This window comes from Pelecanus crispus, chromosome 3 (assembly GCF_030463565.1).
Source record: "Pelecanus crispus isolate bPelCri1 chromosome 3, bPelCri1.pri, whole genome shotgun sequence".
NCBI classification, from domain to species: Eukaryota; Metazoa; Chordata; class Aves; order Pelecaniformes; family Pelecanidae; genus Pelecanus; species Pelecanus crispus.
Genome location: NC_134645.1, coordinates 6,707,260 through 6,779,348, shown reverse-complemented (window position 1 = coordinate 6,779,348; position 72,089 = coordinate 6,707,260). Strand labels below are relative to the sequence as shown.

Below are 72,089 nucleotides of genomic sequence, written 5' to 3'. Positions count from 1 at the left end.
CTCTGAATGACCACTGAAATCACATGATTTTACCTTCACTGCACAGAGTATCTAGCTGCCTTTGCCATTTTATCGAGTGACTGTAGACAAATTATTCCTCATGTATTTTTACATCAGTTAGCACTCGTGTGAAGTTGCCTATGGTAAGAAATTTCTGATATGACTGGACTGTGGAGTCATATTCCCTAAATATTAATGTTTCCATGTGTAATATCTAAAGGGGATGTTGACCACATTTCAATCTAAATTAATCTCATTTATGTTTGCTTTGAAAACATTAGCTGTCCTGTCTTTCCTTCTTCCTGGTGGTTAATTTTCCCATATTTATTCTTGCTGGCTGATGAATGTCTCTGCGCTAGTTGTTTAATTGGCAGATGGGTTCATTTAAGTTGATAGACCTAACTCTGAAGGGAAGCATGTTATCAAAATGCATAGACTAATCTTATTAGGTGAAAGCATTTTTGTTTAAATGGAAAATTATTAGACTATCTTCAGTATCTCTTCAAGAGTGGCTATAGCTGATTGCTGTTCCTGGAGGCTCATATGGTGTTTCCTGACTCATGTAACTGTGAACAGAGAGGCAAAGGAAAATGGTTTCCCCTAACCGTAAGTGATGAACTCTGTCTTGCTTCCCATGCTGAAATTGCTGTATTGTGTTGTTTTCAAATATCATTGGAATAAACAATATGATACAGCGCATGTTGGGAGGTATATGAAATCCCCCCCCCCTTTTTTTTTTTTTTTTTAATCCTCCACCTAACTGAATCCATTCTGTTTTATTCCTGGCTGTGCCTGCAGCTGAAGTCATGTGGTAGTACATCTGCTTTACACCAACAGGACCGTTTTACATAATTCATTATGTGCAACCATAATGTCGGCTGCTAATCCGGGCTAATCCAGCGCTTCCCTGAAGAGCTGCATGGACAAATCTTGCTTCAGCATTTTCAGCTCAGCCCTTAATGGCTAGCAGTCCACTGGATGGCTTGTGGTGCCCGGAGGAGGTCAAGCCAGGCTGTGCAGAGCCACCGTTTTCTGTTCATCCCTGATGACTGCAGCTCCTCCAGCATCAATGACTCCTAAAACAAATCCTGAGCAGCACATCTCTGGGGGAGTGCAGACTGTGGTGCGCGGTGTGTCCTTGCATCCCTGCATGGCCAAATCCAGAGATCCTGTTTGTTTCCCTGAGGGCGAGCGGGGGTCAAAAGTAATTTCTGCAAATTGGAAGAGTACAGTTTGGGGGGGGGGGGGGGGGTGAAGTTTGAGGGGATTTTTGTTTGCTTTTTGTTTTATTTTTTTTTCTGTCTGTGCTGTCAGGAGATGCCTCCTGGCATTTGGGGAAAGGAAGCTCTCCTAAATGGCAGTGAACACCTGAACATATGCTCCTCAAGTGCAGTCAGCAAGAGCTAAGAGCTCCGGCTGTACTCCCACAGAAATTGTTGAATTTCAGGCTGCTGCCTCAGAGGCCCTTCTTTCACTATTATGCGTCTTAGCACATCTGAAAAGGACAGACTTAAAGCTGTTTTCTTTTTAAATTTACCTTTAAGTCCTTATTTCTGACTGAATTTTTCTTTTCTATCTATGCATTTATATGGCCCTACTTGCCTGGTATTGGCTCTGCACATCTTTGCCTTGCCTGAAAAGAAAAAATGGAGCTTATTATTTTTAATGTCTTTTTTTTTTTTTATATAGATGTTTAGGTCTGATTTTTGTCCTGAGACTGCTCTGATGGAGATGATGGCCCAATCTTATGTCCTCACAGTCAAGAGAGCACAGCCTGGCATAAAGCTGTGCCATAGAAATGGATGTGCAGAAGCAATCACTACCCTATACTATCTGCTGTCAGGAGCAACTGCAGGTCAGTTTGCTGCATTTTTGAATAGCATTTGGCCCAGAGCCATAGGGATCTCCCAAAGGTGTCCCCTGTCCAGGCACCTAAATCCCTTGGAGCAAAACTAGATGGAATATCCCTAAGTGTTTTCTTAGTGTTGCTGTTGGCTATCCTTACATCCACGTGGTTGTGATAGGCTGTAGCGCGTGGGGGTCAACATGAGAAATCCATTGACAGCCAGAGAGTATGCGCTCCGTTTAATGCTTAGTACCGCTCGTACAGCCGTGCCGATGTTAGTGGGGCTGCTTGAGGCTGGGCGGGAGAAACGTTCTGTCCTCCTCTGAAGTATTCGTTCAAAAACCAGCAACACCAACCAACCCCAACCACAAGCTGTGGAAGCATGACTTCATCTTCTCGGTTTTCTCCACGCTGTGCTGGGCAGAAGAGCAGCTAAGGCATTTGCAGATGCAAAAATACACTTCTGGGACTTCTCCCTGCGGGAAACCATTGCTTCACAGAGGAATGATTTAAACAGCCGTAGTTTGTCTTGACAGCATATTTTCTTTACTCTGAGCTACAAAGTAACCTTTTTGCCAAAGTTATTCACACCTGTGAAAATCAGATGCTGCCGTATATGCCTTTGCAGGTGTTGGGCGTTTCTTGAAAGAGACAGAGATGGTTGAAAAATGGAGGGACACTTTGGAAAAAAAAAAAAATAGTCTTTCCCTGCCAAAACTCAAAAAAAAAAAAAAAAAGAATTTAAAAAGAAAAAGTGTAGTTCACCTAGAAATCAAGATAAAATTTACAGAGGACACCACCCCCCCCCACCCCCAACAGCATTTGATCCAGAAATGTTGCTGGTTTGTTCCATGGAAGTTGCTGTCCAGGTCTTTTGTGCGCTTTCTGGTTTTGGGGGTTTGTTGGGGTTTTGGTTTGGGGGTGGGGGGGAGTGTTGTTTGGTTTGTTTTGGTGGTTATTTTTTATTCCTCACACCACCACCACTCTCCCATCCTCCACATCCTCCCCCAGGGATAATCTTCCTTGTCCCACAGTACTTCCTATTATTTATGATTGCACCAACACCGTGTTTTATCCCCTGTCAGCACTGAAATTCAGCTCAGACAAAAGAACAAGAACCAGTGGTGGTACCTTTAAATTTTGAAATCGCTAGACTTTGTTTTAGGCTTGCCTGAACAAAGTGTTTGGGTTTGGGGGTGTTTTGGGTTTTTTTTTTAATAGAGCAATGAAAATTCTTTGTGGGGAAACACTTCTTACAAGAAAAATAATTGCTCAAAAGACTTTAAATTCTGTAGTGTAAAAACAGATTTAATGTGGCCGGTCACTCAAGTAAATAGAAAGAGATGTTATAGAAAGTCGTACCCATGGAGAGGGGAAATATCTGCAAGGATATTCTGTAAGAGATGGGCCAAAACCGAAGACTATACCAGACCCAAGAGGTCTGGGGTTTTTGTGTTGCCTCTTAAGTGTCCAATTCAGACTGAAGTTCTGTCAGCCACTTCTCAGTGAAAGGATGGACAGGACTTGTTTAGAGAGCTCTCCCTTCCTCACCTTGCTTTCTGCTTGTTTTTCTCCTTGCCTAGCTTATTAACATTTTGTGTGACTCACTGGCAGCAAGTTGGCGTCAATGTGTATCACACAACCATTTTACTTGTACATTTCCATCATATTTAATTCTTGTAACTTCCATGATTTTTGGGTGCTTTGTGAATCACTAAATTCATAAAAAGCTGATTGTATCACTTTGTTGTACAATACATAAAGTGGATTCTTAATCCTAGAGAGTTTTTGCAGGGCACTGACAGTTGTTCAGAGTATTTTTGTTTGAGGAGATGCATATGTTATGGAGCTGGTGTCGACCTGCACCTTCTTTGTTATCAAGATTAATTTTACTTTTACCTGTGTCACTTCATTGACTGAATTCACATGTCCTAGTTAGTTTCCCTTTAAGTAAAATAGGATTGAGGAATCCAATTTCAGGGCTTAATGTTGAAACTAGCTAGTTTGCCATTGTCCTGGTTTCGGCTGGGATAGAGTTAATTTTCTTCCTAGCAGCAGGCATAGTGCTGTGTTTTGGATTTAGTAGGAGAAGAATGTTGATAACATGCTGATGTTTTTAGTTGTTGCTGAGTACTGCTTATGCTAGTCAAGGACTTTTTCAGCTTCCCATGCTCTGCCAGGCACACAAGAAACTGGGAGGGGGCACAGCCAGAATAGTTGATCCAAACTGACCAAAGGGCTATTCCATACCATATGACGTCATGCTCAGTATAGAAACTGGGGGGGGGTGGCCGGGGAGCAGCGATCGCTGCTCGGGAACTGTCTGGGTATCGGTCGGCGGGTGGTGAGCAATTGCATTGTGCATCACTTGCTTCGTGTATCATTATTATTATTATCATTATTATACTGTTACTATTAGCATTACTATTTTACTTTATTTCAATTATTAAACTGTTCTTCTCTCAACCCAGGAGTGTTTCTCACTCTTACTCCTCCGATTCTCTCCCCCATCCCATCGGGGTAGGGGGAGTGAGCGAGCGGCTGCGTGGTACTGAGTTGCTGGCTGGGGCTAAACCACGACAGCCATGCTGGCTCAGGATTGAATACTTGACTTGCAGTCACCGTCAGAAGACTTGGGAAACAAAGGAGAACAAATGTTCTGCTTAGTGCTCTGTCACGGTTTCATAAAAACCATAAAATCTCTAGTCCTGTCACCCTCATCTTACACGTTTTCTGCATTGAAAAAATTCTCTGTATTTCAAAGGATTTGCAGAAATAATTTTGAAATTATGTTAAAGTGTTTCCTACCCCTTGTGGTATTCAGAGCTTCAGAGGTTTGTCTTAGGCAAGACCTATTGAACCAAGTGTTTCCAGGCAGTAGTGTGCAGGGGCTGGCAAGAGGTAAAGTACGCCTTAAAGATTTCTGTGGTGGTCACAACCCCACTCATCATTTCTCAGGTTTTCCTTAGTATTTTGTTGGACTGGAACTCTAAATGACTAATAACATGCTTAGTTATTTTGGACAGTTAAATAAAGGGTGAAAATCTAAAGCTGGTACATAGCAATGGTATTTTTTTATGTATGTTACTCCTTTAATAATGAGCTCAATTCTCAACAGCCATTCTCACTTGTAAAACTCTGCAGAAACATGCTGTATGTGTTGGACCATGAATAGCAGGTGCATTTTGATTAGCGTAGGATGACTTCCATCATTGCAGAGTCTCTAGATAGCCATGAACAGAAGAACTGCGTTCACTCTGACTTCTGCACTGTCAACACGTTTGCCAGCCAGACTCAACTAAGATGAACCTTTATTGGTAGAGACGACTGAAAGAAGATAGCCCTGTGCCAGTTCAGAGGCAGGGAGAACATCTGGCTGGCACCTAATGTGTAACAAGTCAGACTCTTTCCCGCGATAAACTGCTACTGACTTATGTGGAACTAAGGTTTGGTTTTTTTTTTTTTAGTTCTCCTGATTGGCATTAAACAGAAATATTTTAAAGGGAATTATAAGCCAATACTTTGAATAAGCTACCAAGATACTTTGGTAGAGTTTTCTCCCTCCTCCAGATTGCTTTTCTTGGTTTAACTTTTACTATCAAGCATAATCAGAACTATTCTAGAGTAATTTTGTAATACAGTAATATGCAGCCTATAGGTTACCAACTTAGTATCAACCGAGCACCTGATCTTACTCAAGTCTTTGCTCACTTAAGTAACTGTCCATGTTTACAGTGGTCTCCACCACCAAGTCCTTACTGTCTGTCCGCTTTTTGTGTCTTTAAACGAGGTGCGGAGCAGAACGCTATTGCAGGGCTGTGGCTTGAGTTGTGTCCTCGCATCCACCACAGGAGCTCTGCTTCGCAGCCTGTGTTTTATTATGTCCATTTTCAGCTTTGATTTCTTGTCCTCTGCACCCTCCTCTGGCCTCAGCCCTTTCCTCTCCTCCAGCTGTCTGACTTACCAGTGCTTCTAGTGTGTGTTTAGGGGTTTAAAACCTAATTATACTTTAGTTTGAGGGCAAATAGGCTTTCTCTCTTTTTCACCTCAAGGGCCCAGCAAGAGTCACTGAACAAGGGTTGACTTCTGAGGGTAAGGCTGTAAGGATCGCCCAAAAGAAGCAACAGTTCATTAAATTTTATGTTTCTGGTTAGTTTCCCCTCATATTCTAATTTAATCCAAGAAACAAATGTCCAGTGGACACTGAAAATATGTTTTAACATAAGGGGTTAAGGCTGAATGTCAGAATTATAGCTGCTGTTTCCTCAAAACTAACTTTTCAGCGTGTGTTTTCATGGGGTTTATAAACTGACTCTAGAGCCACCTAGGCTTTTAGGGGTCCTGCAGAGCTTCAAAAGTAGTTAATAAAATACTGTCATCAGCTGAATCAGCTGGATTTATTATTGTTGATACAGTAAAGTCAAAATAGGTAAGGTTTCTTAAAGATATTTTTCTCATGTTTGCATACCCTTGGTTTTGATACCCAAGAATACCCTTAGTGCAGTGGGATTTATGCATATTCATGCTTTGGAGGTATAATCAACCCCCCACCAATGTGGAAAAGAACCATTTTGTTCCTTTTAATGAACTTTTGATCAGAATTTAGATGGTAAACCTACTGTGCTGTAAGTGGAACTTACAGCTGCCTGTATTTAAGTTAACACTTAGCAAATTAACTTAGGACTGCCTATAGTGAAGTTTACTAAACCATTTCCAATACAGTATTTCATTTTAACTTTCTTATGCCAACTTGAGCTGTTCTGGATTTTGGATTAGATAACCCAGCACTGGATAGTTATCGTAGGTGAGGGTGAGGGAAATCTACCTCCTCTACCTGCTATTTAAAAGCACAGGTTTTAAAAGCTTCAGTTAAAAAAAAAAAAAAAAAAAAATCCTGGTAGTTTTAATGAATTAAATTTGGGGAAGAAGGGAAGGAGAGCTGTTTTGCCTGTGTTAGAAAGATTCTCCGTCTTGTGCAGAAGCACTACTATCCAGTAGTGCTGTGGACCAGAGACATAAAATGTAGCAGGTTGGAGGGGCACTCAGTTATTGCCTTCCTGTGAAATACCTACCCAGTGCTTGCCTGTCCATCCTCGGCTGTCCAAACATAGAATCATAGAATCGTTTAGGTTGGAAAAGACCTTGAAGATCATCCAGTCCAACCATTAACCTAACACTACCAAGTCCACCACTAAACCAATTAAGGGTAGAGTAGTAATTTCGTGTTTCCTGGCTTGGTGGCTGGACTATTTTTTTAATGAAAGTAAAAACTAGGAATCATTAAGGTTGGAAAGGATCTCTAAGATCATCAGTCAAACCATCAACCCAACACCACCATGCCCACTAAACCATGTCCCAGAGTGCCACATCTACCCATTTTTTGAACACTTCCAGGGATGGTGACTCCCCCACCTCTCTGGGCAGCCTGTTCCAATGCTTGACCACCCTTTCCATGAAGAAATTTTTCCTAATATCCAATCTAAACCTTCCCTGATGGAGCTTGAGCCCATTTCTCTTGTCCTATCGCTAACTACATGGGAGAAGAGACCAACACCCACCTCACTACACCCTCCTTTCAGGTAGTTGTAGAGAGCGTTAAGGTCTCCCCTCAGCCTCCTCTTCTCCAGGCTAAACAACCCCAGTTCCCTCAGCCGCTCCTCATAAGGCCTGTGCTCCAGACCCTTCACCAGCCTTGTTGCCCTTCTGAACACGCTCCAGCACCTCAATGTCTTCCTTGTATTGAGGGGCCCAAAACTGGACACAGTATTCCAGGTGCGGCCTCACCAGTGCCAAGTACAGGGGCACAATCCCCTCCCTGCTCCTGCTGGCCACGCTATTCCTGACACAAGCCAGGATGCTGTTGGCCTTCTTGGCCACCTGGGCACACTGCTGGCTCATGCTCAGCCGGCTGTCAACCATCTTTGTTTGCATTGACCTACGGAGACTTTTTAGATCCTTCTGGATAGACTATCCAAAAAATTCCCCTGACAACGTGTATGCTGCCTTCTGGGACTGTCAGGGCTGAGCAAAGCTTCCTTGCAGGTCTCCTCCTGGTGACACTGGCGTGGCGCTCAGCTGTGGAGCGGAAAGCAGGAGGCTGTTTGCTTCTTTGGTGCTTCTCCTGTCAAAGTTGTGGAGGAGAGAGCCTGACTGAAAGCCCAGGGTTGAAAACCATGCAGGCGGAGGGATGTGAAGCAAGTGAAAGGAGGGAAAGGGCTGAATGCAGGCTGATTCAGCTCAAGAAAAACGTGAAGGGAAGAAGCAATTGGGTATGTGCTGGGGGATGCAGGAGGGAGTGAGGAGAGCCGAGAGAAGCCAGGGGAGAAGGGGACAGAGGTGCAGGGTGCACTGGAATAGGAGCAGTGTGGAGGGAGCCATGGTCTGGTAGGTGGGGAGAAAAGAGAGTTCAAGGCTGGGGCTCGCCCACAAAAGACCCCCCACAGCCCTGTTTTCAAGCAAGGCAATAACTGAGCCCTGGTACCCTAGCTGCTGCTTTTCACTTTCAACAAGGAGCTGGGAAGCCTACCAGGCAAATGAGCACCCCCTCCACCTGCTACCCACTGCTTGACCAAATTGCTTACCCCATTACATGCAGTTTTTGTATGGGCAGCAGTGATCTTGGAATAGATCATGAATGTGTGGGAATCAGCATGGTCCCACGTAATGCTTTATTTTGCTTTCCCTCACCGCCATCCTGTGTGGGGTTTTTGGTTTGAGGGTTTTTTGGGGTGGGTTGGTTGGTTGTTTTTTAATTACAAAATAACATTCGAAACTAAACACATTAAAACTGCTTGATATTTTACAACACGAACATAATCTCTCTACTGTTACAGAGAGGATCTGACACGATTTGGCAAGTGCTTTGCAAAATAAATCCACTAGAACCTGCCCCCTCACCCCCATCGAACCAGCCCAACGCCCTAACTTCTTAGCGGGGTTGATCTCCCGTGTCTGCATTTCTTGTAGCTATTTGCAGGTTTAAAAATATTCTATTTCTGTTCCTCTAACTTCCAAACAAACTGTCCCCATCTCTCTCCAGAAAGGCAACAAAATGGCTCAGAAGACAGCAGGCACATCCTGCGCACCTACACCCACAGGCGCACTCAGCAGCAGCGCATATACTTAAGCTGTCTCTGACACACATAATTTTACTCCTTACTAAGTACTCATCTCTTCCCTTTTCAATACCTTTAAAATAAAAGATTTATATGTGCGTATATACATGTAGGAGAAGAAAGAGGGAGGAAAAAAGTGCAGGAATTGTTTCCTCTACCTCCACATCCCTCAAATAAAAGTCTTGAGCACTCTCTCCAAATTCGGGTACCTATCCAAAGCCTGTGGAGGTTACCAGTTACTACTGTGGCACAGAGAATATTTTGGAGAATAATTGTTGTCTATATTTTTAGATTCAAAGTATATCTGTCATAAGTGTGTCATGTGGCACAGGCATCTCTCTAAGGGGGTGCTTTATAGTTTGTCATGCAAACTCTGGCATATTTAGCTTTCTTCAAAAATTAAGGATGCGTTGTATTTAAGCCACGTAAGCTAATAAATTTTACATTTATTAAAAAAAAAATACTCATTACTGGTTTTTAGAGCTATCATTTCCTGTTATATACAGTACTACCACAAAATCTTCAAGGACTATTAATCAATTATTTTCCACTGTGTACCTTTACATGAAGTCCATCTGCTTTTCATAAGATGTGGTCTATCAAACCACAAGGTGCTGTGTTATGATCTGTAGTTTCTTTTCTTGCATTTGTGTTAACCTGGAAAGCTGTAACAGTCTCTTTGAGTTTAGAAGCTGTGTGTTAATGCTAAGTTTGGGAATCATTAACATCCTAAAAGTTGTAAGGTTTCTTTGAGATAAGACACCTTGATTTTTACTTCCAGTTTTCTCTCTTACTTTCTTACTGTTAAGTCAGGTATTTAATGAAGGTGATTTTTTTTTTTTTTTTTGCATGAGATATTACACTACTTATGAATTTTCTTCTGTTGAAGAATAACATTCAAATATTCTTCCTTGGGATTATTATGATATTTCCATTTCCAGCCTAGACTAGGGAAGGAGGAGAATGTATGATATGAAAGGAGTCATTAACCGTGGATTTGTATTGCTGAACAGAAGTTTGTCTTCTGGTTGGACTTCAGTTTTTAAGCAAAATTTTAAATAACCCAGCTGGGTAGTTCATTCAGCTATGGCACTTGAGAATATGAAAAAACCTCCCTATGACCACCCCAAACCAACAGCAATGTGAGGATTTTGCTACGTTGCGCACAAGCTGTTGGTGGAATAGCGTTGAAAGTCCAGAAATAAGTGGTATTTCATGAAGCTTTGTGTCTTCAAGCACTCTTTTTTTTAATTTTTTTTTCTCCCCCTCTCAAACCTGGATTTCCAGATGGCACTGGTACAAAGACAAAAGAAATTACTGATTGGAAAATATAACGTGGTCAAAGGGAAATTTCTTACCAGGAAAAAGAAGCCTTTGCCTTCAGAAAAAATCTGGGTGTTTTTTGTTTCCAGGGTCAGTGTGACCATTTTATCTTATGGAAGTTATAATTCCAGCTCCTTGCTGTGCCCTTTTCCTTTCAGTGAGCCTTGCCCCTCAAGCGGGTAACTGGGCACTGTGCTTGTTCAGCCTCAGGGAAGGCCTGTAGTGTATCACAGGAAACGGGCCAAACAGAGGGGGAAAGGGGGGAAAAAAGGGAAATGCCACATTTGAGGCAATGCTCTGTTTAAAATGTCTTTTTTTTTTTCTTTCTTTCTTTCTATTGAGTCAGCTGCTACATCAGGGATTTGGTGTGTGAAAACTTAACAAACAGAAGTGGATTGTTCTAATAACGAAACGCATGAGATCAAGCCTTTCCTTGAATTATTTCAAGAATAATTAGGCCTACAAAAGTCAATTTCCAAAAACATCAGAGAAATGCAATATATTAAACTTATTTACTTAAGTCATTTTCAGCCAGCTCCTAAGAGACCCTGCATACAGTCAAGGAGGATACAAAGACAAATGCAATGAAACAGTTCAGTATTTCTATACTTTAAACTTTCCATTTGGCAAAAAGTTCCAATAGTTTGGTTTTTGATCTTTGTTCAAGACAAAAACAGATGTCAAAACATCGTGACTTCCTTCACAGCAACAGCTTATATTTTTGAGCAGCTTTAATGGCTTTTGGAAGTATCGTCTTCTTCAGATAGGTGCATTCTTGTCAAACAGATGAGAATAATACCTCCATTAATATCTTCATTACTTTCTTATATATTTCTTGCCATTCTGAGATATCCTTGTATTTGTATGTTGCCATACTGACGCATTTTCCAGTACGATTATTGCCCTCCTTCATTAGGCTCTGACATTACAGAATGATAGTGCTGTCACAAATACCAGAATCCCTGAACAAACAGGATTGGAAATGGTCAGCAGATTAAAAATGTTTGCATGAAGTTTACTCTTTGGTTTGAAGTAGTGGGGGGAAATATTTGCATAAATGACTTTTTAGTAGGTACTAAAAATAAAAAGCTGCTAAAGAAAATATAGCTTGTCTACATTATCATGCAACTTTAATTATGCAAGCATTTATGTCCTTTGTGTATTTTGACTTAGGGCCATGTGAGACACATGAGTGAACTGTCACTCATGCAGAGTTAATTATAATTTGTCCATACAGGGGAAAAAAAACCCTGGGAAAATATGATAACGCTTTTCATTGGCAGTAAACACTAGTTGTTGTTAGTCATTTGAGAAAATTATTCTTAGCAGACTATACAAACTCTGTAGTTCAAAGTGTTCCCTGAAAAGAGGTGTATTAGCACGTGGCTAAATCCACTACAGGAATAGATTTTATTGACTAAGGAACTGTATCCTTCTGTACCATAACATTTATTTAATTTTTTCTTTCCCTTAACAAGAGAATATATTTTGATTCGGTGTTTGGCAATCCAAGCCAGGTTATTTAAAATAATACTCACTTGGATTGTGCTGAGTGTAAAATGCTATTTTTAGAGTAGTTACTTTTATACAGTATTGCAAACAGAAATCTTTAGTTTCCCACGTGTAATACAGAACCAGTTTGTAAAGTCTTTAGGCTTTGCACTTCTCCTTTTCCCAGGTAAGTGGCAAATAACTAGTTGTCACTGACGCGTAGAGCAACAAATGGATAAAGCAAGCATGGATTCTGAGATCTATAATTTTTAATAATTTTTAAACTAGCTACAAAATGTCAATCACTTCACAAACTGACAGGAGACATAAGGAATTTCATATTACATGCTGTAAATGATATTTATCTCACAGTTTATCTAGAGTTCATTCATTTAGGTTTTTTTATTTTTTTTTTTAATTGAGTCAGCTACTAAACATCTCAGCGATTTGGTGTGCATAGCTCTAGGTAAGCAACAGAGAACTGTACCGATAACAAACCACATGGGGATAGCGACTAGTAAGAGAGAGCCTTATAAAAATTACATTTCTTTGCACCATTTCATATGGTAGTCGTTTCCTCCAAAAGATAGTCTTCAAAAGCAGCAGACAAACCCAATATATTACACTTATTTCTTTTTGTCTTTGACATATTTTTAGCCAAGCTTTTATTTTGCTGGCAATGGCTAAATGGTGAGTGCCAAATCCCTCTTTTTTCATAATTTAAAAAAAATTATTATGATTAATAACTATATATATATCTCAACAAGAAAAAAGTGGCACAACTGCAAACTTGCTGGTATAACATAGTCCCAAAAGAGTCCGAATACTGAGCATGCTTTTGTTGTCATTGTTGGTGTGCTACTGCCATGGGAAAATTCTTGTTTAAGTAGGAGTCTAAAAGTCTATTTATTCCTCATGCATAAATGCATAAATCACATCACTTTTTAGTGCAATGCTTGTTATAGTAATATAATTCCACATTGTCTAATCATGAAATCATAACAACAGATAATGGCAATGAAGAACCGAAGACAGCAGGTTTAAGTGCTTAAACATCATGATACCCAAAGACAGGAGCATGGCAGTAGCTCTGTGGAATGTCACAGTTTTACAAGAACAATACTGTATATTTAAAGGTTAACAGCACGTTTAGCATTCCAACAGTGTTGTCATTCAGCAAACATAATTTTTTTAAAAAAAAAAAAAAAGGAAGAGAGGGGGGAAAAAAGGAAAGGAATCCAAAACAGAAACAAGGAAAGGAAAAATCCCAAAAAACATCATAGTGAGCTATAGCCATCAAATCAGCACTATGTACAACCTTTGGAAAGAAAGATATCTAGAAAAAAATAATTACAAGTATCATTTTTGGAAAGCTGACAACCTACACAGGACAACATTTACAATGGGGCTGATATGTGCATGTGTGCAAACCTAGTAGGTAAATACCATGATAAAAGCATGAAGGTACTGCCCTGTTGGACAGCGTTAAAAGGAAATGCACTTTGCTGCATTTAACCACTGCCCAGCATCTTTGTTGCACGCTGGTTGGCTTCATCAATCCTGGTTTTGTTGGAATCGGCCTAGGGAAACACAAAGGAAAGAAACAGATGATTACAGGGCAGAAAGAGAACATCTACAATGTTTTGTGGATGCTTCTCTAGTTTTGGCTAGGTCAGGAAAAAAAAAAAAAAAAGCAGCTTGAAAATACCGGAGAGCTGTTTTTATAGTGGTATTCAGGGCCCAAAAGGAAATTGTGGATTTGCTAGGTTTGTGACACTTCAGCTAGCCTTTGAGTATGTATGCAGCTTCACTGAACTCTTGTAAATGCTGTGCCAGACCTGTAGCTGGTGCTATTGATAGGGCTACTGCTATTGATAGTAACGGATGACAGGATGAGAAGGGATGATGTGCACGTGGTTTTCACTGGTGAAAAGCCGCAGTGCTCTTCGGTGGACCAGGACTCTGTCCTAACTGAGATCACCAGGCTTGCAGTCAAAACTAAAATTTTGGTCAGTGTACTGGAGGATCGCTGGAGCAGGGAAGCTAGATCATCTGATGTAGGGGATGCTGGTAAAAGTAAATTTATTTGAAAACACATCGGTCTGGATCTCTTTGCTGTATATGTGAAAGGAAGGGAACAGGTAGGAGTGATGCCACGGTCGCAAGACACAGAAACCTCTCTCATTGGGCAGCAGCATAACCAGGAATTAAGAAAAGGCAGGGATTCTACTGTTATTTGAAGCAATCAAACTGGAATTTAGGCCAGCATAGGCTGAACCGTTAACTTCACCGTCTTCCATGGGGTAACATTTGCCATGCTTATAAAATGCCGTTAATAAAATGGCACCACTTGGGAGGTTTAGGAGTTCTCTTTGAATAGGAAGACACTTTGACCATGGCTTTCTGTAGCTCTGCAGAAGTTAGTTTTGGAGACAAAGACATTGTTTTAGCTGACAAAAATTGGCAAAGCTCCATTCAAGCCCATGTTGCTATGCCAACTTATGCTAGCAGGGGGACTACAGAGAAAATGTTTTCAATTTTTGAAATCAAACCTGTGGGAAAGGTGAGAATTGTGTTACTGCTTTAAAAGCATGAACTCAAATAGCAAACTCCTTCCTGTGGTTTGATGGCTGTGTTTTGTTAGCTTTGATGACGGTTCCCACATCTCTGGGGTGTATCCAAATTGTAAAGATTTATTTTAAATCTCCAATTTGCAAAGACAGAATGGTGAAGCAACTTTCCCACATACATTTAAAAATCTTTTAAAAATGGTTATACTGATGTGCAATAAATCATTCTTAAATATCTTGGGCTTTTCTCCATCATTGTTTTGGCAAATGCTATGTAAATGTGTATTTTTAGTACAGTAGCGTGTGCCAGATCCTCAGCAAGCGTAAATCAGCATAACTACTCATTATAAGCCACGCTCCTTTATTTTAGCCATGAATTTGACCTTGTCTACTACAGTACAGTTTTGCGTGCTTTTGCCAAAAGACTACCTAAAAAGTAAATTAATGGTTTTGGAAGCAGTTAAGTTTGTCATAAAATACATGAATATTGATTGAATATTGATGAAACATAATGTTTCTAAATAGGAATACTAAGGTCTAACTCTGGTGGATGATGTTGCATCAAAGTCAGTGGGAGTCTTTGCCCAGACCTTCCCACCTTGGTCAAGACAAAATGCTTTCAGCCCTTTCTACTTTCCTCCCAGCCTCCTATTTATGGATCATTTTAGGGCCAGGGTCTTCTGGTGATGAGGTCTGGGCCATTTGCGCTACTCATCACATCGTCATTTTAGTTTTTGTCCCTTTCTCTCTGACCTGAGGGAAGGATAAAGCCTCGCTATCCTGATTACTGTGGATAGATCAGATTACATCTCCACATTATGAGATTGCTCTGGTTTGGATGCACACATCCAGTTTAACGTAAATGATTTAGGAGCATTTGAGTTAACTTCGTGATGCTCCCCAGATTTTGCAAAATGGGCCAGCCAGGGGTCTTCCTAATGATCATAGCTGATCAGAAGCACAGTGCTCCAGCTGTGAAAAGGAAAACAACTCCAGCAATGCTGTATTGCCCGCCGCCAGCTAGGGACGATGGTTTATTGCCATATTTTATTGCAAAATGGATGTGTATGCATTTGTGGTTTCAGTATTACCCGGCTAACTGTCGTTTATGTCTTTTATAGAGGGTTTTCCTAATACGTTGTGTTTCTTTCTCCAGTATCTCATTACTGTGTGTCCTTACTCTGAGAAATTCGGCAGATTTTCACTAAGACTGAAGACTGTCTTGTTTTTGTGCTGCTTTCATGACGACTTCTCTGTGTACACTGCAAGTCCCTCTTTCAGAAATGTGTCACTGTTCTTTAGCCAGGGGCTCTGCCTGACGAGGCCTGCCTGTGAGGCTGGATTTAATGAATCACATTAGCTTGCAATATTGTTTTTCTATTGCTGTATGAAATGCTTAGCTCCATAAGAAGACCGCATGGATTGGAAGGCCAGTCCCTCAGCCAGCTGCCCTCAGCATGCGCTGCTTAGAGATTTGGCCCATGTGCTTCATGTGCACAAAGGGCCTGGTCAATATTTTCAAAATCCAGATGTTTGCAGGCCTGAACTGATAGAAGAACAGTGCCTTGCTGTAGTTTGTGATAGTATCCTGCAGGCACGGATAGGACGCAGGTGATTTCCACCACAGGGCATGTCTCCTGCCACTATGTTATGTGTATGAGTAGGGTAGTTGGTAACATGTAATAAAGCATGACTTCATACTTGCTCTGAGAAAATAATGTATGTTCTAGACTTCCTATCTAAAGGTAGCTATGTTGTAGGCTGTATAATCCTCCAGTCCCTTCTCGTGATATAGATAGATGTACTGCTTTTAAGTGCTTTTTCACATGAATAACAGCAGTAAATCCTTTCCCCCCCTTCTCCTATTTTTCCCAGAAATACGAAATGCTGCAGAATGGAATCACAGTAATACTGTGCATTTTCCAATATAGTCTGTATTGGGTTTGCGTGGCAAGATTTTGGTAGCGAGGGGGGCTACAGGGGTGGCGCCTGTAAGAAGCTGCTAGAAGCTTCCCCCATGTCCGATAAGGTCAATGCCAGCCAGGTCCACGACGGACCTGCCACTGGCCAAGGCCAAGCCCATCAGTGATGGTGGTAGTGCCTCTGGGATAACGTGTTTAAGAAAGGGAAAAAACCCTGTGCAACTGTAGCGGGACTGAGGAATGAGAATGTGTGAGAGGAACAGCCCTGCAGACACCCAGGTCAGTGCAGGAGGAGGGGCAGGAGGTGCTCCAGGCACGGAGCAGAGATTCCCCTGCAGCCCTGGTGCAGCCCATGGCGAGGCAGCTGTGCCCCTGCACCCATGGGGGCCCATGGGGAGCAGATACCCACCTGCACCCATGAGGGCCCACGGGGAGCAGATACCCACCTGCACCCGGGGAGGAGCCCATGCCGGAGCAGGGGGATGTGCCCCAAGGAGGCTGTGACCCCGTGGGAAGCCCGCGCTGGAGCAGGCTCCTGGCAGGAGCTGTGGCCCCGTGGAAAGAGAGGAGCCCAGGCTGGAGCAGGTTTGCTGGCAGGGCTGGGGACCCCGTGGGGGACCCACGCTGGAGCAGGCTGCTCCTGAAGGGCTGCACCCATGGAAGGGACCCACGCTGGAGCAGTTCCTGAAGAACTGCAGCCCGTGGGAAGGACCCACGTTGGAGAAGTTCACGGAGAACTATCTCCCGTGGGAGGGACCCCACGCTGGAGCAGGGGAAGAGTGTGAGGAGTCCCACCCTGAGGAGGAAGGAGCAGCAGAGACAAGGTGTGATGAACTGACCACAACCCCCATTCCCCGTCCCCCTGCACCACTTGAGGGGAGGAGGTAAAGAAATTGGGAGTGAAGTTGAGCCTGGGAAGAAGGGAGGGGTGGGGGGAAGGTGTTTTAAGATTTAGTTTTTTGTTTCTCATTACCCTACTCTGATTTGATTGGTAATAAATTAAACTAATTTCCCCAAGTTGAGTCTGTTTTGCCCATGACGCTAATTGGTGAGTGATCTCCCTGTCCTTATCTCGACCCATGAGGCTTTCATTATATTTTCTCTCCCCTGTCCAGCTGAGGAGGGGAGCGATAGAGTGGCTTTGGTGGGTGCCTGGCGTCCAGTCAGGGCCAACCCACCACACAGTCAAACTAACAGATGCAGCTTTATAAAACAAAACTTTGACCGATGCAAACCCATGTGCTCTGCTGTGTTATGTGACTGTCTCCCTGTCAGAGACGAACTTCCCACCTTTAAGACAACGTATACTTCACCCAGTTCTCTCTGGAATCAAACTCCGATAAGGAAAGCTATCTGAGTGAATTTCTCAGTTTGGTATTTTCTTTAATTTTTTCACTAGGCTCTGATGTACTTCATCGACATGAAAAATGGGCATGGACATCCTGCTCGTGTGAGAAGGTCTGCACGTGTAAGAAGGCTCAAGAGTACAAGCTCTACCACTTAAGGTCAGAATTAACTCTAAGCAGCACACATAAGTCCTTGGGTGAGATCCTCAGGTTGTGTAAATCTCAGCGGAAGTTGAGTGTTGTATTGAGTTTACACCAGATGAAGATCTAGCCTCTTATGTCACTTCAGCCTGGCTGTGCCTGCACCTGGAGCTCTGCCAGTACGAATGCAGATGGCTTGCAGATCTTGGGCTCTGAGGATGGCAGTGAGCTCCCAGCCGGGTTTGGAGGGTGCTGCTATCTGCTTCAGAAATCTGCAATGCAGGTCTGGCACTGGAACGGTGCTCCCTGCCTTTTCAGATGGTGATTTTGCAATAGTAATGCCGAGCTTTTGTATTTCACTGGGTCCGTGTGGGGTCCAGTTATATATATGTATACGTATATATATACACACATCAAGAGAGCTGGTAGATCTCTGTCCTAATGTAGTTATAAGTAGGCAGCACGACAAGACTGGCTACACTGTCACCACATGGCAAAGCCTTGCTTAATAAATCCCCATCCTCTTTTTGGGACTGGTCCTCCAAACAGGTGATGAATTCTGAATTGCTCATGGAGTTTCCACAGGAAGGTTTAAAACTTGCCAGGAAGTGCCAGGGCATTCAGACCCAAGCCCCACAGTTCTGCATAGCTCAGGGCACTTCTCCTTTCCCAAAGCTGTTCCAGAAGGAGCCTTGATTTGTGCTAAGGGGTCCCCTTGCCAGCTGTTGTGTGGCAAACCCAGCAGCGCGGGTTCAACCCCACCTGCACTGGAGGTTACGGAAGATCTACAAGCAGCCAGCTCTGCTTTGGCCCAAGGATTTGGAGGGAGAAAAGAGAAGAGCTCTAGCAGCTATTTCTGTCCCTTGTCCTTCTCCAAGCTGAAGAGAAACTGCAGCACACACAGCCTGTGCTTTCAGAAGGGAAAACACAGCCCCTTTTGGGGTCCTCTTAGAAATGTCAGCTCTTACCTTCTCCATGATCCTGTCAATCTGGCGATTCTGTGTGTCGATCTCGTTGCCCATGTCCAGGGCCATGTGACGTAAGTTGCCAATGATGCCGCTGACCTGCTCGAGGTTCTCATCCATTTCATTTTCCCGGGCATCGTTTGTTACCCTGGGAGCAAAAAAACAGTTCTCTGAAGCAGAGACAGAGGAGGTTCCCCCTGAAACTCTGATTCACCCGAAACCTCCCCTTGCCTTCTCCTTCGCTTGTCACCTGAGGAGCACGCTGCTGTGCTCAGCTTTGAAGAAAAGGGATTAATAAGTAGCTAGCCTAAAAAACATTACATGCTTATTTTTCGGATGTTAGGCTTAATTGTCTGGGTTCCTCACTGCTCCATTTATACAGCTCGTGTCTGCTGCTCCTAGAAGCGTTGCTGTCCGAGCTTGTCTGTACCACAGACGTACCTCTCTGCTAGCGACGGTCCTTCTCAAACAAAGAATGAAAGGGTGCTCCGTTTGGACCTGTGTGTGGTTAGAGTACGCGGGAAATGCTGGAGGGTGGTGGAATTGAAGCTATACCAGTTCCCCTCCTTGAACTGCGCATAGCTAATGGGTACTGTCCAGTCCTCATACACTTGGGGCTCACTGAAATATTGGGGAAGAGCTGCTTCAGCTGTGGAAGTCCTGACCTAACATCCTATTTAATTAAACATATTTCTGGTAAATGACAGAAGTAGTTTCTCTCAGATGGTACTGGCTTTAGGAAAGATCCTTTGTCTCTCATTCTTAGCACCGTCTTTTTCAGTTGCTTGGTTTTTAGAAGGAAAAGCTTGTGCTTGAGCCAAGGCCCAGTTCAAGTCTCCAGTGACTGAAGAGGCATGTGGTGACTGACACTGGGAAAAGCAAGGTCCATGGGTCCCACTGCGAAAATCACTACTTTGAGCCTCTCGTGCAATTTGTGTTCATGTAGGTTCCTAAAAGGGCACTACAGGCTATTCGCAGAACGATTACCTTGTAGCGTAACTGCCTTCACTGCTATCCTGTCATCATGCCCCAGCCTTCATTTTGGTGGGGCTGCCATCCAGAAATTAAAAAAAAAGTGAACGGCAGACCCAGCAAACTTAAATGGCAACTCCATCCCACGCTCCAGATTGCATGACAGCATTGTTTCTATCACACTGATTTCCCTTTATCACAGCAGCCAAAAAAATAAGTGGATAATAGTTTTTGGAAAGATAATTACTTATTAATCCAGTGTCCTTAATCTTCAGAGATCAAAGCTTTGCCTACTGGTATGCCTTTATCCATTCAGCTGATAGCATTGTCATCTAAATACATGCTCTATAAGCACTGTAATCAGCATGTACTTATTGCTGGATCCCTACGTATTGCTGAAAGTTTGCGGTTTGGTTGCCATTAGTATAGCTGTGTGTTTCAAACTGGCTTTCATTTGAGCGCACAGGGGTTGCCACTAAAGCATCAGTGTTTCTCCATAGTTGTGGCTTTACAGCAGCTGAGGAATGGGGCATCATTCCCCGTTCTGGGAGGCGTTCTGGATAGTCACGGGCAGGGAAGTGGTGTACCTCTACTTAAAAGTGTGCTTCAAGTGCTGCACTTGGCTCCGTGCTTTGGCAGGGAGCCTGAGGCTTTTTTCTTTTTGAAAAGAAAGGAAGGGGTGCTGGATGCTTTGGTACATCTTGTGGCAAGGATGGATAACGAGCACTATGTATCTTGAGACATAACAATAATAAACTAGTTTATCTGACACTTCATTTCTGAGGCATTTGATGACTGTCATTAATGAGGCCCATAATCAGGCCCCCAGGAAAAGCGCATTGTTCCCATCAGGGAGCTGGAGCGCAGAGGACAGTGCTGACTGGCCATGACGGTCTGCAAACTCTGCTGCTGTGAAGTAAATACACAGATATTATTTCTATTTTATTATTGCCCAGATCTAAGCAGTCTCAAGGAGGAAGGTTTAGGGCCATGTTTTCAAGCATCTTCTGGTTCTCAGGGCTAAGACCCTTACTTCCAGCATTTCTGGCAACGTAACCATCCTTTGCAGTAGCTCAGGCAAGCACCCACAGGGCCAGGGGAAGTCAGTGGACGCAGTAAGCCTTTAGTACCTGTCTTAATCGCCGACAACCTAAATCTGAGCACCCACCACTCGGTGGAAAACACTGGCTCCATCACATTACCCGGCACCACTGAAGGAGTTAATGAGCATCACAGAGCTCATGACCATATGGAAGAAATCTAAATATATCCGTGACGAGGAGAATAGAGAGAAAACAGTGGATAAAAAGGCTCACCTGCGGATAAAGCCACCACTGATGGCCATCTGCTCCCGTTCATCTACGACACGTGCAGGCTGGCTGGCTACAACACCATCCTGATTATTGCCCCAGGCTTTTTTGTAAGCATCGCTTGATTTAAGCCTATGCAAAAAAGATGATGAGTAACAAAGCATCAAGTGGACAAGGACAAACGCAAAACTCTTTATTTCTCCAAGCTAAAAGCTGAATCAAGCAAATGAGTTTTCAGATAGAGGGTCACTGATTGTATACCGATATATCATAACCCTGAATAAAAGGAGGGATTTGGTTTTTGTTTTTTTTACTTTACTGCCACAACAACTGTGATGGTCGGAGGTTTTGTTTCCAATAGGGTGAATTGCAATTGTCAAGTCCACAACACTGCACACAGGTTTTTAGATGTTGACTTAGTTTCCAGAAAGAAAAAAAAAAAAAAAAAAAGGAAAAAGAAAAAAGAAGAAGAGAAGAAATACAGATAAGTAGAAAACATTGTTTCATTTCAGTGACACATACGTTTTGACATCAAACACAGAGAACGTACTGGCAGACAGACATAAAAACAGAACTGCCAAGTATAGTGTGTACATCACATCACAGCAACACACCCTCTTAGAGAAAAATGGATTTGGCTAGATTTTAACATTTTACCATGCAGAAGATTGGGCTTTTGTTGATATTTTTTTAACATGTATGTGGCATAATAGGCATTTAAAGCCACCAACCTTTCCCAAGGTGATCTGGGGATGATTTTATCATAAAATTCATAGGGTTCATTAGATTTTTCAAATAATATATCGGTACTTGAAAATAGTAATCATACATCGACAGTTGATGTACAAACCTTTGTCCACAGAGACAAAAAGTAAAATAGGCAGAAGTGAAATGAGTGCAGGAGAAAAGAAAAGATACGAGCAATCTAGCATCAGAAAGGGAAATTTTTCTACATTTTTCTTCATGCACCAGCTACAGGCATGAATAAGAAGTAAAGCATTCTCACTAAGCACAGTTGCCCCAATAGTTCATCATACTCTTAATGCATCAGCGGTAACAGCCTTCACAATAAGCAAGACACAGGCAAAAATGGATCATCACTTCCTTCAGGAGCTTTAAACCACAGGACTTTAAAATAGCCTAGCAACTTCTTATATCTGTTTATGACAGTTACACTAGTTTTCAGAGAGCCATTTTTGACTGAGCTGCCGTGGATAGAAAATTAAAATCCAGGCATACCTTCAGTGGCAGATTAGCATGTGCAGCATATTTAGGGTTGCTGTCATTGTGCTCGTCAGATGAGATTGGACACTTTAACAGGAAGAGTGTGAGTATTTGGGGTCTGTAGGTATAAGTTCTTGATTTCATTCTGGAAATGGAGCAGCTTCCAACAAAGCCATTGGGAACTACAAATCTCTGTGGTTTCCCTGTTCTTCGGTCAGCTCCAGTCAGTCATATAAACAGCTCTGTGGCTTGGATTTTGAGGAGAAACTGAATGTGCTTCTGGGGGATTTGGGAAAGGACACAACAAACCCATCTCTGGTGTTATGTTCTCTCCATGCGCCCTGAAGCAGCTCAGCTTCTACTGAGCCTGAAGATGTGTTGCGTGCTCCGATATAGAATTAAAATGTAGATGAAAAGAGGATCGTTCCTACTTATCTGTTTTGTAGCTTAGTTCCTATTAAAGTTTGTGAAGACTCAGAAAGGTGATGGTTAGCTTGTTTGTTCTTAGTTCTCTGAAACTATACATCAGCTTTGGCATTTCTAGAAATTAGTGAAAGTAGATCTCTTGCTGCACATACGTTTACAGGTTTTTGCCTGTTCTTTAGACCTGTGCAACTTTGAGAGTGAGACAGTCTCTGTGTTTGAGGTGAATGATTTTATACACCCAGAACTTGATCTCTGTTTTCTTGTGGACTTCCCACTGAAGTCAACAGGTGGAATCTGGGTCTGCTCATGGTCAATAGTACTTGTCCTTTTGAATGCAGTCTGGTCAAAGTTTCATGTCATGGGCATTTTGGGTCTCCTAAGAATGTAGGATCAAGCCTTACATTTTGGTAAGGCTCACGGAGTTGTATTTACTCTGTATATCAGAGTATAGTTATGTGTGAAATGGTTAATCTTTTTTAAATATATGCCATTAATCTACCACCAGCCAGAAGAGCGTTAGGGGATCATGGTGATACTGATGCCCAGAACTGCATGGATTTCTCTCCCTCCTACACTCCACTTCTCAGAATATCTTATTTGTACCAGTTGAGTCCTGGCATAGTGATTCAAGGAACAGCCTCTAAAAGCATTGTTCATCCATACTCTGTTTCTGAACACAATGACTGATTAGCAATGCTGGTTTATGAAATCTGGCTGCAGACTGCAAAGGTCAGAATACTGCCTTAAAGCAGGGAAGAGAGACCTTTAAAAATGAACATCCTCCACATCGAATGCATGCAGTATACTTCTGTTCTTGCACCTGTTGATTTCATGATACTGCAATCATAATGAAGTGGTAAATGTTCTAAGGCCACGTGTCAGGTGCTAACCCCATCCATGCCACAGGTCTGGCTCTCAGTTCTGAGCAGCCTCTCCTACAGTACAGAATATTAAAGCTGCTCTGAAAAATTATGATTCCTGCAAAATACATCGGAATTTTTTGTACTTCAAGGGCAAACTTTTGATGTAGGCGTTATGCTGGGTTTCTCCAGGAGGAGCAAGCCAGGACAGCGTTCCTCTTTAAGTTGCAACAGGTTTTAGAGTGTGGGAGATGTAAAGTTTCTGCTGCATACTCCTGCACCTGCAGCTCTTCTGCACTGGGTCCTCTGATGCAGGACAGCAGGCCAAAGCCTGTAACAGAGCTGATACCAATTGCAGGCAGTCCCATTGAAAAAGGCTGTGTGTGCGTGTAGCTCTTTCCATTCCTCCTTGCCTCTCTCCCATTCTGCACACCAAGGCAACAGTACACATATTTTGAGCAAAATGTTTACCCCAGCAAAGTATTTGTGGCTTGGAGCCACAAAGCCACAGGAGCAAAACTGATTTTTTTTAAAGCTGAGGCAGTATCTGCATTGCGTCCCAAGGGAATTAACTTCAAAATAAATGGTGACTGATAAGGCAGAAACCCAGTCCTACCATTCGGATTTCTGGCAAAATACCCATGGCTGAACTCCGTGACAGCTCTCTTTCCTTTGGTCTTGATAATCATGGTAGGATCAGGCCTTGGCTGTGAACAAAATATCTGTGCCACGCAGAAAGGGAGTATAATACGACACAACCACTGCACTCTGCTCTGGTTCCTGTACAATCTCTGGCCAACCAGTTATGAATGTTTTCACTGTAACCTGGTTGCATGCCTACTCACTGCATGCTGGATTTGCCATTCCTCAAGGACTTCTGCTCAGTCCACTTTGTCCCCTGTTTTGTACACGCGCATAACCGCACATCACATTTTCATTTGGCATTTAAAACAAGCTTTGCGTTACTTGGAGGACGGTTTCGTTCAAGTGTGATGGCATGCAAGCAAATTCGATGCATTTCAACATTTCTGCTTAGTGTACATGCTACCCAGGCAAGAGAAATTTGGCATGACATGTTCAGGTTTTCTCAAATTTGTTGCCTATGGCAGGATGAAAACCATTTCAAGTTGGGTTCCAATTGTGAAACATCACTTCTCTTTCAAGATCTCATCAAGGACTATTTCTGTTGAACAATGTTGTGTGATTTTAATCCATAATTTTGAGTAATGTTTATTATGAACTCTTCTGCTTTTTTTTTTTTTTTTAGATTTTTTGTTTTGTTTATGAAACTTGTTTGTGAAAATATGTTTCAAAATTTAGGGTCTCCAGGAATAAGGTAGCCCCAGTGTTTTTGTTCGCTGGAAAATGGAACCACTCAGTACACTTTGTGTAAAATGTTGAAACTTTTACCATTAAAAGGTGTCGACAGTGAAGCTTTCACTGCAGTATGCCTGATTTTAATGCATCTACAGTAATTCCCAGTCAGTTGTCTATGCTATGAGATGAATGCATTTGAACCAGAATCGTTCTTTCTGCATGCCACATGCTCATCCTGTCCATGTGCCTAGCAAGGATGAGCTTCACAAGGCCTTTGGGATCAGCCTTAAGTGCTCAAAGAGATGAGGCAGGCAGCACCTACTTGTTACATGGACAGACACAAAGACCACAGAATTTTCCTAGGTCCGTCAAATTCTTTTCTGCTTCTTTCATGTCCTTATTGATTTGGTCCATTCCCTCTTCGATGCGTTCCAGTTGTTCTGATTAAACACAAGTATTTTATCCCCACAGAATGAAGCAGATGGAAAAGGACAAAGAAAAAAAAGACAAAAACTTCAGACATTCACTGTGACAAAAAACTGGACACCACATAGCAGAGCCGGTACCCAGTACCTACTTGTTACAAGGACATATGAAAAGGCCACAGCATTTCCCTAAATCTTTTAAATTTTTCTCGGCCTCCTTCATGTCTTGGTTGATATGGTTCATGCCTTCTTCAACACGATCGAGTTGTTCTGGTCAGGACAAAGGGATGACAGTGTGGAATGAATTGTATTTTTGTTTGTTTGCTTTTGTCTTCAACAGAATATGAAAAATGACCATGTAGAACTGAATTAATAATGCCATTACAATGCATTAATCTGAGCTGATGCATTGTTGAAAGGATGTATGCTGCACTGGACGCCAAAGATGTTTTTTACTAATATGGTAAGAGTAAAACAAAGGAGGAAGGTGTTTGAAATATATCAATTTAAACAAGATGTAATGATGTAGAAAGGAAGGGATATAAAGTTTAAGGTCCAGAAACATAATACAATACATTCACTTACTAAGACACCAATGACATCCAAGAGAAAGAAAGATAGTGTTATTATTTTGCATTTATGTATGTTAATACAAGAGAAAAGGTGTCCTTCCATGGAAAATACTTCCGTTACTTACACTTACAAATGCCTTGGAATTAGGCGATTTTGGGCAGCGTAATTGCTTTGATTAGTGAGTGAGCGAGCTGGTAGTTAACAGTACCAGAGATGGAGCGAGCTGTTAAGAGTTGTGTCCAAGTACTCCTTTTTCCAGAGTCTGAGGAAACTGAGACCTGCCACTTTGATTGGCATTGGATATTAATCTCTAATCTGAGTATGGCCTCAGGGCTGGTTTTCTTTCTGCTACAGATGCTGCAAATCGGGAGCAACCCCAGTGAACACGCAGCAATTGCAACCACTCCAGGAGCCTGATGCTCACTGAAAGAGGACCACTGGCTGGGACGTTTGTTGTCTCTGTCCCCAAGGCATCTTATGAAAACAAGCATTGGGTGAAGTCTCATGTTTTCAGTGGGGTCACTTCTGCTTTGCTCCAGGGCAAGTTACGAAGCACCAAGCCCAGTAACCAGCCATATATAGACGCTGTCTCTCCACTGGCATCAAACAGAATTTGGCTTATTTCCACCCAAGGCTGATGATGATGTAGGGTTTTCTTAGTGACTTGGTAGCTCAGAATAATTTCATGTGTTAATTTCTTCACTATTAAAGCTGGGGAAAATGGCCTAGAGGAACAGAATGCCACAATGTAAAATTGTAGGAACGGATCATCTGCTGATGTAAAGAGATAAGGACCCAGTGGGATCAGGGGTCTTATGTGCAGTCTGCGGTAGCGACAGCATTTTACATGGGTGGAAAGCCTCACCATTTGTTTCATGAAGATAAACCCAAGTAAGTATTACACGGGATGAGAAAGTTACTTGGAGTGGCATTTCAATCCATTAAAAACTGTAACTGTACCTGAAGAGACAAAGTGAAGCAACCCCAGTAAAACACAAATACATCCCTATTCCCCGTGTTGAGTAGAAAAAAATATAAACACAGAACTAGACCTGAGAGGAAAGGAACTAAGAGACCATTGGTTATAGGAGGAATTTAATGTCATCCCTGGTGTTAAGTGAGTCCTGTCCAGAAGAAAAAAAAAAAGAAGGCATTTTAGGAAAAAAAAAATTGTGTGCATATTGACATCAGTACAAAACTCCTCTTGACTTCTTTGGGAACATGAATAGGCCTAATTTCTTACTTGGGTTTCTAATAATTGAGGTTTAGATTTTCAAAGCTTTCTGGGGGATTTGGATACCAATTAATTAAATAAAATTAATTTTAATGTGAATCTGGCATCTCACCCCTAGAGGGCCTTGAAAATCCTGGCCTAAATTATTCAAGCTGAAATAATTCAAATATTGAACTTGTGCTCTTTGTTTAATTCTTGCATGAGGCTGGGCTTTGAGAAGGAGAGGTGCCATGTCAGTATTGCGAGCTGCATCTGCTTTTCAGCTGTCAGTTCTCATTCTCCTCAGCTGGATGTACCTGTCTCCTGATACCACAGAAGTTATTGATCCCAAATCCAAGCGTACATTTAGAGGATCAGAGTTACCTGGCAGCATCTTCTAAAAGGGGCACATATAATGTGAGCAAAGGATTGGGAAACTAATAAAGTAACCCGAGAGATACACTGCACAGGTTCTGCCAGATAAACTGCTGAGCCAAGAACCAGAAATACAAGGTTGGATTGCTTTAATGCACATTGTAATTTTACATTTTGGTTGGGAGGCTTTAGCAGAAGCTTTGGTTCATGTTTGTAGCCATAGATTGTCAATCTCATCAGAAATGCAAGTATGTGGTAGAAGGTGGTACTCCTCGAAGTGCTCCTGCTCCTCACTAACTCAGAGTCCTGCCCGCTCCTGCATAGCTGGGCAACACTGGCTCTTGGGAAGCAGCTGTGGGAGCATGAGCTGGCTTTTAGGCTGGTTCATGCAGCGTGATGGGAATTGCTAAATTTCTGTCGCAGATTCCCACCTCCTGCTTGTGAGGGCAGTGTTTGCAGAGCCCGGCTGGTTTTTGGGGCTCTCGGTTCAAAGGAGGCTATTTCCACATGTATATTTTGACACTGGGAGGGACAAGAGGTACTGACATTTCTTCCACTGATTCTGCTGCTAGTATTTCTCTAACCTTGGCTGGCCAGTAGAAAACGCCACGTAAGACTGCAGGGATCAGTCCTAGTTCTGGTACCACTGGTGGCTTTCAGTCTAAGCATGTTTCCTTGCTCAGATGCACATTCTTTGAAGCCAGGTATGTAGTAGGGCCTTTGGAACTTTCTTTTCCTGTTTCGTACTCTGCCTGAATAGATAAGTGCTAATTGAAGAGTATATTTGACATGACTCAACGACTTTCATTTAAATTATAGCTCTCTCCAGGAACCTGACTTAATTTATCCTGCTTCAGGATTTGTGTGTGATGCCTATGCTATTTCTGAATAGAAAAGGGACCCACAACTAATTTATCTTCCATTAAAAGGAAACCTCATCAGTGTAAAAAGCCCATGTCATATTTGTAGCCCAGAAGTCTAGACAGCTGGCTGCTGGTTCTAAACCCATTTGCAAGTTGTTAATGTCATGGGCTGGACTGTTAACTGGTTTAAATCAGCATAGTTATGGTGGCTTCATGGAGCAACACCAATTTATACCTGTCAAAGATCTGGTCCCACAGGCAAGGAAATAGATTCATGTGTCTAACCACAATTATTGAGGCATAAGTATTATAGAGGAATTACTTAATGGGGTCACTCCGGATTTGTTTTGGTATAACTGATATTACAATCTAGCCCAGAATGAATCACTGCCAGTAAGAAATCAGATGGCTATCAAAAGGTTAATTTAATGTATGTTTTCATAGCTCTTCCCTATTACAGCTTTGTGTATTGTACTAAAGGTTTTAGGGAAGACAGTCTGCTGGCATACGCTGCCATGAACCTATACAGATTCACACCTACAAAAGAACATGCCCTTTATCTCCCATTTCGAGAAGCACGTCAAGGTCAGAGTTTAAACATCTTTTGATAGTTTGTTGCAGTATTCTTTGAATATACTACATCTATATATATGTTTATATGTCATATATGATATATAAGAGAATTGGCGTTGTCCGGAAGCCGAATACACATCGGAGGTATGTTTCACTGAGATTTCCTTCATTTTTTTTCCAGGAAGCTCTGCTAATTATTAGCCCTTTTTGCATATTGATACCCTTTTATGACTGAGAATGTCACTTTGATTCAAAAGTGGCATTATATCTCCTTCCAGATCCTACAGCAAACTAATGGCATATCTTAGGATACAAAGGATATCTTTTTATCTGTGTTGTTATACTTATTAATTACTTCTGTATTAAATCCATAAGCAGCCATATAAGGGACCATAAGCTAGTCCTGTTAGTTTTACTGTAGCATTGTGGCCCTTTTGCCAGTGTGTCTTTGCCAGGATCTTCTGTAACAGTCTGGCAAATCCCCACTCTGCGACTGATCTGGGGAAGTGGCTGGGAGAGGGAAGCTGTAGCAAGGGCATCCCTCAGCTGCTCCTGTGGTCTCTTGAGCAAACACAGCTGCAAAAGCATCTTAACACAGCGTTGGATGCAGGACCAGGACAGGGCAAGTGTGGTGTTGCTCCACCTTTGCGTCCCCATCTGTAATTTATAACAAATGTTCCTTGAGTGGTGTCCAGGATCTGGGTCCTGGGCTTGAATGTCAGTTAAATGCATTTGGAGAAGGGAACTTGCTCCTTTGCCTAGAGTATTGTGCAATGAAGTAATTTCCACCAAGGACAGTTTTAATTAAAAAAAGAAAAGAAAAAAGGACGTCTAAGAACACATTGTAATCATAATTGCATACAAGAGGGCTGAATTTGAAAGAGAGTCAGCAGATTAACTATTTCCAATGATACTTGATGATCCCATTTTCCATAAAGCAGAACCATATCAGAGTGAAGAACATTTCTAGGACAGCCTTCTCAGAAATCCCGAGTCTTGACCTAGCTCCGCTCTGAAAGGCATTGCTGAGCACAGGTACGAATGGAAGAAAGCTGGCAAGGAGCGCTTGTGAGCCCACGTGTAGCTGTGCTAAAAATAACAGTAGACAAGGCACAACCTGCTTTTGGGGGGGTTCATTTTTCTTTTGTTCTGCTTTACACTTTCAACATAATTAATGCCATTTTCCCTGTAGAATCTGGAATGGTTGATAGTTACCATTTTTTTTCACTAATTAGCAAACCATTTCTGACTGTGATCAGCTCAGCTTGTAGGTGTTGTTGGAGCGCCTCTAACAACCCCGCATTTGGCATCTCACTGCCTATCAATTTCTTCTGGTAGCTGTTGAATGGAAGATAAGCTGGGGAAGAAGCCTGCGCAAGGGGCCATAATTTTGCTCTCTGATGGAAAAGAATGGTAATTATCTTCATATTTACTGCAGTTGTTTCTCCAGTGCCGTAGAAGCAGGTCAGCCATAACTTATATAAAACTGTAAAACTTGCAACTCATGCAAAAACTGTAGAGGTCAGCTAGCATGGGCACCATCGCTTGGTGTCTGCCCTTTTGCTTGTAGGGTCACCCAGTTATTCCAAAGTTTTATCTCCATACTTCACCTTGGAGTACAGATCTGCTGGGTAGATCAGGCTACTCTCTGCGTTCCCTGGCATTGCTGGTTCTGCATTTGCTGTTGGCATGGTGCAGGGAGAAAATTTCAATTACATTGACATTTTCTTTGTGGCTTATCAAAGTTGTGGATATTCGTCTATCTTGCCTTGGATGAAAAATGGCTGTGCTGCTACTGTTGTTATTGCAAAAGTTTCTCCCCTCGACTCCGCTTTGAATACAAGAACAAAATTCTTTTGTAATAAACTGCATGAGGACATCATCATCCAAAACCAGGTTTTTGAAGGTCCAAATCTCTCTGCCTGCTGATACTCCCAGGTGATGGGAGTTTCCTTTGGAGGAAGAGAGCTACCTCTCTGGGAGCCCTACTATGTCTGCAGTTCAGGTTTAGCTTCATATCCCTACTTTTACTATGAGTTTCATTTCTACGGTCTGCTTTTAACCAGCATGCATCCAAATGTTAACATTTTTCTAATCCAGCATGTTTCAAAGACATATTTAATGAAGCAGAGCAATTGCCACTGCTCAATAATCCTTTGCAGCATGAAATTTTTAGTGCAAAATGTAAATATTTTAGTTTAAAGCATTAAGTACATAGCTATATTTAAATAATTAATTAAGGGAGCTTGACTCAAGGCCAGGTTTAAAAAAAATGTAAGCATTATGGATGCACATAGGGTCTGGGAAAGACTTTCTCACTGATGGAAAAATATTCAACATGGAGATGTTGAAGATTCTAACCTCTTAGCTCCTTCCTGTGGGGTCCCCAGGGGAAGAACTGTGTTGAACTGGTTTGGATGACAATACCTGGCTCAAAAAATGGTAACTCTTGGTATTGCAGAGCAATACCAACGCAAAAGCCAACTCAGATTCCCAGTGACTTCAAAGGGCACTGGAGGAGGTCTCTAGTTTTTATGGCAGTCCCATTCTCTGTGAAACAGGAGTAATGAAAGCTCTTGTGAAGCTCCACATCTCTGTAGGGTCATTACAGACTCTGCGGTAAACGTTTAGGCAACAGGAGCTAGCCAGACTGGCTTTATTGTATAAATACCTAGCATTGTAAAATTACGTTGACTTCTTTCCTTTTATGATCCCAAAGACTTCTGCTTATTGATATCAGAAAACGAGTTCTGCTTTGTGTTATTTAGATTGAGATCGGCTCAAAGAAGTTTTCCTTGTAAGGTCTGTTTAACTTCAAAGCAAGCAATTTTGTAAGGAAACTTAGAAATAGAGCTTCAAGCAACTGCAGAGATTTGATATTCTGCTTGCCACCCACTGGAAAGATCACTGTCATGTTTTTTGTCTATTTAACACCTAATAATCTTAAGTGACTCGTGCAGTCAGCTGAAAAGAGATCACATGGCAGTGTTAGCAAAGTATTTCCTTAATCTGATAATCCGCAGAGACGTAAATTGCACACATTGCACTAATTACAGAAGGTTCAAAGTCATCATTAGCGCATTTTGCCTGATAATATAAGAAGTCCTTTATCGCTAAAATAAAAAAATACCAGGAATTATTACAGCTGCATATGGCTAAAATGGACAAAACTTGATGAAACATTTAACATAGTACAGTGGTTACAATATTCCCAGAGTTTGTAGCATTGCTGGGCTGTTTTCTTTGAGAAACCCATACTGTATAGTCACCAGCTTAATTTACTGAACCACTTAAGGCACGACCATAACCAATTTAAAGAGGCTTTTAAATTGTCTGATTCTTTCCTGTAAGTAGCGACTAACTGCATCCCTGGCCATACAATATACATTTCACGTTTTAATGTCAATGAGAGTTTAATACTGAGCTCCCTGGACTCCAAAGAGGTCAGTGGGTCCAGTCTCAGCTCCTTGGCTCACATGGACCATCTAGAGAGTCGGTGGGACAACTGGTACATACAGGGGTTTAGCAATAGTAGAACTCCAAAGTCAAAACCAAAATTCAGGGTTAAAAACAGAATAAAACCCTCTAGAAATCTGTGGAAAATAACAGTTACAGAACAGAAACATACTTTCCCAAGAGTAAACACAAGGGAAGTTATAGGAACCACTGAAGTTTCTGCTGATCTGCCTGTGAATTACATTGCAAGACACACCTGGCTATTTACAGACTTTCTCTGACAATATTTGTGATTTATTTTAGCTGTATAATTCACTTCTGAAACAAAACACATTATTTAGACAGGTGCCATATCTGTTTCAACATAAGTAATTTCTGGTTTTCTGTATTCAGTGATAGTTCTTTTACTGCTGTTATTCAGCAGAAAAAAAAATTCAAAGACAACAAAATATTCTCTGTAATTTTTTTCTTGTCAAGACAAATTGATGTGGCAAAATTTGGTTAGGTTAAATTCTTTTCCCTAAAGGGGGAGGTGGGAGGGAAGCAATGAGACATACATATAAAAGCAAATAGAAGAAAATACTTTCTGTTTAGGTCCTGTTATTACTTTTCATTCATTTTAGTGCCAGAGAGGCAGGGACAGTACAGACGAAAAGGGTTTGTCAGGTTCTGCCGTCCATTTCCCAACAATGCCGTACCGTTGCCTATAATCGTTTTCTGGACTTGACGAGTAATATAGCACTACCTCTGTAGAAAACATTTCCTACTACAGTTTTGTATCATGCCACATAGTAAATAATAACAAGGGCTTTTTGGGGACTGGTTTGATATAGAGTAGCAGAAATTTATATTTTCTTGATTTAACTTCTCTTTGGAGACACCATTTTGCTGGTGGTGTAGGTCTGCAGCAAATGAAGACTTACTAGTTTTGTTTGCGGGGCGGGGAAACTACCTGCTTCTTTGTAATATCATGAAGGGCAAAAATGTAGTTTTCTGGAATGTATTGAATACACCTAGCTCTGTCTTTGTCACTGTCATCCACAGACAGGGACTCGTCTAAGCTTGAAATCTCCTATATGGTCAATTGTAATGAGCTGATCGTGTCATAGCTTTTAATGTTAGATTCCTGTTATCCTCACTGTCATTTCACTCACATTCACTTGCATGAATTTTATGCATGCTAACCCTGTTTTACCTTCTCTTAGGCTGCATTTAATGCAAGCTTTTCACTTGTAGCTAAAACAAGCTATGTAGCACCTGCATAAATAATGTTGAATTTTACACTTATGGAGGCAAATCTTCCCATTGTGTAGCTGGATCTTGACCCAAAGCTTGCTGAAAAAAAGATGATTTGGATGAGTTCAGCCTGCAGCTCTCTTTGACATTAATGGGAAACAGATCAAAAGAAGTACAGACTATTACGCAGTTATTGTACATTCCTTTGTCAGACAACAAAGCTAAAGGCAAAGAGATTCTTGGCTTCTCATGCACAACCACACATGTGTTTCATGGCCCTCATTTTCAGGATTGCACAGAGTTAGTACAGTACTTTGAGAATGGTTATACTTCCTTACTGAAGCAATCTGAACTTACCTCCTTGCTCATCCAACATAACCAAAGTCCTGATACCAGCATCTTTACTCTACATCCCAATAGTGGTAGCAAGGTAAGGAAGGGGGGCGGGGGGGGGGGGGGGGGGGAGAAGAAAGAGAGAGAAAGAGAGATCAGTGAGGGAACACTCAGCCCTAGATATGGGACATAGGAAGACAAAAGAAAAACAGTGAAAGAAATGACAAGGTCATAAGGGGCTGGTGGCACAGTCCAAAGACCTTATATGCCTGGACACTGTATAAGGAACTGGGTACTCTCAACCCTTCAGGATTCACTGGAATACTGAACCACTGCAGAAAATACAAAGTCCTGGACTTTGAGATTAAAATAATCACTTTACACAAGAGTAATTTCTAAAAAGAGAGGGTTCACCTCCAAGTTCTCTGAAGCAGGAGAAGGGAAGAAGGGGGTGTTGACATTGCAGGTGTATGTTCATCCCACAGGAGAAATGCTCAAGGGAAATAGATATGGCACAAACATGTTTGGTAAGGAGGCATAGTGGTTTGTACATAGCCCTTGCGACACAGAAGTCAGAAAGCTAACCTACTTAGGAAATCCATTTTAAAGCAGGCTAATACTTAATAGCATTAAGCCATATTTTTTGGCTTGGAGATCTAATAAATATGGGTTTGAGCCAAGTTCAGCAAAGAGGTGCCTTTAGCATCAATGGACTTTGGATCCAGATTGAAGGCAGGATTTTTAAAACACCTACATGCTGATCCTACCCCTGCTCCCACGGAGATTAATGGGAGTCTTAGCATCACCTTTGATGGACACAGGGCTTGAGCAAAAGCCGAGCAATTCAGAGCTCCCACCTGTCCAAATCAGCAGCAGGGCACCTTTCACAAATACAGTTTTTGCATGCATTATCATCACTCTGGGATGTGATCAGGTGTCCCGGGTTTCTGGGTGCTGTGATACGAAGCTATATCACAGATTAGATTAGCTCCTTTTTAATTACAAAGGGGAAACTAGCTCCATTCTGCTTGGAGCAGTGGTAACTTCTGTGAATAATTAATGGCCTGAACTATCTCCTGAATGTTGCATTTCAATAACAGATGAAGTCAAGTCCTCTGTGGCCTGACAGCTTGTCAGGGGAGTTACCTGGACCTGTGCAGCAGTAATATAGCTGCTTCTGTGAACACAAATGCATCCATACCCCTGTGAAGCAGATAAAGTTGGTGGTGTTGATTTTGCAAAGGGCAGGGGAGATGCCCACAGTTGCACAGGAACGTGAGGAGCAGAAACCTGGAGTCCTGACCTTCCCTTTTGCTTTTTCAGGCCATCCTCCCCTTCCTTGAGGAAAATTAAGGACTTCATATTATCCTTCCTCCCAACTGCCCTGCTCACTGCTATTTCTCATCTCTCTTTCTGGGAGCAGTGAAGTCTCTCTGGCCGTCAGCTGCCCGGTCCATGCTCGCAAGGCGCTCCGAGGCAGGCCGGCAGTGCACTGCCCACGTTGGCTCAGCTACAAGCCTGACTCTCTGCCACACTTGAGAGCTGTCTGGCTGGTGCAGCTGGTGCTTCTCTGCTTTGCTTCAAGAGGATCTGGCTCAGTTCAAGAGGCATGCGAGATGCCTCTTGTTGCGCTCTCGTCTGCCTCTCTCTGCACTCCCGTTCTTGTCTTTAATGTCTATGTCACTGTAGAAACTGGGAAAAACATCAGGTGTCTGCAGCCTGGTTTGTTCCCCCCCGCCTTTTTTTTTTTTTTTTTTTTTAAGTCCTTGTGTGAGTTGCCAGGTGGAGAGAAAAAGCCTCCTGCCTCTCCCCACAGTCTGCTGCGCCCTACTGCTCCTGGGTCAGCTACCTGCCAGGTACCCGCTGCTGCTCTCTCTCCCTTCAAGCTCATAAGGCATTTACTTGAGTCCCAGGCAGCTTTTATTTTTGCAACCTTGTCCTGGTTTCGGCTGGGATAGAGTTAATTTTCTTCCTAGTAGCAGGCACAGTGCTGTGTTTTGGATTTAGGATGAGAAGAATGTTGATAACACACTGATGGTTTAGTAGTTGCTAGGTAGTGCTTACTCTAGTCAAGGGCTTTTCAGCTTCCCATGCTCTGCCAGGTGCACAAGAAACTGGGAGGGGGCACAGCCAGGACAACTGACCCAAACTGCCCAAAGGGCTCTTCCATACCATATGGCATCATGCTCAGTATAGAAACTGGGGGGGGGTTGGCCAGGGGTCAGCGATCGCTGCTCGGGGACTGTCTGGGTATCGGTCAGCAGGTGGTGAGCAACTGCATTGTGCATCACTTGCTTTGTATATTATTATTGTTATTATCATTATTATATTGTTATTATTATCATTACCATTTTACTTTATTTCAATTATTAAACTGTTCTTCTCTCAACCCAGGAGTGTTTCTCACTCTTACTCCTCCGATTCTCTCCCCCATCCCACAAGGGCAGGGGGAGTGAGCGAGCGGCTGCGTGGTGCTTAGTTGCTGGCTGGGGCTAAACCACGACAAACCTTTAGAAACTTAGGGTCCAAGGGTCATCTTAGATTTGCCTATTTAGAGTAAGGAAACAGCCTTTCATGATCTTAACGTTTTCTGTAGGGCAGGTGTCAGATTTGCTAAGCACTGGATGTGCAATAGCTTTTTATTTTGCTTTTTCTATGCTCTTGGTACCCAAGGATGTTTTACCCCAGAAGATTTGTATGTTTTTTGAAAAAACATGCCTCATGCAAACACAAGGAGACTGCTTAAGTCCTGAGTTATCTTGTGTTTGAGTAAATATGGTGCAGTCTGACATGGAGCCCTTCTAAATATCAGACTCAGAAAACCCGCAGTTGGTGGTACGATAGTTGTTGGCTGTCAGTGAGTCAAACGTGGTCAGGCTGAGAAATGTTTGCTGCTCCTTAACCCTCTGACCTTATTTTCCTGCAGTTTTTAACATCTGAGCAAACTGCCTTCATGCAGCTAAGATGTCCAGTGACCTGAATAAGACCTATGCTGAGATGAATTCAGCAATTAGTCCTTATGGTTTGTATTGTGTATTAAATCCTTGCACAGAGCAAAAGAGGTGCAATTTTCTTTTACTTACCCGATCATCAGTGCCATTTAATTTTATCAGGCAATACTGTATCTCTTAAGAGCAGCCTGCCACAGATTTAATACTAATGTGAAAATACTAAAGGGTGTGCACTGAATATACTTGTCTCCATCTGAGGTCTAATCCAAAGCATATTGAAGCTAATAAAAAGATGCTCACTGACAAAGATGAGAGGTGATTCAGACATCAAGTGACAATCTCCTCCTGTTCCGAGTTTCTATTAAGCATCAATTTCCAGCTTTTTCACAAAAAATTAACTGTGTAAAGCCAATTAAAACAAAAAAAATCACATTTGTGCATTTAAAACAGATTGACGCTTCCCTAAAAGTTCAGTATTTCTATTGTGACTGATCTTTTAGAAAGCTCAAAACCAAACATGTCTGTAAGACAGAACTATTCTGAAAATGTGCTCATCATCCAGATGCCTGAGGAGGAGAAAAACACTCAGTAACTGACCCTCAGTGACAACAGACTGAGGCATCTCTGGAAACTACAAAACCTCTTCATTTAAAGGACTACAGAGGAAGAAATATGCCACACAAGTGTGTTTGGGGCCCAAACATAGACAACGTTGGCGTTTTCTGCACTAAAAGTATCACAGAAGGTCCCCTTGGTCTCAGTGGGGACAGGTGCCAGCAGACACACTCCAACTGGTTGCTTAAGGAATGTGTAACAGGAGGTGACGAAAGCTGCGTTTGGGAAGTGCCAGCCCAGAAGAATATGTTGTACAACAACTGATCATAAAACCTTGATAACAGGCTCCCAGAAGAGCCATGGTCATGGCAGGGGCCTGGTGAGCATGCTTTGATTTGTCTGGTCCTGAGAGCTCAGGAAGGGTTCCCACCCACATCCAGTGCTCACCAACATCAGTGAGATCCTACGTGGGAAGCCGTGAATGGGTAGAACTAGTGAGGTCCATCTTGTTATGAAAATGGTACACTTTCCCCAGGATTAGAGCCTTTCTTCCTTCCTGTGCAATGGAGGAACTTCTTAAGACCCTCCAGTCTTGCACAGGCAGTCCTCTGTTTAGTTTGTTGCAAAATAAGGATTCTCAAAAAATGGGATGCTTAGGGGAGTTCAGGCCAGAGAGAAGAAGAATGCATCTTTCATAGGACCCTACAGAGTTCATGGAGCACATGCCATTTTCATCCAGCTCTTAAACCTGTAACAGCCTTCTCTCTCCAGAGTTACTTCTGACTCTCCTTGTCTTCTTGTTGCGCATAAGAGGAGAATTTGGACTGCTGGATTTTGCCATGGTACAGCAAACATCTCACACTCTTGTCCTTTAGAAGAAAATGGCACAGCGCAAATTGCTTTTATTGAGGCATTAAACTGACAGCGCTGCAGTTCCTCTGTTTATCCATAAAGTGGGTATACTGCAAACGGTAACACATCGAATCTTTCCCATGCAGCCCTTGAACATACTCAGCCCTGACTCAAAGAATGAGCAGGGCAGCCCACGTGTCCTCCCAGACTTTGTTTTCCATGGAGACTACCATGGGTTGCCAACCGTTTTTCTGCAAAGACCTGACAAATTTTGCACACAAGATGACCCCTCAGAGCAGGAAGCCATCGCTTTTGACTTTTAAAAATGAACCACATTAGGGGAAAGAGCACCTGAATGAATATAGAATATAGATATGCATATAGACACCCCAAAATTTATGCAAGTTGATGTCCTTTGACCTTTCAGTGGCACTAAGCTCTAGTGCTCAGACAAAAGCAAACCAACAAGGAGTACTGGTTTGGGTTCAACGTGCTTTCTGTGAAGCACATGCCTCAGCTCTCCACTAGACCACAGAGTAAGCTACTGATCAGAAAGCCAGAATATATGATTTTAAAACTCTGGGCTTAATTCAGCTCTTAGATACATCATCCTAAGTCTGTCAACGCTTCAGTGAAGCCAGTTTAACAGCATAACTGGGACCCCTGTTGGAGGCTTTAATATACATTATCCTCAATCTTCTGTAACAGCTTTTAAAAACTTTTTTTATTAGGGTCTCACTCAGAGCAAGTCAGTAATAATGTGTTCACTGAAATTTGCCCAGCACTTTGGAGCAGAAATGCATTGCTGTATCATTTCTTACTTTTCCTGTTAATGTCACTTAATTTCCCAAGGGGGAAGTAAAACCAGGAAGAGACTTGGGATGACTTCTCAAAGGGTCCATCAGTCCCTCCAGGAACACAGTGTGTTGCATCCTATCCATGCCTGCTACAAAGTGCAGCTACTCCAACCTTGGGATAGCCTGAGGAGTGATTTTCATAGCAGTATAAGGGAATGATGTATCAGAGAATCCAAATTCTAGAAATCACTTTCTCTGTATTTCCGGATGTACCTTACAGAACACATATACACTCAGTTATGTGAAGAACACATAAACTTCCACTTCGATGAATTTTGCTTTAATTGATATGGATTATAGAGTTTGTCTTGAATAAATGAATACAGACAGTTATGTACCAGGACAGGCTGACATTGCTAGCAGTTCCTAGAAACATTCCAAAGAAACATTTTTTTAGTCATCCATAGTAATGCATTTCCTCAGCTCCTGTTCCAAGTTCACTGTCACCCTGTTAATGCTACAATGTCTCTTCTGCTTGATTAAAGAGCCATGTTACTTCTCAGAGCCTGTTAATTCACCCTGCGGTTCAGATCGTCAGCCGATACGAACCTGTGACCCCCCCACCTTGAATCCCGTGTGCCTGGTTTTCATCTAGCACAATGACCCTGACTCCAGCGCTACCCCCCTGGTTTACATAGACGAAGGGGTCTAATCCTGCATAGGCAAAACTGAGACCAGAATTATGAATCCCCTTCCTCTCTGCCAGGTATGTATTTCTGTGGAATTACACAGATTCAAACACTTTTCTGAGTAGAACCGTTCCAATAGCTAACGATGTCAAAGGGATTTTTCAAATTAGCTTTGACAAGCTTTGGACCAAACTCTAAATTAATATTTTTTTTTTTAATTCTTCAGACTATAATTAAGGAACATTTGACTATGATAATAATGCCAGGGGAAACTCACTTCCCAATCACAAATGAAGGAAGTTAGTAAAATGGCATACCGTATGTTCAGTGTCCTGTATAGAGCAGCATCATGAGGTTATCAAACATTTATAGCTTACCATTTCAGCTTTGATATGTTAGTAAACTTGGCTCTAACCTCCCAGCATATGAGAGGAGAAGATAGTCCCATCTGGATTTAAATGTACAAAACAGCCCTTTTGTCTGTACATGTTGCTAAGTGCTTTCTTGCTGGGCTTTCTACAGTACCGATCTTATTGACATTTTTTCCCTTGCTGCCTCATAGCTAGAAACCATCTTCTTTTTTTTTCCCCACCCTACAACATTTGATTTTCTTTAAAGGCCGTGGTGGTTCCACTGGAAGATAGTAGTAGACTCACAGCTTTTCCCCTTGCATGTGTTATTCTGCATTTCATAAAGTTGGCTCAGAGGTAAAAAGCTTGAACAAGAAAATAAGAAGGTCAGCTACAAACTGCGTATTTAGTCTCACTTCTGCCTCAGTTCATTTTTATTTTATGTTTTGGCCCAAACATTGCACAGCATCATCATCAAAGACAGGTATTTATAGCAATGAGTAGCTGCGCAGCTCAGATGAGCATTGGTCAGTGTAGATGTAACTGTGTTGCATGGGTATGCTGGGCACCACAGAGCAAACTGATTTTTGTAATCTGCCATCCCAGTACGTAGCTGCCTTGCGGCAAAGCAGTGGTGACTTTACAACAGCCACTCACCGCTTCTTCCTGCTTCCCCTGGTGTGCTAGGACTGAAACAATCAGCCTCTTGCAAAGATGGGTTATAAAAGTAAGAAGCAGTAACAGATCTGGTTTTCCTTGCCGATGTTCCCTGGGAACAGCACCAGGGCTTGGTCTCCAAACTCAGCCTAGCCTTCTTGGGCAAGGAGGCCATGGTCCTGTGGGGACATCCGTTTTGTCCCCCAGCTATAACCTACATTTCAGCATTGAGGATTGTATTTTTGTAGGGCTTCCCTGGGTGGACAGCACTCTTCTGTCTCTAGAGTGCAGCCACATCAGTCTGTTTATTCTGTATTTTCCTGGTATCTAACAGAGCGGAGCCAACCATGACAGGAATCCATACATATGTACATAGTAATAATGCTTAAACATGGAGGCATCCTTTTGCTGAGTAAGGAATAACAGATTTGCTGTATCAAGAGAACAGAGTAAAAAACATTCTTTCACTGAGAAAGAATATTTTCTATCTCTACCCACTAGGCAGGTTCTGCTAAGCAAGGGAGTCTAATTGGATTTTTGGGGTCTATTAAATCAGAGCAGTGCAAGTTCGATTTCAAAGACACTCACCATTTGTCTTTTCAGTATAAAATCTCTCACTCCCTAAATGCTGCATTCTTTTAAAAGTACCTAGGAAATGGGGTCGGAGTAATCAACCACAGACCACAGAAGAATTTTAAAGGTCTTTTGTAGTCACATTAGTGAAAATAATATTCAGCTCATTGTAGAAGAATTCCCTTGACTACTCGGTGCTAGTTTTAGAAACTTCTCTATTTGGACAGGAACATATTGTAGCATCTGAATAAAAGCCAGGTCCTGAGAGATGCCGAGCTCTTCCAAGAAGCGCTAGAGTCCTACATAAATTCATTGGTAAATTCATCAGTCCCAGTTCTCCTCCCACTTTGCCATTTGCCGTGATTTAATACTGAAATTCCAGTGGCATTCACAATATGCTGGTTCAATATGTTAGGAAGACTCAAGCAGTGCATAGGTCACACAAATACGGCTCAGGAGAGACAGGGCTGATATTTACTGATGGCTTGGCCCTGAGCAAATCACTTCCCTTTCCTGCGCCTCTCTTTCTTCCCACTCATCATCTGCCTTGCCTACTTAGATCACAGGCATTTTGGGGCAGCAGGCTCTCCCACCTTGCATTTGTGGCGGTACCCATGTAAGACTCTCTTCCATGTCACTGAACTGATTTCAGCAGGAGCTGCATTCAGCGTAGAGTTGACATAAAGTGATGGTTAGAAATGGCATGTCCAGGGAATTGAGCAGCAAAAAGGGACAGATCGCTCGTGAGACAAGAGCATGTTTCGGCTGCAAGGGGCCCACATCTGAAGTGTTTGTGGAGGAGAAGTGATGCTGACTATGCTCAGTGACCCATCTGTCTGTCTATCTGTACACGGAAATTTAATTTTGTCTCCACTGGGCTCCATTGATCTCCACAGTTGTGATTGATTTCAAGACCATGAAGCCTACGGCTGGGCTTGTGCTTGTTCCTGAACGTGGGACCTGATGTAATTTTCTTCCTGCTGTCTCTGCTGGAGACTCCTCTGGTTGTCAGAAGTACTGGGACTGTCAGTGCTGATGACCCTGATTAAAAATGTCACCAGCTCCAGAGCCAAGGCTCACATGGTGTCTGACAATAAAATGTCCTGTCAAGCAGGAGCAAAGTTTTCCACCACCTGATGGCTGAACACTCTAAACTGAACTGAGTTTGGGAATTTATGACTTTTAAACCCCTTTGTTACAAAGGGGGTGAAATGAAGCCTGACTGACTTGTTTTTTCTCTTCTGGAAGTGACCCCTCCAGGCGGGACCAAGCCTGGGTTCCCTCCTCACCACCATGGAAGAACAGAGAACTTCCTTCTCCAGAGCTGCCAATCTAGGACATCTCATGAGCCTTGAAATCCTAATAAACATTTCAGAGATACATAAAGAAGTGGAACTTAAATGCTGTGGTGACTGATGCTCTATAAAAAGCCGCAAGTGTTTATGGAGAGGGAGGTATTTAGAGACAACAGGGCAAACAGACCATGGGCCTTTCTCACCTTCCCCCCTTGCAGCGTTACGGCTCCAGGAGCTCTGCAGCAAACTCAGCCACTTGCCCCTGGTTCCAGGTCACCCTCAGAGGCTGTTTCCTTAGTTTATCTCAAGTAGCCTGTCTCAATGGATGGTCAGGTATGGGCAACACAGTGCTTCAGCAGCTGGTCTGCAGTGTGACACTTGGCAACCAGGGCACAATGTTTTGAGTGACCCTCGTAAGGGGGTAAGGGTAAGGGGGGATGGAGTGGCACATAAAGCCATGGCCACGCGCTAGCAATGTGAGTGAACAAAAAAACCACTTCCAGTGTCAGACTCTGCATCACTTTTGCTCACAAGAGAAGTGCAAATAAAATGCAAGTCCTTACCTCTTCAACAAGCTGCAGCATTCGACGGGTGCTCTCAAGGGACTGAAAAAAAACAGGAAAAAACACTTAGATTTGGCAAGATACAGTTTCCAACACTAAAGTGCAGGCTCATGCTGACAGTACGCTTTTCCTACGCTCTTTGCCTTCCCTCACAATCAGGCCATCAGCAGGGTACTGGTGATCTCTTCATCTTCAGCTCTCTGTCACAGCTTGCTAATGCAGCAGTACCCACCGCATCCCGGGGCAGCTGCAGTCGCTAAGGCTTGCCCTCCCCTTGCTCATGCATTGCGGCGGTAGTGCCTGGAACAGCTGGTGTTCCACTTTAAAAATAAAGTCTGTCGTTCTCAGCTAAGACTTTTCAGAGACCTAACTGGTGACTTTTAACATTTAATAGGTTTGGCAAATTGAAGGAATCCTCAGAAAATATTAAATTGCTGCTTTTTGCTCTGAGGCCAGTCAGATTGATGCAGACTCTAATACCTAAACCAAACTCACGATCAATAAATGCCTTAATCTAGACTAAATATGACATTAAATTTTATCCCGGCTCATTTTATTTCCAATTCTGCTTTCAGTGTAAAGCTGATGGGAAACAGAATCAGCTCTAGAAATCCTTTGCCGGATCAGCTCCTGTTTCTGGGTATGTCTCTCACGCCAAACCCATCCCCAAGTTTCCTTTTTAGCTATCAGTCTCACTTCATCAGCAAGCTGGTCGGCACGCCGCTGCATTTCTTCCAACTCATTGCGCATATCAGCGTCTTCCGCCATTTTAGCTGTGGGTGTGTTTGTGGAAGCCGCAGATCAAGGTTTTGCGCTCAGCTGCCTGCAAGCCTGGAAGACAGCAAAAAGGGAAAGAAACAGTGTGGTTAGGCTCCCTGACTCACTGAATTGTGCTTAAATGTCAGTCCCGCAAAACTGCTTTTATTATGTGAGTGCCCTCAGTCAAACACTTTCGTTCTGGATAACAATTCCTATATAGTACCGAGCACACAGGATTGTTCAAGGTGGTGCTTTGTTCCTATGTTATTAATCACTCTCAAAGAACAAGGATGCATCTTGTCGTGTTCTTTGAGAAAAATCCTTCCTTTTTTCTTCACCTTTCAAATGCTACTCATATTGAAGCTGGAGACTTAGGAGATGTTTTTTGCTACCAGGATTGAGACCCTTTCATTCTTCTCTAGAATTAAAAGCCTTAACATGAAGGAGGTCAAGGTCAAGCCTATGTCCCTCATGTCCTATATTTCAGCTGCATCGCTTGGAGGGCTGAACACTCGGCTAATACATCTCCAATGAAATTAAAGACAATGAAACTCTGCAGATTTTTATCGGCTAATGACTTGTCCACCATGCTGTAGTTCAGACTCTGAAATAATATTTACAGCTGGGAGAATAATATTTAGACTGGGAGAAGTTGTCTACCTGGGAGAATCCTTCATTTCAGGGGAAGCGATGGCAGGACCTAACTGGTATTTTCAACTTCTCCCCAAAGTGGGTCAGACCCTGGTCTTGGTTATCCCTCTCAATACAGAACACCACTGAGCTCATCCTAACCCGAGACCAGAATGCAGCCCATTAATCCTCATTTGGGTAGGGTTTCTTTTTTGTTACAAATTTGAGCTAGCTCTGATTACTGAGCATGACTTGATTAAGAAAGGCGGGTCCTCCTACCATCTGTCAGTTCTTTATAACAACAGCACTGGGTTATTTCTTTGCTTGATTCAAGCATGGCACGTTGCAAATTACTGCTCGCTGAATGTTAGATTTGTTCATTGCAGGAAATCCTAATCCCAGGTGTAGAGGAGGTGGGGAAGTTGTGGGGGACTGCCAATAAACAGCCATAAAGCTCATGCTATCATGCTCAATTACAGAAAGAGGACAAAAGCAGCCCCTTTCAGCAAAGCTGCTTTAAGAAGGCAAAATCCCAGGGGCTATTTTCTGTCCTGTCTTTGTGATACGTGCAGCCTTTATGAAACAAGATAAGTCAGGGCAGAGCTTGGCTCTAAAATTTTAACAATAACAACTCTGTTTAAATGGAAGTTATTATCTATTGGAGATGAATCTGTTCCCCGCTTTGACCGCGCTCTCTGTCAGGACGAGAGGAGGATGGGCTGAACAGGTACAGCTGAGGGGCAGGGAGATTTCCTGGATCACACCCTGTTTGCTTAGAAATGTATAAGGAAAGCAGACAGCTCCTTGCATTTCCTCTGCGGCTTCAACAATGGATTTGCTGTTTTTCTTATCTAAGAGGGAATATGTGACCTTCATGCTTTCGCATTAGCTGTGCCCTCGCTCGTGGTTGCTTTTCCTCTTTGAAGCTACAGCAGGAAGAAATCCATCTCGAAGAGTCGGCCCTGCAGCTACTGGCACGGCATCTTACTTTCATCACTGAGCACATCGCCACATCCTTGTCAGAGGGAGAATGACATTTTGTGATGGGTCACACAATGTTTAGGAGCCGAAATGTATGCTGGAGAGGAAGCCCACCCGGTTCTGCCAGCTGCATGGTCACAGCGGTGCGAAGGACCAAGCTTAAGCAACTCATCTGCAGCTCCGGCTGATGCAAACGCGGCGCTTAATTTCATGGCTAATACTCAGACTGATAGCAGGCACTTCAAGGATGCTCACAAACAGCAGTAAAGAGGCTTTACAAAACATGGCGCACTCTGAGGATTAGGAGGAAAAGGTGAACCAGGAATCGGTCTCCTCCCGAAGGGCATGTGAAAGTGTGGGGACACTCTCAAGGCCACCCCAACCTTTCTGCCCTGCTGCTGCACTCGTGTTATCTTTTGTGGCACATCATGCACCTCCAGGAAGATGCTACTCCTGATCAGCAAATGGAGCATGCCTAGCTGGGATAAAATAAGTTATTTCAGTAAAGAACCACACTCTCCGAACTCCAGTCCAACTTGGCACAGACTGGCACTAGCATTGGTCACTGCTTCACAAATTGGTTTTTTTTCCCAGACTGAGGCAAAACTCAGCATTTAAATATTTCTGGCACAGCCTCTGTGCCAGAATACCAAGATTAAGTCTGTGGACCTACTTTTAGAATATTTAGTTAAAATATTCTCCTCTGCCTGGATCCCTCATTACACTTGTGCTGGCAGGATAACAACACTGAGCTTTAGCAAAAATCAGGACAATTTAAACATGACTTTGGAACTGATCTAATTGGTACATACATCGAGCTGTGAGGGGCAGGAAACTGGTTCTGCGTTATGTCTGTCTGGTAGCATCTTACTAGCTGTAGAGTGGGAGGTGATGCATCAGTGAGAAGATGGGATGCTAACAGGGGGTTTGGTTCAGTCTCTAAGCGTATCCAATGTGAGCTGAATGATTGCAGACGTGTAAGCGAGCGAAGGTGGCATGAGTGCTTCTACTGACAATAATGAATAATACAGGCTGTTTGTCAGTCACCACAGATAATAGAAATTGCACAGAAAATTCAGTTCTCAAGTAGATTCCAGCCTGACTTTTGATCTTTTACTTATTAATTTTTGATCATGAGCCAGCGGTGGTGATGGGTAGTGCAAAAAAGAAACAAAGTGGAGAAATTTTTGTGATTTTTCTTTAGAGTTATTTTTCCCAGTTAGTTAGAACCATCAGTTGGCATCTTAGTGACAGATGCATCCTATTTTGCATCAAGCTAAGAAGAATGTCAGAGGTTGTAACCAGAGAGATGTTTTGTAGCAAGTGATCGAACTTGACAGGTTTATTGAGATTGTTTGGTATTTGTAAAGCACTTAGAATGGATTGAGAAATAGCAAGAAGCATTCTTCCAGACAAGTCATTTTACATCAAGTTTTAGTCATAAACAAAAGTGCCCCGCAGCAGTGCTGATTCAACTTTATTTAATAGAAAACCGTGCACAAGAATCAATAAAGGTTACTGATTTGCACACAGTATGATAAACTACAGATATTTTGCAGATGGCTGGGAATGGGTTTAAATTTTTTGCAGATTTTGCAGTTTAAGATGTGGAATAGGACAGATGAGAGACAGGATTTTCCTTGAAAAGCCCCATTTAGGCTGAAATTCCATTCCGGTGTCATGAATCTCCAACAACAAACCCTGTTATCAATAAAATCCTGTAGGGAGCAGATTTATGTTTTAAAGGGAATTATTTCTCTACAGTACAAATGAACAGTTTTCCCTCTATGGTGTTTCTTAGGAACACCTATATATAGTCCTCTTGATGTATTAAAACATTGAAACTGAATGATTACAGGAATGGCCAAGAAAAGGTAAACCATAATGGATTCGCTCTCACTGATTACTAGACAGACTTTCAAAAACCTAAGGTACTAGTCTGTCTTGGGGCCACAGAAACCTGCTCTTGTTTTAGTAGAATGGGAACAGGCCAGAGATACTATTGAGGACTTTGGGCAATAAATTTCTTGTGGAATTTTTATTTTTGATAATAGCTGATATTTTGCATTCTGTTCTCATTCAAGCTGATTTGAACAAATATCAAAATCCTTTGCCTTAGGAACCTCTAATATAACTGGAAATAAACTCTCCAAAATATACTCTGTACTTTCAACATAAACTACATTTTATTTTGTCTACAGTCACTGCAGAGATGATAGATCAGAAAACCAAAGTTGTGACGTAGTATGTTAAGCTCTTTAGATCTAAAACTTTGATTAGAAAAAAAAAGTTGCTACAGAAGTTACAGCCACTTGCACACACTCAGTCAATGTGTGTTTATACATGCAATAATTGTATATACAAATGCAAGCTCAAAATTTCACGAGGACCTTGGTTTTTTCATTTCGGAAAAGGGAAAGGAAATCCTCTGGGTTCACACACAAACATACACGGTGCTCTCTTAAAAGGAGACAAAAGTCCAAACGTTGCTACAAAAAACTGTGTACGTCATGTACCAAGCTGTGCTTGTCTTCTAGACAACACAAGTCACTTTGGGGACTTGGGTGACTTACATCAAATTCCCTGTGAGCCAGTCTAAGACGTTATGCTGGTGCTCGAACAGTAGCACAAAAACAGATGGAGGGCTAAAGAAAAATACAAAGAGAGACTGGCTAATGGAAACGCATTGCCTATTATACTTTGAATTCTGCATCTGCTATTTTAGTAGTGTTCAGATGCAATAAAGAATCTCATAGCGAGAACATTATATATCCTTATGGAGTTATACCGTAGTCTGAGAGACCTACATATATCCCCAGAGGAAGAGAGATACAATGAGTGACCTTTGAAAGCAAATATTTGCTTCACAGTGATATAAACACTTCAGTGCAATAAATACAGGAAAATGAAAATGCTGCAATTTACTGTGGTGAAGGCAACACTGCAATAAAGTGTTCTTTTTTAAGCACCCTCCCTGTTATTAAAGGACACATCTATTCTTCCCATGGATATTTGTAGCCAGAGGATGACTGCATTGGCGTATTCTACTAAAAGAGTCCGAGTTGGTCAATACCACACTTTATGCTTCCTTCTTGTAGGATTGAAAGAGCGTTACCGCAGTGGTGTGGCATTAGTAGAGCCACAGAAAACCTGAAGAGACACTTTGGCTCAAGCATCTCAGGATGGATGTTGAGCCGTTTAAAGCTGGATGCCGGTTTGTAGCTGTTCTTTCATTTTCCCCTGGTCGTTGGTAGAAGGAGAAACACACGCTGCCAAAGGGGGAGATGAAGTTCTGCTATAGATGAAGGGGGTCACCCTTGCTCCCCAGTGTTGCCTTGCAGCTGCTCAGTTGGCTCCCCGGGTGCTGTGCAAGGCATGTTGAGCCATCACGGGGCCAGGCAGAAGGCAGTTCTGGGGCTGTATAGGATTGTCCTCTCAAGGTGCACATCCTTTTCCCTGCTGCACCTCCCCGACAGCTATCACTGCCCAGTGGGAGCTATCTAGAGCTCAGCTGCCCAGCACGTTGGCCATGTCTTTCACCACCTTCGCCAGCCTTCCCTAGATGGGCTTTTTGCAGCTGGGTTATAAGAACCGTAGGATCATAGAATCGTTTAGGTTGGAAAAGACCTTTAAGATCATCCAGTCCAACCATAAATGCACTGGCGATAACTCTAAAGCTCAGTCTAGACCAGAAACTGCCTACTAACACCAGCAGGGAATGAAATGGCATCAACAGTGAGAACCTGCTGCAAAAGGATGCTTAGATACCAATACCGGTGTGTGTTGCTGACACCAGCAGGTTCCCCCCGAAACTGTGTTGATGATGTAGCATTCGAAGGCAGAACCCAACAGAAAGCCAAGAAAGACGTGTGTGTGCTGCCCACAGTCAGTGTGACAAACAACAGCTGGTAAGAAATTATTTAAGGGAGTTGGGAGCATCGCTTTTATACATCGTGGGCTCTCAGCAGTGGTCCTCACAAGCTCTGACTCTCCTGGGTTTCGACGTCTGTCATCTCCATTTCACCCAGAGCTCACCACGATTAATACCATCTATAACAGAAGCATTTCCTGCTTTTGCTCTTACTGTATTTTATTGATCTGAAAGCACTTGGAGAACAAATCAGCTAATTCTGTAATGAAAAATCCTATTTAAAGATTTTATGCTCTTGCATAAAATGTAACAATGAAAAATTACTCAAATTTGTTATTTAGATTTAAATTTTAAATAGCTCTGACATAAAATCTTGAGGAAAATCTGCTTTTTATATCTATTCTGCAGCACAGCTTATTGCCTGGATGTAATTTATTCAGAAGATTTTCAGGAAAGTTCTCATTTCCAAAGAAACACCTTTGTTACGTTTGCGTTACTGATTAAGTCAAAAAGCTGCCTCTGTGTTTCCGGAGGGTACGTTAACGTTAAACTGTGGCACAAACACCTCCTCCCTCTTCTGTTCCTGTCCCACAGCAGGTTGCTTGCAAGCCTTTGGACCCAGCTCCACAGCCCAGGCTGACGGGAGTACAGTGATAACCAATTTCACTCTGTTTTTTGCTTGATATTCAGTAAAGAATAATGCCTACTGGTGAGGGCTTCTCAGGGAGTGACTTTGGAAAAGACAGGCACTGAGATCTTGCAAATCGGAATTCAGGAGAAGCAGGCAATTCCTAGTTTGTCACTGCCTGCCTTCATCGCCTTAGACAACTTATTTTACTCTCCGGGCTTGCTTGCATTGCCTGAAGATGGGTCTCTAGAGCTATGTGAGATGCTGTAGGTATTTGGTTTCCTGCTGCTGGCTGTATCTGTCAGCGTCATGCAGATGTCTTGGATACCCTCTGATGGGACTGCTTGTCCTTGTTTAACAACCAAATCTGTCTCCCATTGACACAATATGGATAAAATTATTCATTTCCTTCCTATCTTGTCTTTTTTTTTTTTTTTTCCCTACTTAAATTGCAGGTGTTTCAGGGCACGGACTGGCACTTGGTTTGGGGATGTATGTGGTGCAGGACAACAGGGGCTTTTGGATAAATCCTAGCGAGCATGACGTCCTATTCTCATGCTGCATCTCTGTGTCAGAACCCATATCTAGCTGGAACGAGAACTCTCCAGTTAGAGGCCAAAATGAAGATGTTGAAGTATAATTAGACAAAATTATGACTCCTGACTATTTGCTGAATGCGTTGGAAAAAATGACTGGAAAGCGGTTTTCCTATGAGCTTGTGTTGCTATAATGACAGAAAGCTCAATAAAATGATTTCTTAGTGTGAATGCAATTACACAACATAAATGTGCTACCAGGGGAATTACTTCTTCTTGTAAATGTGGGCACCTCTACCCCGGCAAACCCCCGATCATTAGTGGGTCAATGAGCGTGATTGCGTGTACACACAGTTGCAGTGCAGCAGACAAGTTGTGTTGACACAACCGCTCCGTGCCCCGGGTTTCTGCAAATAGGGAGGTTATAAGCGATACATCCCACGCTTCCCCCCAGGTGCTGCAGCCAGGGGCCATGGCAAGTGGAAAAAGTTGCCATTGAGATCTTGGAGAATAACAGGCATTCATAAAAGAAATGCCTGGAGCCACCCCATCCCGATGCAAAGCAAGTCATTGTTGTCCTGTCAGTTGTCAGACAACGCTGCTGCTTTATTAGGCTCCAACATGTGCATGTCGCTTTATCAGGCTCCTGCACCAATAAAAAAAAAAAACAAACCCAAACCCACAGAGCAGCCATTTTGTAACAATCTCACTTCAGAGTAATAACAACTTGACTTTCTATCCATTTTACTGCTAACAAAATCGCTTTAGAAAATAAACCTTTCAAAGTGTTATCTCTTTGCAGTCATTTCTACAGCTATGTACCCACACTTTTTTTTTTTTTTTTTCTTTCCAACAGCAACAGAAAAACATCACAGGCAAAAATGTTTGGGTTTTTCTGTCTGGGAGAGCAACCAGCCAGTGGTGGAAGGTGAAGAAAGAAATCCTCATGCCAGGAGTGGGCACCTTGGCTGGAGGGAGCTGCTGGCAGCACAGGGGACACTGAACAGAAACCTGGACTGAACGCGCTGCTGGGAGTCTAATTCCCTGCTATCACAGGTAGCTGCCTCATACAGCTTCATTTATAATTTAGCAAGCAATGTCCTATGATTCCCTAAGTTTGTGTTCCCACTAGTTCTGAGTCCAGACCCTCAATTCTCCAGTATCCAGCAAACATTTCACTTCTAGCACAAATTAATTCACAGCCAGAAAATATCAGCTTGTTCCTGTACCAGCCTTGTCCCGTGGCTTAAATAGGTTCTCTCCTTCCCTGCTCTCTTGTTCTCTCTCTCTGAGGTATATGAACAGCAGTCATAACCTTTCTCAGCGTTTCTTACGACATGAAAGATCAGACTCTGTTGGTCCTTTCCTGGTAGATGGACTGTTTGTTGCCCTGATCACCCGAGCAGCTGGTGGTTGTGCCGGTTCCAGTTTGAATTAGTCTTCTCTGGAAAAAGGTGGCTGGCATTTCACAGGGTATTTTAAATGAGGATATAGGCTTTGCTTGAAGGGCTTAGTGCTTCCCCATCACTCCAGGAGATACCTGCTCCAAAATATCCTACAACCTCACTTGCCATTTGCATAGCTGGATCTTGGTGGCTCAGGACAAGAAATCCAGGTATTAGTAGAGAGGATTAAAGAAAATGTCTTGACTCATGACAAAGCTATTTACATTCTGTGGCCAGAATCTGGGAGAAAAACAAAAGGCACCTGCTCAGCTGGAGGATGAGATTTCTGACTGTGTCAGGATTTTCAGTGAAACTCACACCCTGAATCTGTTCAGGTCTTCCTCGAAATACTCACCATCACTGTAGCAATGACCAGCACTCAGCCTCAATATGATTATATTCCACCCTGGGTTTCTTTACACTGCTCCTAAGCCACTAAATCTGATTAAAGGCCAATTTTAGAAGCTAGGGGTGAAAGTCACGCCCCATTTCAAGTTGGAGGAAGTTTCACCACTGCCATTAGCGGGGTCAGGCTTGCAGGTGGAGCTACCGGCCAGCGATGTGCTGGTAGACGCTGGCAGCGTGCGGAGGGTGAACAGCGGAGCGTGCACTTCTGGGTCTGTGTGCAAACATAAAACAGGAGTGCTCGGTGGCTTAAATGCTTTTGTGTCAGATGTTCATGGGGCCCTCCCTGCCCACTTCTGTTTCTCTGAGATGGATGGATGGATGGATGGATGGATGGATGGATGGAGAGAGAGAGAGAAATAGATGGAATATATATATAATTATATGATATATATATAAAAATGGAATTATTGCAAGACATTTATTGAGAGATTCAGGAGACAGTGAGGAGGAGGAAAACTGCATGGCAGATTTTCCTGGGGAGCACAAAGGGGGTTCCCACCAGCCTGCATGAGGGCCTGTTGCGTTTGCTGCTCCTAGGTTTGTGGAGAGACCGTTCCCTCTGCACAGTCTTCTCAAGAGTGCCCAGAGCTCCTGGTCCAGCCCCCAGCCTCCATACATGCATCCAAGCCTCTTTCACATCTCCTGATTTAAGTTAAATGCCACCTCTGCTGAGCGTCCCAAATGAAAATGATCTTTTGGGGTGAGGGCAGGAGTCAAACCTGGGCAGTGACGGGATCAGCAGCGTGGGGCAAAGGCAGGCACAGATTTTCTAGTAAGCTGAGCGGGACCTGCATCCACCCTTGGCTCATAGCACCAATGGTGTTCAGCGCCTGTCTGCACCAGGGCATTGGCTTAAGAGTGGACTTGGTAGTGTAGGTTAATGGTTGGACTGGATGATCTTAAAGGTCTTTTCCAACCTAAACGATTCTATGATTCTATGATTATTGCTCCTTTTCCTGACTGTTTAGAGTTGCTTACAGACAACGACTGCAAAGTGCAGAGGTTTTTCAGGCGGTATGAGACACCTACTTTCAGTGGGCTCCAGGAAAGGGAAGTTGGTCATGGGAAGTCAGTGAGCAGTGAGCAACAGCCTGTTCGCTCACATCTCTCCCACAGAGGCTGGATCAATCTGATTCAACCTTAGAAAGTCACTGTAATACAGAAGATGAACGGTGCCCGTGCCTATTAACTGCCCCCCAGTGCTGCAGTTAGTGCCTGTGAGTCAGGAGCGCTTCAGCTACAGAACAGGTAATGCAGCATGAGGAAAATTACAGCCACTCAGCCCTGTCTGCTCATTCTTTCGCTCTTGGTCCTGCCAGTGGGGATGTCTTACACATCGGTGCGGTGGCAACCAGCCGGCTGCTGTTGGTTTGTGTTCGTGGGTGAAGGGTCTCCCTCTGTACCCTCATAAATCAAGAGGAGCAGACCCGGTGGCAACGGAGAAAGCAAGCTGAGCTTCTGCAAGAGAGCATTACACAAGAGTACTTGTTCAAAGGGCCTCACTCCACACTGCCTCAGCCCTTTCTAAGTCTTCTCCCCCTTTGCAAAGTCAGCACAAAATGCCAGCGTGTCAGAAGAGTTACACACACTTCTGTCACGTGCAGATCAAATCAACGGCAGAAAATGCAAGCCGGTCGAGATCATCCTCAAATTTCTTATAATGATCCAAGAAAGCAGACAGACAACTGAAGAAAGGCTTTTTTAGGCTAAATGAATGATGTAAAGGAAAGCCACAAGCTGGAGACAGATTTTTTTTTTTAGGCTAAATGGATGATAGAAAGGAAACCCACGAGTATTACAGGAAGAAAAGAGAGCACATTTGCATTGGCCTGTGTCACAAAGTAGAGCTAATTTTTGCTGTATTTTGTGGACATCTGCAAGGCAGGGGAAAATTTTGTGGTAACTTTATTTAATTTGAAAGTGATTTTTTTTTTAATTAAATGAATGGAGCAATGAATAACTCAGTCATTAAAACAGCCGCGAAATTCTTCATTTGTGTGCTAAAAATTGGTGCTTCACTAATCCTGATGCTTTTAGGACTGGATGAGACAAGCTGTGAGCGTAACTAGCGCTTTTACAAGCTTAGCATGGAATAGCTGATGATTTTGGTAGACGGGAAAATATGGAAAAAAATTCTCTGGCAAAAGAACGGTAACTCAATATTTTAGTTTAAAAGATTGGCAGTGACATAGTTAACACCACCAGCATCAATGGTTTCGTAGCTTTGATTTCAAAGTGATAGACAGGAGTAAGGTGTTCCCCTTGACGGTGTTTGTTATGGGCTGTCAGCAGATTCAGGCAGCCAACATTTCATTTCTTTCTGCGTGGTTTGTATTTGCAAGATTTCTTTGCAGGCCAGGACTCACACCTTCCCCTGCCCCTGAGCTGTATTACACCAGTAAGGACTCACCTTCCTACACTGAACAGGACTTGATTACTGTGCACTTGTTGAATTGAGTGCTGCACAAGCCCCATTCCTTCACTCCTCAACATTCGGTCTTAGTTTATGCTCTTTTTACCCTCACAGCACTGCTGTAAGTGCAATACTGCTTTGCCAGTGGAGCACGCACACGCTTGGCTGCTGGGCCAAAGGGCTGGGGCTTCACTGTGGCTTTTGTGGGGAAGTTTCACTGGCTTTTGGTGCATCTGTGTGGGCACTGGGGCAAACGTGTGATGCCAAAGTACACCGCCTTCCAGCAAGAGTCGGCAGTGTAGACGCTGGCTTATGCAGCTATGAGCTTAAGTTTAACAGAAATGAATGAAAGACAATTAATGCAGGTATTTCTACATATAAACATTTTAATAGGGGAGTAAAATTCTATACACTGCGATCATGAGAGTATTAGGAATGTAAATAGACAGCTTTCCCCTACTGACTTGTACTTTTGGTAAACAAAGCGATTCATTATGTTTATAATATTAATCTTTTCCTTTCATTCTACCTGATGGTAGAAGTGCGGCCATGTTTCAACCAATGGACTGATATATTTTTAGCAGAAATCTTCTTTAACTAAGTTGCCAGAGCCAAATCAGCAGCTGACAAAACATAAACATTATGAAACTGGGCTGATGATGTTATTTGTAGAATGGGATTTTTAACCAAAGGAGGGCAATATTTTTCAGCTATGAGGGATAGCAAAAAAGATGTTAAAGAAAAGATCTCATAGTTCTTACTATCATTAAAAAATAGTCCAGCCACCAAGCCAGGAAACATGAAATTACTACTCTACCCTTAATTGGTTTAGTGGTGGACTTGGTAGTGTTAGGTTAATGGTTGGACTGGACGATCTTCAAGGTCTTTTCCAACCTAAACCATTCTATGATTCTGTGATTGTCTTTGAGAGTCTTGGTTATCACTGATTATTCACGTGCTTTTCTTTTTCAAATTAAAGAGACGGGGCCTTATCTTTAAAGAAACAATTTCATTATCCATATCTCAATCTGTCTGTCTGTCCATCCTTCTGTTCATTATATCATACAGTATTAGAAGCAGGCAGCAAGAAGGAAGGGAGCTTGCCAACTTGAGGATTTTCCCCTGTGCATGCAGCCATTTGTGGTGAGGGCACTGTCAGGGGGAAATGCAAGTAAGTAAAACAGAAAAGGCACACAAGAGTTTATAGGCCTGAGTCAAAGCTCTATCATGTCAAGGAACTGCTATCCAAAATATGTCTGAAAGGAGTTCAGGAGACCATCTGCACCTCTCCAATACTGCCAATGGATTTTCTCTAGGGCAAAGAAGCTTTAATAATGGACAAACAAAAAAAAAAAAAAAGGAGGTTGACCTTTCCAAGGGTGCTCTGAGTTACCCCCAAAGACGTCTCCTGTTTCGCAGACCAACAGCCACGCTCTTGGCTCAGGGCTCACGTGCTGCCACATCCAGGGCAGCCCAGCCCTATCCCCTGCTCCGCTCTCCTCTACTTTGTGCCATAGTCTCCGCTGGGAACTTAAACTGTGGAAGCAGGAGTTAAAGCTGAAGAAAGTCCATGAGCTTTGAAACACTTACTTCCCTTCAAGAAAGAAAAAGAAAAAGCCACAGCCACATTCTAAAAAGAAAGGACCCTACTTAGTTTTTAACTACCCTCATTCTCTGTTTATATATAGGTGATACACAGACAGACACGCGAGTACGTAAAATGCAGCTGGCACAATACAAGGACACAGCAGATTATCTTTTTAAAATGCAATTTATACGGAAAAAGGGCCTGGGAACCCAATTTTAAACCAATACATCTTTTACAGATCTAAATTTTATTATTTCAAGGCTCTTTATAAAGTCACAAGGATGAAAAATTTTGCTGCCATTAAGCAGCTCATCTCCCTGACGTGAAGCTGGACCCTTGGTCAGCCCAGACCCACTCCCAAAAACCTGCAGTTTTGCAGACATTGTTCAGAAAAGGAAGAAGATCTGGCTGCTCCCCTCACTGGGCACAACTGGGAGTTTAAATGTGAAGACCCTAGTGTCATATCCACTGTTCACTGCCAGTGAATATTTATACCAAAACCAATAAATCGGGAATGACTGTTTAAAATGTATACTTACGATGCACTTAACAGTTGTACAAGTCAAATATTGAAAGCATCTGACATTTCTAGGCTAAGTAACAAATTATATTAGCCACAGGAATGTATAATAGCACCCCATGGATATGCAAAACTTATTCACTCATTTTCAAAGGCCACTGCTGCTTTCTGATTCACACCTACAACTAATTCCTGGCTGCTACTCATTTCCCAGGCATCAGTAATATAATTTCGAAGAGGCCAAGGGCACACACGCACACTGGCGTTCCCTGGTACAGGCTATGAGAACTCCTCATTATTTATTACAGGCTCACGAGGCTGATTTAGAAACCCATCTTCCCTCTGAAGTCCATTTCAGCCTTCACAGACTGATGGAAAAAAAAAACCCAGCACGCTCCTCCAGTGAAGATTACCCAGACTTGCAGGCGAGGATTTAGCTGTACTAATACAAGAGCACAACTTCTATTCTTTTTTTTTTTCTCCTTTCTTTTTTTGTTGACCAATCAATTCAACAACAGGCTGGATAGTGCCTCAAGGGCATCGCTTTCAACCACGTGATCGTCAGATTAACAGAGAGGCTGCAAAATCCTTTCCGCTCAAACTGTTTTAACAGAGGATCAAAATCTTTCTCTCTGCGTGGGGATTTTTATTTAGCTCGTTCTTTTTATTCAGTTTGCACATGTTTGCAAAGGAATTAAGGCCTGCAAGGGCACGTAACACGGTCTGGTTTGGTTTCTAACCTTTTCCTTTCAATTTGTGTTTGGGAGTAGAAAGTTTTCCAGTTCCCTGTGGGAATGTTGCCCCTTCCCTGGGTCTTACGGTTGCATCGTTATTGGTTGAATCTCATGAACCCACATATGATGGCCCTGAAAGCTCAGAACTTAAAACATTTTGCAAAAGCTGCCCCTGTTCCCTGCTGAAGCTTCATGTTCTCGTTAAGGGAGATGGATGTCTTGAAGTAGGCTGTGATACAATCTGTAGGGGAAAGGCTCGGGAAAGACATGAGCTGGGTGGGTCCTATGGGGTTACATGAGATTTACAGAGCTCTGCTCAACAATAAAACATGAGATTAAAATTGATCACATAAATAAAATAAATGACAATTGACTGATTCTTGGCCCCAGCAGCCTGGCTACCGGGAAGCTGATGTGCTAACTACTTTGCAGCATAGGGGTATATGGGAATTCCCATTGAAACCCTTTGTATTTAATGCACAGATCTCAGCAGGTACAACTATTGCTGATGGCAAGAGGGTACATTCACTGTTGCAGCACAGGAGGGTTTTTACTGGAGAAAACAGGACTCCAAAAACCCAAAAGAAAACCAGCAAAACAGACTGCCTTATATTCACCTAAGGCACAAAAGCACACCCGGAGCTACGTAGATTGAGGATGACATGTGAAGGTGTACGCACAGCATGGCCAAGAGGTTTCTTTGGCTACAGCATGTGTTGAAACAAAACTAACCCACTCGCTCAGCTGCTGGACAGTGAACTACAGCAGTGAGCTGGGACAAGAGCAATTCACGTACTACCAAAAGCAACGGCAAGAACAAACTCAGAAAAAAAAAAATTAATAGCTGACATTTGAGAGCAATCACAGTCTGGTCACAAACAAGTCGCAGAATTCAGCAAATAGAGGATTTCCCCAGAACTGTGCTTGGATATTCCCACAGTCTCACTGTCAATATCCAACAGCTCCAGATTTCAAGCTGGGGAGCAGAGTGTACGCTACGCAGCTGAGGGCAGAGGGGTTTTGCCTCACTGCCTGGCAATGAAAGCTCCAATTCTTTTTTCATTTAAATCCCTAAACCCTTTTCTGCCATCACTGGGAGCTACATGGGGTGGCTTTGGGCCTTTAAGACCAGAGGGTTTATAAAGATCCATGCCAAAATGAAGGAATAAAATATTCCTTGCGGTGGATGAATAGTGACAGCCAAACTGATTCTTCTAAACATTGAAACGGTACTTGTTTTACACCAGAAAAAGAGGATTTGCCTTCCAACCTCTACCTTCGTAAGACTCTCATTTATTTAGGCGCGCCTGCTTTCATTCACCTGAGCCTAAATCCAGAGAAGTTCTGGGTTTCAGCTGAGACAGTCCGCTTTTCCAGCCCTCTCAAAGGAGAGCAGAGCTTGTCCCAAGGACAGGCGAGCATCAGCAGCACCGCCCCCAGAGCATCGCAGAGGTGGCTCACGCGGACGCGGCCCCCAGCAAGGCGGGAGCAAGCGGCACGGCTGCTTACGAAGCTGCAGCGTGACAAGGACCACAGGGCAAAGCCCGTGATGAGACCGAGCCGGGGGGGTACGACTCATAATGCTGAGCACATCTGGCCCAGCACGGTCTGTGACACAGAGGAATCATAGAATCATGGAATCATGGAATCATTTAGGTTGGAAAAGACCTTTAAGATCATCCAGTCCAACCATTAACCTACACTACCAAGTCTACTCTAAGCCAATCAAGGGTAGACTAGACTAAACCATGTCCCAAAGTGCCACATCTACCTGTTTTTTGAACACTTCCAGGGATGGGGACTCCACCACCTCTCTGGGCAGCCTGTTCCAATGCTTGACCACCCTTTCCGTAAAGACATTTTTCCTAATTTCCAACCTAAACCTCCCCTGGCGCAGCTTGAGCCCATTTCCTCTCGTCCTATCGCTAACTACATGGGAGAAGAGACCAACACCCACCTCACTACAACCTCCTTTCAGGTAGTTGTAGAGAGCGATAAGGTCTCCCCTCAGCCTCCTCTTCTCCAGGCTAAACAACCCCAGTTCCCTCAGCCGCTCCTCATAAGGCCTGTGCTCCAGACCCTTCACCAGCCTTGTTGCCCGTCTCTGAACACGCTCCAGCACCTCAATGTCTTCCTTGTATTGAGGGGCCCAAAACTGGACACAACTGGAAATACCTGAATAAGATGGACGGCGGCAGACGTCCTCCCAAAAGGCACGTTCGGCAGTGGTAGGTGGCTTCTGGCCACGTCTCCGAACAGGGAGCAAGGAGTCAGGACGCCGTGAAGCCTGCGAGATCAGGCCTCGTAAAATAAGGAAACTCTACCCCACAAGGTGCTTTTACACTTTTAAGAGGCCAGGCAGTCAGCGTGCAAGGCTGGGTGTCTCAAGCAGACGGTGCACCCGAGGGTTTTGCTGGAGCTGTTCAGGAAACAGTAAATGTGTCTCTCCTCTGAGACCCACCAGTAGAGAGCCATCTTTTCAGGTTTTGGTAGAAATGCTCTGGTCTTCCAATATCAGCCAAAACCCCTTTATTTTTTCAGCTGGTTTTAGTTTTGGACAGCTCTCCCTTTGCTTCTATCCCTTCTGCAAATGTATGTTTGAGGATTTTTAGAAATGGGAATATTTTGAAGACAAGAACAATACTTGCTAATGAAGTCACTTGTCAGTAAAGTAAGTTCCAATCAAAAATATTGACATGCTTTACTACATATTTATAGATACTACTCCTGTAAGTAAAGATAGCAGGATGGGGCATGAACTTCACTCAAACGTAATCCAATTTAATTCTAAAGCAATCATTGTTTTCTTGGGTATTTTATGTAATCTAAATTCCTGGATGAAGAACCAACGAGTCTTTATTCTTGACCTAAGAAATTCTTGACCTAAGACACAATTCTGTGTCTGATACAGAATTTGTTTTCTGTAAGCAACATTCAGATATTTCAGACTGAACTGCTTTCATGGTGCTGACACTTCTGAGTAAGTGAATAAAAACGGGGAGATGACTCCTTCCTTCATGAAACCCCAATGACACATAGAGCAGAAAATACGCAGTGTAAGAGATCTTGTAGTGCAGCTGCTGCCTTCACACTTAACCCAAGGGTAAACTGAAGACCACAGCTTTAAATGAAGTTACCCTCTTAAGCTTTGAAAATACATCTAAAGAGCACATGTTGAGGGCATATAGCCTGGACCCATCTGGTAGAGTAAAAGCCCCTTGTTCAAGCAAATGAAATGAAAAAAAAAAAAAGCCATTCTTGAGGAAAAAAAGGAATATTTATGTCACTTAAATTAGTTAATGACTTAAGAGAGCCATGTAACTGTATTTCAGCCCTTGTAAGCATGGAGCTCAGTGACTGATGGCCAAACTCTTGTCTGAAATGCCCCAGGCTTAGCGCCGATATGATGTGCGATGGGCAAAGTGAGCAAGCACCTCTGTGGTCACAGCCCTCCCGTCTCCTCCCTCGCGGTGAAATACCGACGCGCTCGTGAAAGAGCTGCACCTCCAGGTGACCTTGAGCTGAAGAGAATAGGGGCAAGGGATTTATTTAAAGAGCTTGCGGGAGGGGCATGTTCTATTTTTAAAAGAAAAAGAATCCATTTTAGGAGTTTATTACACTCTTGGAACCGGGTGGCTGCCAGAGAAAAAGGAGCGCCCTCCTCCTCAGAGGCATGTACTGCAAACCCGTCGTGAGCCTTCATGTTTTCTGCAGCACCTGCCTGTCCTCACTGGACTCTTCTGCTCCTGAACAGCCCCATCAGCAGCAGGATGTCTTTCCCCTTCTCCCACCACTCGCAGCCGGACCCACAAATCCTTCTTTCCCAAGGAGTCACCTCCCTGCCCTCCGCAACATCCCCTGGTTCCTGCAAACCGGAGGGCGCAGCAGTCTCTGCAGCGAGTGACTCCGCTGCAAGCGCTGCTTCCACGGTTGCAGGAAGAGGCTGGGAAGGAGGTTTCCTCGGTGTTAAATTCGAGCCAGGAGTAAAGCAGGGAGGGCATAATGCAGTGTCTCTTTTAATATTTGATGCAATGGAGCCCCTCTGGCTTGGGGATTCGCTGTCAGCTGCTGCAGCATGCGCAGTCTGCTGCAGGATCCGGCGCTGGAGCCCTGCGGGAACCAGACAGCCTCGCTGGGCAGGGAAAGCCCCGAGCCTTTTTTGGGGGGCAAGGAGAGGGGTCAGGTTCAGCAGCCCCCTGCCCCGCGGGCAGACGGAGCCGTGCAGCTGTTAGTGAGGCTTTATGCTCTGTCCTGCTTTTGTCCAAACCCCAGGTGAAGGGACGCACAACGGCAAGCTGACAAATCATTTATTTTCTTCCCTTTTCCCTACATTCCCCATTCCTCGCCGTGAGGCTGCCTTGAATCCAGGTTAAGTAATGCAGGATAGTGGAGTCACAAAGAAGACTAATCAATTCCTCAGGTTTCATTAGACATTGAGGGCAATCGCTGTCTGGGACTTCAGGCAGGCCCTGGATGAACATGAACCATCATCGATGCCCAGTAGAGACAGCTGGCAGCAGTCTGTGAGGCAAACTTATCTTCAATCTGAATTTTAGGCAACCCAAAAATACAGACCATGATTTAAAACTTTGTCCTGGCATATGGAAATGACTGTAGCTGTGGCTGAAACTGGCAAATGTGGAAAATTCATTTTAGATTAACTCTGTATTTAAGAAATAAATGCCAGCTTGTGAGGAAGGGCTCTGCACGCCTCTTTTTCTTCACCGCTGGAAAGCAGTGAAGTGCCTTGGGCTGGGTGAACTACACTATCGCTGGGTTCAGAGAGGGAAGGATTTAAAACCGGTCTCTTCTGAGGACTTGGCCTAAGAGCCTGGAACAGGTTACTCTCTTTTTAATGAAAACACTGTAAAGATCCTTCTCCATGTCAGACTAAGGTGAGAAAGAAACTCCTGCATAATTTTTCTCAGAGGAGTTCATCTCACTTCTACTGAAGCAATGAAGTCTTCCTTATGAACCCAGTAGTAGCGAATTTTAGCTTGTAAGGCTAATGTCATAGTAGCTCACATTGATTACCTTGTCTAACTAGAGGTATTTGTTCATAATGAAAAAAATCAATATTTATTCATATTTAATAATCATTCTTTGAAAGCAGAGACTTCTGTTTATCAGTATCAAGTAATATCCCCCTGCAGTAAAAGAAAGTTTTCTGCCACTGAGATGTGGCACTTCCTATGAGTCCGCTCAATGCAGTCACCTGTCTCCACAATAACCTGTGCCATCTTCTTCTGAGGAATGTGTAAAATTACCCGAGATGCAAATAAATAGAGCAACCCATCAGTCCTCAGTTAGAAGGTGATTAAGGTCGGGAGTGGTCAACCACTAGGAAGTTCCTCCCAGTTATCATATGTGTTTGAGCCAGCTTAGTGAAACTTCCCGTGACATAGGAACCCTAGTTCTTTGGCAAGCCTTGCTGCTTCAAACCTCCTCTGACTTAAAACAGGAACAAGAATTAAAAATCTACCCCAAAGCTTAATGAGGCTATTGTATTTCCAGGACATTTCAACAGGCCTTAAGCTAAGCACTAATACAAGCTCACGAGTAATACAGGCACAGCCAGTGCTATGTTTTATGGCACAGATGTGGAGAACGGAATAGAAGCCACATATCTTCACCTCATTGTGTCTCAGTGCAACAACAAAATTCTTATGAAAGCTCGTTCCTAGAATTAATAAACACACTGAACAGAGGCGCGGGGAGCATTAGGTCGGGAGCAAATTAATGTCATTGAGCCAGTGAAGCTTGACTAGGTAAGGCATGTGCCACGTTTGGGCTGTTGAGAGGGCTCCTCCGTTCCACTGCTGATTAACACTTGCCCTCGGTTAGCAGGTGGTAATAGCAATTACCACAGTAATGGTAGGATGTGAAGATGGCCTGTCAAAGCAGTCTGCTTCCTGAGTCAGCACACAAAATTGTTAGCAGAACCTTTAGAATCATAGAACGCTTTGGGTTGGAAGGGACCTTTAGAGATCATCCAGTCCAACCCCCCTGCAGCGAGCAGGGACATCTTTAACTCAGTCAGGTTGCTCAGAGCCCCGTCCAACCTGACCTTGAGTGTTTCCAGGGATGGGGCTCCACTACCTCTCTGGGCAACCCCTTCCAGTGCTTCACCACCCTCATTGTAAAAAATTTCTTCCTTATATCCAGTCTAAATCTACCCTCCTTTAGTTTAGGTAGGGGTTCCTGCCCAAGGAGTTACCAAATCCAGAACAAAATTCAAACCCAGTGTTGTGCCACTTATAATTTAAGAGGAAAAGCGATGAGTCGTTAAGTGTACTCTCCCCTTCCCCTACCTTGGAGAAGGGTTCTGATCACTAGGATTTACTGCCTCAGCTCTCCCAGACAGAAAGCCCGTAACCACTAAGGAGCGGTGTCAGCCACCCACGAGAGGTCTACGAGCAAATCCCCAGAAGTTCATGGCGTGAACAACTGCTCGCAGAGAGCCAGGAATGGAAGTGGATACCTGTCCTCTGACCCTCAGTAGTTATCCACTCCCGGGGCAAGGGCAATCTCTAAGCATGGTCAATTCAAAAGCTAGACAGAAGGAGATCACAAAATATTTTCCAGACATTCCAAAACTCACCTCCCAGCAAGAGCCTCGGCAATCTTCCCTGACTGATACGGAGCCTCAGATCCTTGGTGGCCCCATCCAGGGCCACCAAGGGAATAGCAACGCCTACCAGCTTGTTTTCTTTCAAGACACCCCACGGCTCACAAGCAGAAGAGGCACGGCGCGTGTGGAAAGCCAGGGAAAGGAGAACTGTGTTAAGCTTTTCCAGCTGCTGTAGTGGGTGCTTTTGTCCCAGGAGAGCCTAAGACTTGAGCAGATGCCCAGAAGGCACCATAAGGGATCAATTACAAGTGTATGCTGTGATACACGTGAAGTACAGAATTCGGGAGGACACCAGTATTAAAATACGATTTCTCCAGCTATTTGTTTTTTTAAATAAGACGCTTCTTTCTGAAAGATGGCATAGATTTGCTATTCCAGATAATGTAAGTTTCAAGGCCATACATCTTAATGCTTAATGCTGTTTCCAGAAGAGACAGGAACCTGCATTAGAGGCTGCCAACCACAGCTTCCATATTATCCCAGACATCTGATGCATTGTCTCCAGAAACAGCTCAGCCATGGGAAGCCCAATCAGTCTTCATCTGCTTCATCTCATCCAAAAATGAGACGTAAACATTTCCCACTTTCACTACATTTCTGTCGCCAAAGTTAGGAGGCTAGAAAAGCTTTTTTAACATCTCCAACGCACAAGCAACAAAACTTTGTCCCCTTCTCTCTCCAATGCCGATTGTGTATCAGTATTTCTTGGCTCTAAAGTCTATAATCAGTCTAAATACTTTAGGGGGTTTTGGACTAAACAACAGTACAAACGTCGTTCATCAGTATAGACTCTTTGGCAGGAGTTAAACTAGACTCATGCCAGACACACAGAGAGACAGAAGTAAGCAAAGAAACAGAAAAAAAGTTCGCCATTTCATTAGAAATGTGCAATATACTGATTTTATAAACTAATCAAATAATGATCAAAAAGCTTACTAAGAAAATTAAACCTCTTCATTTCTTACATAAATGGAAGCTTTGCAGAAAATTAAAAAAGTGCAAATATTTTTTTCGAAAAATTACTCGTATCCTTTTCAAAGCTTTGACAAAAATGATTCCTTTTCTTTCTGCTAGCAAATCAAAGGTCCATTTTCACTGCCTAGGGATCTGACTACCTTATCAGACATTCTGTACCCATGCTCATTAAACAGCTGCTAAAATCAATGCAATAGGTTATGTTACTTCTGGAGGGAACTACTGTTCTCTTTGGTATTGGAATAGGTAAAAAAATGGGTAAAATTTCTTATTTAAAATACTGAATTTCCCCCAGTATTTCACTTTCTGAGCTTTCAAATTTTACCATATAATTGAAATGTCCTTAGGTGAGAAAAATTAAGTATTTTCAGCAGTAATGGAGACATTTATACAGTCAGGTGGTTGAATTCTGAAATTAATTAATTTCAACAGCATTGATTAAACAAAGGTTCTATATTCTTTGCTGGTCTGATTTATTAAGCAAACAATTTGTCTCTCAGTGACCCATAGTTAATACCTATACCAAGATATAATTCAACAGGACAGAGCAACAGTATAGAAGAATAAACTTTACTGGTAGTTTACTCTAAAATCTAATTCATCACAAACAATAATAATTGTATCTACTAGAACAAATATTTACATTTTTACCTACGCGAAACTGGCAATATTGGTTTTCACTGTGACAACAAATAGTTGCAACTCTTTTCTTCAATTTATCTTTTTTTATTGAATACTAGAGAGCCTCATCCTTTAACAGCTTACTTCCCTAGTTCATTGCTAACCTCTATTAAGTTAATTCTTCACGTGGTTTGACAATGTGCTTCCCATAAAAATGGTACTCATCCTTTGCTTTTTTATGAGTTCCAGGCAGAAAACTTCAAGAAAAGTCAGAGGTGTTTGCAGTAATGGCAAACTAAGCTGTCGTCTGACCTAGAAATGGAACTTTCTGAATCACAAGCACAAGTGAATGACTTAATTTCCTATGACATCTGCCCTTACATCTGGACACCTCCCGTTGGTCCATCTGTATTTGGCAGTCCTGCAGTGTGTATAATTTGCTCAAAGAGCGCCAGATTGCTGCTGACCCTTACAAGTCCACATGTACACATCTTCTCTCCCTTTGAAGAGAGATGGGTCCTGGCACGTCCAGTAAGAAATTTTAAATAGTGGATCACACGTCTCTATCTCAGGTCAAAGTAATCCACCTCAGGTTTGAGATGTACACTTTTTTCACCTCATGCACCTTGTGTGCTGTGTCCCATCTCAGAGTGACCACGGGGCATGAGTTCGTCAAAATGAGACTGTCACCCAGGCAACAAAAATATTTTACACGTCACTGGTTCAAAGCCAGTTTTGTGGCTCTTCCCCATATTACAATGTATGGCAGCAGAGAAAGGGATTTTCTAAAATTCAGGTTGAACATTCTTGTTCCAGCATTCCCAGCAACTTGCTTAGAATTTTTCATGTAACTGTATCATGCTATATTAGCTTTCCTGCAATTGCTATTTGTTCCTCTGTTTTACTCATGGCAGACCTGAGCAGCCTGTCATCTTCCTCTAGGAGGCCTTTTAACAATGTTAAAGCATCTGTGAGGAACGTTATAATTCAGACGAGCTGCATCACTGTCCTAGATACCCTTCTTTGCTCAGTGTGATTCTCGAGGGGCTGCATCTCTTGTGATGGTTGCTAGTGACAGTTGCTATTTCTGCAGAGGCGAACATGATAGCTCAGCTGAGGAAACGCGAACAACATACATCCAGCTGCAATTCTGCAGTTTGAATAGCATCCTCCTGGTGCCTCGAATTAATATTATTTCACATGCCTCTGTTAAGATTCATATAGAAAAAATTTGTGGACAAAATGACTGGAACTAATGCTTGCCAAAGCGTCACTTTTTGAACTGTTTAATTAAGAATATTCACAGAGAGCAAATTGTGGATTTGAAACACAAGCTTTTCACTCTGCCCGCATCTGTAGCCCTTGCACGCTCAGTAAGGGAGCAGAAAGCCCTCTGTACAAAATGGAAGGAATGCAGCACAGGTGGAGCTCCAAATGTGTGCAATGAGCAGTCCGAAGGTCTAGAAATTACTTGCTCAGAAAAGAGTCATCAGATCACTTCAGATGATGAGGAAGCCAAGAAAAATCTAAATTTGTGGTGAGCATTCCCAAAACACCGAAGAATGACGGGGATTTCACTATATAATGGATTTGCTGCAAATTGTTCTCTTGCTTCTTCAACTGAGTCATAGCTTGGAAGTACCTCAGCCATGTGATTACTGAGGTGCTGATGAGCCACTCTTCTCAGCCTTGCCCCTGCTTTGGACTTAAAAAACTGATTCAGTAGAGGTGAGTCAGTTCTGCTCTGCCGTGATGGAGAGAGGATTTGACCAAGTTCTCCTCTAGACATATGATGATTCATAGCCAAATTCCTATTACGTTCAACTCATTAAGGGTTTTATAGAACAGGCTGTGTTCCTGCCTCGTATAAACCACTGTATGTTTGTATATATGTAACTTCCTGCCTAGTTCCTCAGTCAGGGAATTAAATTATTATTAACTCTGAGATTTAGGCAGGGGTTGTGCTGTTGGTTCTTTGTGGCATGCAGAAAACCGCAAATCCAGCCCCTGTTTTCTTAGGGCATGTGAGGAATAGCGTTCAATGCTTCCTGAGCCTCCGTCCCGCACTGTGCGCTCCAGTTGCACGCTGCATTTCCCTTGGAACGGAGCAGCAGCTCCACAGCTTGTCTTCTGCGTAATGGAGCTATGCATTATTAATGCGTTTGCACTTAAGACGTTTGCCTTTAGAACAGGCTCCTTTGTTACTGTGCCCAGAGAGTTAAAAAGGGCTTAATTACTGCCAAAAAGACCTTCCTCTTCCTCTTAAAGCGTGTTTTTAAGTCAGTTGTTGTTAGGATCCCCACACCGTGCCGATCAGGTTCGCTCTTCTGATTGCAACGGTGCTGTACTGATTTACCCCAGCTAACCATCTGGGACTAAATACTCAGCTGAAATAGGAAGCATCCTGCCACTGAAACAACTTCATTTTCTTCTATCTTTTGTTCTGGTTATTTCAGCTCTGTAGAATGTCTTATTACCGGCATGGCATGTCAGCCGGAGAAGTGCTACCTCTGGCTGGTAGGACCTGCCCATGGCAGGTTCTCAGCCATCCTGTTGCTAATAGCCTGCACAAGTGTTTCTGGCACGTACCTATAGCCCTTTATGCATCAGGACACCCCTAGTCTAAGTGCTGGTCTAAAAGACTTTGCAAAAATGTTCTTATTTTTTTTGTGATGTCCCATTTTTGTTCAGGACTTGGTATTTAAACATTTTTCTATAATAATTCCTCAGTTTTTTCCTTGACCTATTCATAATTAGCACAAATTATTTTTACTTTCTCTTTACCCACTGAAAGCGGGGATAAGGTAGGAAGAAACATTCTTCCCACCCAAATGAAACATAACTGAAATGTTTTGAGAAATACCGACATTGAAGAATTGCTTTCTTAATGGAAGAACTGCCATTTTTCAGTAACAACACCCCTAAACTCCCTGTTGCTCTGGAAGCCAACCCAGTTAGTGCTGTCCCAGCTCAACAGCCTGTGGTGGATTGACCCAGCCTGGACACCAGATGCCCATGAAAGCCGCTCTATTGCTCCCCTCCTCAGCTGGACAGGGGAGAGAAAATATAACAAAAGGCTCGCGGGTCGAGATAAGGACAGGGAGATCACTCACCAATTAGCGTCATGGCCAAAACAAACTCAACTGGGGGAAAATCAGTTTAATTTATTACCAATCAAATCAGAGTAGGGTAATGAGAAATAAACTAAATCTTAAAACACCTTCCCCTCACCCCTCCCTTCTTCCCAGGCTCAACTTCACTCCCAATTTCTTTACCTCCTCCCCTCAAGTGGTGCAGGGGGACGGGGAATGGGGGTTGTGGTCAGTTCATCACACCTTGTCTCTGCTGCTCCTTCCTCCTCAGGGTGGGACTCCTCACACTCTTCCCCTGCTCCAGCGTGGGGTCCCTCCCACGGGAGATAGTTCTCCGTGAACTTCTCCAACGTGGGTCCTTCCCACGGGCTGCAGTTCTTCAGGAACTGCTCCAGCGTGGGTCCCTTCCATGGGTGCAGCCCTTCAGGAGCAGCCTGCTCCAGCGTGGGTCCCCCACGGGGTCCCCAGCCCTGCCAGCAAACCTGCTCCAGCCTGGGCTCCTCTCTTTCCACGGGGCCACAGCTCCTGCCAGGAGCCTGCTCCAGCGCGGGCTTCCCACGGGGTCACAGCCTCCTTGGGGCACATCCCCCTGCTCCGGCGTGGGCTCCTCCCCGGGTGCAGGTGGGTATCTGCTCCCCGTGGGCCCCCATGGGTGCAGGTGGGTATCTGCTCCCCGTGGGCCCCCATGGGTGCAGGGGCACAGCTGCCTCGCCATGGGCTGCACCAGGGCTGCAGGGGAATCTCTGCTCCGTGCCTGGAGCACCTCCTGCCCCTCCTCCTGCACTGACCTGGGTGTCTGCAGGGCTGTTCCTCTCACACATTCTCATTCCTCAGTCCCGCTACAGTTGCACAGGGTTTTTTCCCCTTCTTACACGTTATCCCAGAGGCACTACCACCATCACTGATGGGCTTGGCCTTGGCCAGTGGCAGGTCCGTCGTGGACCCGGCTGGCATTGACCTTATCGGACATGGGGGAAGCTTCTGGCAGCTTCTCACAGACGCCAACCCTGTAGCCCCCCTCGCTACCAAAACCTTGCCATGCAAACCCAATACACAGCCACATTTATTTGACTGCTCTGGCAAGCTCCCCTGTTCTGGTGGCTGTGCGCCAGCCCAGGAGACAAAGCTCTACGATATTTAATTGTAGCTTGTGCTGCTGGACAGCCTGTCCTGAGCAAAGCCGTAAACTATGAGACGTGATCTTCAAAATGACTGTGACTTTTTTTCCTTTCTCTCCCTCTCTCTGGCCCATAAAACCATTCATCTGAGCAACTGCTTACAAGCACGAGCGCGGTGTTCACAAATCTCACCTCACAGTGGGATCTCATCACTTCTGGTGATACCCTTTTTATAGTCTACCACTTTCATTCTGTCTCACGTCTTCAGCTGTGAGGCAGTAATTTAATCTGGCGCTATTAATTTGCACTGATAACTTCATGTCTCTTCTAAAACAGGCTTCTATTTCTAACCCACTTGAAAAGAGTGCCTGTTTTAGGCTTTCTAGCTAAAAGAAAAAAGTCTGGGCTCTACCTTGTGCTATCACAAACACTGGTTTGCTTTTATTTTCAATGTAAGCGCTGCAGAGCAAGTGCAAGTCTCAAATACTGCAGTGAGTAGATAGCAGTCGTTAACGTTTTGCTCAGCTATTCGTCTCCGCAACACTAACTACCAGGGAACAGTTCTCACAAATACTGCCATCTCGGTGTCTTGGTGTCTGTATATGCATCTATGAGACTTCATTGTGGCTAAACACTGGCTGGTTCTTAATTTCCCCCTTTTCTAGCATGGGCTGGTTCATAATTTCCCATTTTCTATTAACTTGCTGCAACCCTTAAGAGTAGCGCGGCTTGAGTACATGGAGAACATGTATTGCCTGCACAAAACAATGTTGTGATGTGGCTGTGCTGCTCCTGCATGTCATGCCAAGTTGTAGGCCTGCATGTGAATGCCACCCCTCTGCTTCCCTCCTAGGGTCTGCTCTTCCTCTCTCTGGCAGCAGGACAGAGGAGGAAGAGGAGGACGCCCGGCAGCCAGGTCTTTTTCCCTCCCCATCTTGGCCCGCAGCTGGCAGTGCAGAGAGCTTGACTCAAGCATCAGTCAGACTTGGGGTTATTAAGCAGCTAAGGTGGCTTTGCTTTGTCATTGGCCTGGCTTTCTTGCTAAGAGATCTGGTGCCAGAAAGACCGGCTCTTGAAGAAAGCAGCCACCAGAAAAGTGTAAGGCAAAGGCAAACACTGGAGTGTCAGCTTGAGGCGTGCTGCCTGCTGGCCAGAGCTTCTCTTTCTCAGTCTGCAGCAGTGCTTCGCAAAGCTGCCCTTCAGGGTCCCTGCCCGCCAGCCGCCAGAGGTTTTCTTCTCTTAGTGAAAGAAGTAGAAGTTAGACTAATCCAAACACTTCACGAGATTAGGAGTAAGGGTGCACCTCTGCATCCCCTCTGCCTTTTAAAATGCAAAGACCGAACAGAAGGTTGTGTCTGCTAAAGGGACGCAGACTGGACACCAGGAGCAAGAATCTTTTATAACCTAACACTTCAGGGCACTTTTGAGATGCTCCTACCAACAACTTGAGTATTGAAGTTTACTTCTGAAGTCTAGGTAATTGTCCTTGGCGTGCTGATAGGGAAAGACCAGCAAGAAAGAGCATTAATCAAAAAGTACATCCTGTCCTTTCTCTTATTTTAGTCTGCTTGGCTTTTTTTCTTTTTTGTGGTGTGGGGTTTGTTGTTTTTTTTTTTTTCATTCCCCTCATTATTTTCTTGTCTTTTTTATTCTCTTCACCCCTTCTTCAGCCTTACTGGTACAGCAGGTCATTATTTGTTTAAGATACAAGTACCTCTTCTAAGCCCACGATTTGGCCTACAGTGTTTGACACTAGTGGAAAGCCTGGTTAAATTTTGAAGGCTCTCTGACTTTATACGGGAAGTAGATTGTTTTGAGAAATAGATTCTAGCTGCAGGCATGAATGGAAGAGCTCTTTGTCTGGAGAACAGCTGAATGTACAACACATTTCTCAGAAATGTCACCATGAAAACAGGCTAGACCACAAAAAGAAGGTAAAGAAACTGAGATCTGTAAACAGCTCTGGAGTCTTACATTCTGTG

The 72,089-nt window shown here is 43.3% G+C and overlaps 1 protein-coding gene across 2 annotated transcripts; it reads right to left on the bottom strand.

The window, feature by feature from the left end:
• Nucleotides 1–13,286: 13,286 nt before the first annotated feature.
• Nucleotides 13,287–43,925, bottom strand: SNAP25 (synaptosome associated protein 25). Of its 2 annotated transcripts, none has more exons than XM_075707871.1 (7): nt 43,854–43,925; nt 43,158–43,199; nt 33,900–33,948; nt 25,406–25,523; nt 21,008–21,133; nt 18,723–18,867; nt 13,287–13,355 (listed from the first exon to the last, which is right to left on the bottom strand). In XM_075707871.1, exons 1-7 carry the CDS (start codon nt 43,923–43,925, stop codon nt 13,287–13,289), a joined length of 621 nt encoding a protein of 206 aa, XP_075563986.1. The 2 variants fall into 2 exon arrangements, with proteins under 2 accessions (XP_075563986.1, XP_075563985.1); XM_075707870.1 differs by lacking the exon at nt 25,406–25,523 and adding an exon at nt 25,151–25,268.
• Between the last annotated feature and the right edge of the window lie 28,164 nt (nt 43,926–72,089).

Excerpts from the sequence above, each read along its gene's own strand:
- SNAP25 (XM_075707871.1), bottom strand. The coding sequence starts at position 43,925 with ATGGCGGAAGACGCTGATATGCGCAATGAGTTGGAAGAAATGCAGCGG. Across the intron at positions 33,949-43,157 it reads TGCTGCAGCTTGTTGAAGAG|AGTAAAGATGCTGGTATCAG; the intron begins GTAAGGACTTGC and ends ATTGGGATGTAG. Across the intron at positions 25,524-33,899 it reads TATGTTGGATGAGCAAGGAG|AACAACTCGATCGTGTTGAA; the intron begins GTAAGTTCAGAT and ends TGTCCTGACCAG.